Consider the following 72,089-nt stretch of genomic DNA (forward strand, 5'->3'; position numbering starts at 1 on the left):
TGCCCTAGTATAGTCAATAAAGAAGCTGCGGCACTACATGCTCAGCTACACGGTTCACATCTACTCCAAGATGGACCCGGTCAAATATATCTTCGAAAAACCCGTACTAAACGGAAGGCTGTCTAGATGGACGCTCATGCTATCCAAATTTGATCTCAAGTTCGTGCCCCTCAAAGTTTTCAAGGGAAGGGCAGTCGCCAATTTCCTAACAGAGCCCGTCAACGAGGATCCAACGACCGACACATGGTCACTTCCTCACGAAGACATCCTTTATACCGACGCCGACGCATGGGATATATACTTCGACGGTGCATCTAATCTGAGAGGTTTCGGGGTAGGAATCCTTCTAATATCACCAGAGGGAGAACATGTTCCGATCTCGGTTAAACTGGACTTCGCCGTCACCAACAATGCCGCCGAATATGAAGTATGCCTCATCAGCCTACAAGCAGCCATAACACTTGGCATCAAGAAACTGAGGGTGCATGGCGATTCCTCACTCATCATCAATCAGGTGTCCGGATCATGGAAAATCCGAAGCGACAACTTAGCACCCTACCGAGCAAACATCAATCAAGAGGCCGAGTTCTTCGACCAAGTCGACTACTTCCACTTACCACGAGAGGAAAATCAATTTGCGGATGCCCTAACAAAACTTGCCGCGCTCGTTAACATACCTGACGACATGACATCGATGCCCCTATGTGTCGAGAGGAGAAGCAAGCCAGCTCACATTTTTGCCATCAACAACGACGAGGAAAACCATGCCGAACCTTGGTACCAAGCCATCCTCAACTACAAAACCAAAAACGAATTCCCTGCCAACTCTGATACAAGAGGATAAAGAGCCATCCATTTAGTAGCATCACAATTCGTGATGAACCAAGAACAATTATACAAAAGAACACCCCAAGGGATTCTTCTCCTTTGCATTGACCACCACAAAGCCAAAAAGGTCATGGGAGAGGTCGACGACGGAAAATGTGGCCCTCACATGAGAGCAATGATGCTGACTTGAAAAATCATGCGGTTAGGCTACTACTGGACCACCATGGAAGCCGATTACCGCAACTACGTCAAACATTGCCACAATTGCCAAATCTTCGCCAACATACAACACATACCACCATGCCTTTTATATACAATGACATCACCCTAGCCTTTCTCGACCTGGGGCATCGACATTATCGGGAATGTCAACCCGATATGCACCAAAGGGCATTGCTTCGTCCTTGTCACCATCTACTCTTTCACCAAATGGGTGGAAGCGCAGTCCTATGCAGTCTTGACAGCCAAACAAGTGGCCAAATTGATCCAAAACAACATCATCTGCCGTATGAGGTACCCCACGAGATTATCAGCGATCAAGGCTCTCACTTCCGGGCGGAAACACAAGCCTTACTGGACAAATAAAAGATCAAATGACATCGATCATCCCCCTACCGTCCCCAAACCAACAGAGCGGTGGAGGCAGCAAACAAAACTCTTGTCACCATTATCAAGAAGATGCAAGATAATTATCGCGACTGGCCGAGCAAACTCCCATTCGCACTCTAGGGATACTGAACCTCCGTTCGAACACCCACTGGAGCCACACCTTTCTACCTAGCATACGGTATGGAGGCGGTTCAGCCGGTAGAGTTAGAGGTCCCATCTCTACGCATCCTACTGGAAAGTCAAGTTCCTGAGGCGGAAAGGACCCGTCGAAGGTTCGAACAACTCACGCTTCTAGATGAATAATGACTCAAGGCCTTGCACAACGTCCAGCTATACCAACGACGTATACAACGGGCATTCAACAAAAATGTTAAACCCAGAAACATCAAGGAAGGCGACTTGGTCCTCAAGTCGGTTCAAGCACCATTACCCGTCGATCCGAGGGGGAAATTCAAACCCAATTAGGCCGGGCCATACCTAGTCAAGAAAATACTTTCGGGGGGCGCAGTGAGACTGAGTGACTTAGACGGGGAGGATTTTACAAACCCGAACAACCTAGACCAACTCAAGAAATACTACCCTTGAACCTTAGCAACCAAGAACCTCACCCTAGTTTTACAACTAGCGACCACCATATCCCTTTCAAGTCAAGTTCCTCAACGCGTTCTGATTTGAAATTGCATGTTTTATCGAGTCTAAGTTGCGACACCTTGCCCGTTTCGAATGTCCTTTGATCTGTCAAAGGCAACATCCATTTGCACTCAAAACCAAAAACACCTGAACTACGAGCATGGTTTGATTTCACCTTTTCAGCTGGATACGTAGGCAGTCCTTTCTTACACAAGAGGGATACAACCACAAATCCCAAATAAACTCACAAAACTTTTCGAACTACGATCATGGTTTGATTTCACCTTTTCAGGAGGATACGTAGGCAGTCCTTTCTTACACAAGAGGGATACAACCACAAAACCCAAATAAACTCACAAAACTTTTCGAACTACGATCATGGTTTGATTTCACCTTTTCTGGTGGGTACGTAGGCAGTCCTTTCTTACACAAGAGGGATACGACCATCCCCATAATAAAAAAAGATATTAGTTTTAACTAAAATTGTATGTATTTATTTTAAAACATTGAAGTTAAACCTAAAAAAATTAAATTTGAGAAAAATTAATTTATTTTTATTTACAAGTAAAAATATTAAAGGTGATATATGAATTATATTATTTTTCTTCAATTATAATAATAAAAATTTAAAACAGGTCGTGCGAAGCGCGGGATACTACCTAGTATAAAGTAAAAATGCTTCACATAGTAAATCACATAGCAAATTTCAAGATTGAGTTTGATTTGATTTTTCAAAAGTCAGGATTATCGAAAAAAAGGTTGATTGTTTTGAAATCATCGAAATTCAAAAGACTTGGATTTGAATTTTGAAGGGGCTTTAAATTTGAATTTGAAAGTTGAAATATTTGAATTTGATTTGAAATTCAAGAGACAAGATGACTCTTGATGACTCGGGTACTCGACATATGAAGTTGACCGCGGTTGACTCGAATTAGAATAGACTCCTAAGTGTGCATGAACCTTAGCGGAGACGACTGACAGACGACGTCAATGAAAGCGGAAATGTATCATAACTCCCCAAGCAAGTCTTTCTCGGAATGCGGGCCATATCAAGTTGAACATCTTTGCCAACACCATTAGATGAAATTGAATACTAAGACTAACTCGGTTGAAGGTGGCTTTATTTGGACCTAGGTAGGACCCGTAAGAAATTGACAAGATGAAAGGTGGATGGATGGGTGGGTGGTGGTTGGATTGAATCCCTTATTCTGAAGGACTGCCTACGTATTCGCGTGGAGCGAAATCAAATCCGACGTAGTTCGATGAGGTGCATAAAATTGGTGTTTTTGTTTGTTTGTGTGTGTGTACACACTTAAAGGTTTCACCTAAGGTATCATGTTGTATCCCGTTCTATGTAACACCCCTAATTTCCATAATATAATTCTTTAATTTTATTTTCCCATATTTTATATTTTATTTTCCGGGAAAATATCCGTCTCTTGTCATTTGGGCTCGTTGGGTTCGAAAACCGTGAAGACCCGTTCCTTTCTTGGGTCTCACGTGATTTTGGAGTATATGGGTGAGTTTTGGGCCTAAGCTTGAAATAACCCCATGAGCTTTTCTATAAATAAGAAGGGAAACCAAACCCTTGCAATTCTTTTCTCTTATTTCTCACAAAACCCTAAACCTAGTTTCTCTCCTCTGTTCTCTCCCCTTGTGCCGTGTGCCTCCACCCTTTCTAGAGTTTCGTGCCATGCCTTTTTCCTCCTCCCTTCATCATCTTTCGTGCTTAGATCGATCCTACTTCTTGGATCACTACTACAGATACAGGCTATAACAACGGTTAAAAACCGTTGTTATATCAAAAAGCGGACGTTGTTAAAGCGTCCGTTGTAAAAGGTTTTAACAATGGTTGGTTTTCTTAAGGAACCCGTTGTTAAAACTATTAACAACGGTTTTAAGTATAAAAACCCGTTGTGGAAAGTGTGACTCAATTTTGGGGGGAAAGTTATAACAACGGGTTGTAATATACAAAACCGTTGTTATAACTAAAGACAACGGGTTGTTTGTAAATAACCGTTGTTGTTTGTTCTTAAAAAATAAAAAAAAATTAAATTAAATTAAATATTACTAGATGCATGCATAATTACGGCCTGTTAGAATTCCGATGCATGCATTATTACTGACATCACTGTACATATGAACGGATAATATGGAATGAGAAGGGTTAGTAATAAGATTTGAAGCAGCATTATTGAGAGATATGATGATGATTATGGCACAACTTCCTAACATATATATTAATTAAAAAGCAACTCAACCCACACATTGCTTAGTATAAATACATTGCATATCTCAACTAACATTTCCATTATCTCAATATATTCATCTCCAAACCCTAACTGCTAAAACAAACTCTACTTAATCTTTCAAAACAAACTCCAAAAACTCCAACAAAATGAATGATTTCATCCTTAAGACTCTTACCATGATCGAGAACAACAACAACTTCATCCGCCGGTTCCTCCATATTGAGGAAAGTTTCAGGAGCTACCTTGCGGATGCTCGATCCGCACTGAAGCACGCCAAAGAAGATGGCTTGACGGAGCAAAGCGCGATTGCGGCTATATGACGATATAGCAATCTGCTGAACGGAACCTCCAAATAGCCAAGGAGGAGAGGACGGATACGATAGAGCAGAATAAGATCCTCTATGAAAATATAAGAATTGCATTTTTATATATGTAATTTTTTATTTTAATTTATGTATTTATAAATATATATATATATATATATTAATTATGTTTATCTTGCTTCTTCATCTTGCTTCTTCATTGTTTTACTAACTAACTAGATTCAAATAACATAATGGTCGATAAAAACACATACATGCAAAAGAAATAAATAGAAAAAGAAAATAATGACGATGAAACTAACGGATTTGTGAGATTTACCTGATAAATACAGAAAATAATGACGATGAAATCAACAGTGACGGCGAGAAGATAAAGCGACGATGAGAAAGTGAGAAAGAGAGAAAGAGAGAAAGAGAGTGTGTGTTTTGTGTTTGTTTGTCTGCTGTGTTTGTGTTTGTGTATTAAGGGTTGTGTTTTGTGGCTGCAGCAGACTTCTCTTTGTGTGGTTTATAGTATGGAAGGTATTGACAACGGTTATTAAACAACAACCGTTGTGAAATATGTTTTAACAACGGTTGTAAAAAACACCCGTTGTTAAATAAGTTTTAACAACGGGTTTCAAAAATAACCGTTGTGATTACTTTTCACTAACTTTCCGCCAATTTTGCGCCAAATTATTAACAACGGTTGTGCATGTGTTACCCGTTGTTAAAACTAATAACAACGGTTTTTATAACCATACCCGTTTTAATTTATTTTAGTAAAATTCGCGCCACACATTCTACAACGTCTATTGTGATTTTCGTGAATAATCGTTGTTAAAGGGCCGTTGTGGTTGCCTGTATTTGTAGTAGTGGATCTATCTATCTTCTTTGTAAGCTTTATGTTTTTCACGTAGTTTTTATAGTTTTATAGTTTATATTCATATAGTTAATATATTTATTAGATTTGTTATCTTTGGCACATGGATGATTCAATAAAGGCATGGAGACCGCACTTGGAGAAGACGTTTGATCGGTCCGTTTCGTGTTCACAATTAAAGGTGTGGTCGTTGGGTCACGTCCGAATCAAAACACAATTTATAACTTCACAAACAACTCTACAATTAGTAAAGAGGCAAGTAAAGGTCGGATCCCAAGGGACGGGAATTGAAATGAGATTTCTATTGAAACTAGTGGTGTCTTAGGGGTGTCACAAATTGGGTTGATGTAGAAGGTCACTAACTAAAATAGCAATGAAAATAAACTAGCAAGATGAATTAAAAGGGGTGTAAACAATTGATTAAAAGCACTAGGGTGTCATGGGATCATAGGGGAATCATGGGAATTGATCATACAAACATGTTCTCAAATTATAAGCAAGCAATTATTGTTGTGATGGATTGAGTTGGGTTATATCTTACAATCCTAGGAAAGTTTGGGTCCCGGAGCCGAATCGATTAGATTGTACAACACCTACAAGTCGACTTAATCTTCCCTACTCAACAACATACATGGTGTAATGAGACTCGAGTTGGGTTATGTCTCACAAGTCTCATTGAAAAGATAGAAGATGATAGTAAATGCAAGGATTCATAGGCTTAGCATTTCATTAAATATAACATGTGCATGAGTTGAGATCAAAACAAGCAAGCAAATAAAACATGAAAGCATATTAATTTAAGCATGAATCATTCCCCATGTTGGTTTCCCCTAATCACCCATTAACCCTAGCTAAGAGACTACTCACTCATTATCATGTTGATCATGCTAGCAAGGTTGTCAATCATACCAACAATATGAAACATGATGAATAAATGAAAGTAATTAACAATAATTAAAAAGGGATTAAGAGAATTATACCTACTAATGATTCCAATAATAAAGCAAAGATAAAAGAAGTACTTGATGCTTGATTGAGAGGTTGTCAATCTCCCAACAATAACCCAAATAATCTTCAATTACCCAAAATAAAGGATGAACAAAAGAGAGATTAAGGAAATAAAACTTGTATTAGAACTTGATTAATTGTTGATTACAATACTAAAGAGAGATTTGATTGATATTAACTACTCTAATTATTGATAAGAAGAACATGCTCCTCTAATTAGACTAATGTGGTATTTATAGTGGAAATTAGGGAGGATGCATTAGGGTTAACTAAGGGCTAAACTAGTAATTACACTTTTTAGATTGAGCAGGGAGGAGCCGGTATTTTCCGAAGGAAGGGATTCTTTCTTTTTAACTTGGAGAAGAGGAAATCGCGCTGTGCTGGAATCCGTGCGTATTGGGGTCGGGACGGGCGGATTCTGGTGGTGGAAGACGGGCGGATTCGAGGGAATCCGGGCGGATTCTGGCGGTGCAATCCGAGCGTCTTTGGAGGAAACCGCTCGGATTGTCTTTGTGAGGAGACGGGGCGGATTGGAGACAATCCGCTCGGATTGTAGCTCAAAGACAAATTCTTCTTCTTTTCTTCCCTTTTCTTCACGAAATCCTTGGGGATTTCCTTGGGGACTCAAGGATCCTTTCCCAACATTGCTCATCTACTATCATATGTACAAAGGCCTTCTAATCTTGCCTCTCCTTGATGCTTGGTCATTGAATTCGATCAATTTAGTCTTGTTTTGCCATGAAAATGCAAGATTCTTACTCCTTTCCTACCAAGGGATCAAAATCTCAAAGAATATGCAAAACAAAGAACTAAAGATAAGAAATGACCCAAATATGCACTAAAAAGCATGGGAACAAGGCTAATTCGGGGGCTAAACATACGCTAATTATGGTCACATCAAATATCCCCAAACCGAACCTTTGCTCGTCCCGAGTAAAGAGGTGACAAAGACTAGGACCAATACTAACCTATCCTAATAATATAGCCGATATGAGACAATTAGCGGGTCTCACGCCACCCCTTCAACTCACAACAAGACAACCATGAGGTAGGATGCCTTCTTGCAAGGCAAGGTGGGTCTTGCCAAAATGGCGACACATCCAAACATTAAGCACACAAAATCACATAATGGATGCATCTACAAAAGAATAGCCACTTCCTCATCAAGTGGCGGAGGCACTAAAGAGGAACAAATTTAAGAGCATGTAATCCTTCACAAATACTAGTTCAACAAATTACTAAGGCTAAGAGTATGGCACTAAATCACCTCCAAATGGTGTTAAACTAGACTACTTTCGTCCTCAATTTCCAAGTGCTAGTAGCATATGACATGACAAGTCTCGAATTCTCTACAAGAGTAAAGGTCATGGATCGTCCCAAGCTCGACCAAGTGGCTTGACAAAAGGCTTTTTGGGAATGAAATGCTCAAATCTTTATTCACAACGGGTGGATATGGCTAGCATTCAAAATTGTCCTCATTTCACTTTCACATTTCAAAAAAAATTAAGATGCGGTTTGTCCCTTCCGGGCTAGTGTCCTTTGCTTTCGCCAATCGCTTAATAGGCAACCGATTAACCTCTAGACAATAGCTTTTCGGGGTGATAGTCACTCTGTCTCTGGGTGGCCGAATTCACAACCGTGTGGGGGCCCAATTCAATGGATCCCGCACCAAAGCACATCGAAGTGGTACGCCTCCATCAAAACAACTTAAATTTCTCAACATTCAACAATTCATAACATTTGAGGTTTCCTTGGCATTAAATTACTTCCACATGACAAAATTCTTTGAAATGAGCACTTCAAGCTTATTGATAGAAAATATTTTTGGGTTGCCTTACCACAAGGTCAAACAAGGTCATCTAGACAAGTTAGCCAAGTCCACATCGCATCACGGGGTTGGATAGGTGACTCACATGCAAACCCTTGACTAGGCTTTGGATCATGGGTCAAAAGATACTAGTATGACACTATCTAGGGTGTTTTACAACCATTCTAGTAGACAAAGTCTTAAGTTGAACAAGTATTTGTAATGGCTTAGTTGCTCTTGTCAAAGTTCCTAAATAGGCATTTTTTAAAACATTTCTAACATGCAACTACATGCCACGATGCAACTAATATAAACATCCTAATGCAAGTGATTCTATCAACTAATATGACATATAAACTAAATGCAAGTCCTAAGTTCACATTGTTATACCGCATCAATCAAAATAAAGCCACATAGTCATTAACATAAAGAGGAAAAAGGAGATTGGAAAGATCATACCATGCGGTCTTCAATATCCTCATGTCTCGGATGTGGCGTAGTCAATCAATGTGAACAAGGATAGAACAAACACAATATATACAAAACAATATATACAAGACTACAAAGGGAAATAAACATGTTTTTGGGTTTTTCTATTTTCAAAATTTTATGATTTTCGAAATTTTTCAATTTTTTTGGATTTTTGAATGAGAGTTAAATGTTAGAATTCCCATCCCCACACTAATATGGACATTGTCCTCAATGGCCAAAATGATGGAAATTATGCAAAGATGATGCATGATTTCTATGCTAAATGCAATCTACACTAAGCTACACTACATGATGCATGGTTTTTGTTATGACGGAGAGGATAATTTAAATTACCTCCCGTTGTGTATGCATTAACTTCCCCAAGCCGAGTGAGACACTATTGCTAATGTCCAAGGATGGGTGTAGTTCATGCACACACTATGCAATGCATGAAACTAATTTGTCATTTTCGATTTTGAAAATGGGAACAATAAAATGAGAACAACTCAATGGTACCGAGGTGTGAGTCCTCTATGGTGCTAGGACTACTCCAACAATGATCAAAATTATAATTAAAACAAAGAGAGAAATAGACAAACCATGAGAGGGTAGGAGCCTCCAAGGCTTGCTAATCTTCCATCATGTTATCACCATCACTTTCCTCATTAGAAGTGGTCACATTGCCACTTCCCTCGTCATTTGCTTCTTCACTTTCTTCCTCATCTTGCTCATCATCATCTTCACCATCCTTTTCTCCTTCTTCACTTGCTTCTTCATCAATGTTATCATCAACTTCTTCATTTCCAACAACCTCATTGTCATCCGAAACGACCCTAGGTGCACCCGGAAATAGGACTTCTCTATCCGCCCAACTAGGCAAAGGACATGATGGGTCAAGTAGTCCTTGCCTAGCTAAGTGTAGGAGGGGTGGATATTGAGCCAAGTAAGCATTTTTCCGATCCTCAAAGGCTTGCTTGTGCATTGCTTGCATGATAAGAGTCACATAATCATTTCTAGCTTCAACTCCTTCCGGCTTGAACTCTTGATACTCAAAGGGGTAAGGTAGTATGATAGTATGCAAATCTTTGAAGGCAAGGTGAACGATCTAGCTTCACTAGTGAGCCATGCATACTTAGTGTCAAGGGGGTTATGAGCAACCCACTTGTACTTGTGTATCATAGTATGCAAATCAAAAAGATGACCACCCTCCTTTGCTTTATACTTGTTATCCTTATTGAAGTTAGGATCCAAGTACTTAGCTAGGATAGTGACTAGGCCGCCATTGACAATAACGGTAGTGCCCTTCTTCCCACAATCAATGTTGAGCCATCTATCTACCAAGAGCCTCAAAGAATTGTAAGGCTTGGTGTGTACTCTTCCAATGTTCAAAGCCGATTCAAGGAGAATAAAATCAAGTTTGGTGAAATGGTTGGTATCTTTCCTTGCAATTATGGTGTTTCCCATGACCTTGTGCCATACTCTTATGCCCGGATGGTGGACTAAAAGAGCACGACTCGCATGAAAGTCCTCAAATTTCCTCCCGGAAATTGCCTCCCGAAGAGGGTCGGGGTCATACTTTCCATAATTCTTAAAATAACTCGGTTCATCACTAAGACCCAAAATTTCACTCAATTCCCTAAAGGAAATGCGTCTACTAACATTAGCTAGACGAAACTCGAGATTCTCCCTACTCTCAACTTTGGTGACTTTCAAAGAACTCAAAAATTCCAAGGTAAGGGAGGGGTATGTCAACTCTTTTGATTCAAACAACTTCTCTAACCCCATGGCTTTGAAAAAGACTCTAGTTTGCTCAAGGACACCCAACTTTCCCAAGGTGTCTTCACAAATAAATTTGGTGGATTGAATTGATTTCCTAGCAAACTTGGCAAAAGTATCTCTATGGGTTTTGGAAATAAAAGTTACCTCCGGATATTGCAAAAGTTGATCGATTTCCGGAGTAGGAGATGTTGTTGCTCCCATAGAAGGTTGTTGTTGTTGTTACATTTCCAAGTTTGGTGTTGCTACCACCATAGCCAATGCTTTCTTTGCTTGAAGAGCCTTTTGCCTTTGTGAAAGTGCCTTTGGTGCCTTTGTTGCCTTTGTTGCTCCCTTAGTCCTTGCCATTGATGAATTAACCAAGAAAAGAATGAAAAATCTTCAATTTGTAGTGTACCCAAATCGATTTAAAGGTGAAAGGCTTTGCCTTTATGAATTCAAAAATCGACTCAAAGGTTGAAGATTTTGTGCTTGGTTTTGATTTTTTATTGAAGAAGGAGTGATTAATTTCTTGTTGAAAGGATGATTTGATTTGATTTTGGTGAATGTTGTTGAGGGATTTTGTTTTTGTGATGGAGAGGATGAGGGTTTTGATGTTTTGAAGTAGTGTTATGAATGAATGAATGAATGAATGAAGGTGGGAGGGATTTTATACAGACCGAAATTTTCGAACTGCAGGGGCAATCCGTGCGGATTCTGCCCAATACGGGCGGATTCTGCACTTTCTGGGTTTAACAAAACTCGCCTAAAGACGGGCGGATTCAGAAGAAGACGCTCGGATTTTCTTGATACGGGACGGGCGGATTTGCCTGAAGACGGACGGATTTGAGTCCAGGAAATTTTTCTTGTTTTCCTCAGCAGAGAAGACGGGCGTCTTCTATCAAGACGGACGGATTTGCAGAGACGGGCGGATTGCTGTTCAGGACGCCCGGATTCTCTTACAGTCAAAAATATTTCAAAATTGCATCTCATAGGGACGTGCGTCTTCAACCCAGTACGCTCGGATTGCTGGAAAACGGGCGGATTCCCTTGAATCCGCTCGGATTGTACCCTTTTGTACCCGGATTCAGTTCCATCCGTGTACAATGCATTTCCCTTACCATTCTTCTATTCTTTCTTCATGTCTCGTGTTCATCATTTGTGGGGGCACTACTAGGCATGGATAGCCTAGACAATTGTCATCCCCACACTAAGGTAAAGCACTACACATCAATTGAAATTGTTAGTCCCTCCCTCACTTCTCTCAAACATGACAATTATCTTGATCAAAGTAAATAAAATAAATCCAAAGATGACAAAATTGAAATACAAGAATTAAAATGCGAGTTAGGGGGTTAGAAATATTTACAAATGGTGGTTTAGGGAGGACTCCACCAAACTCTCATTCTTGATGAGATGTCAAGGAGGTATGTCCAAGGTGTTGTTGATGTTGCTCAACACCTTGAAAAAGTAATCGAAAGCTTGTTCATTATTGTGGTAGAGGTCTTCAATAGACCTTGGCCCTTGTTGTTGGTCTTGATCGATGGCATTACCAATGTAGGGATTAAAAATCCCTTCAAATTCGTCGTCCCAAAGACCACAAACTTCATTAAGTTGATCATTGAAAATTTCTTGATTTGATGGAGACAACTCTCCCAAATTCTTCTCTTGGCCAATGAGGCCTTCCTCTTCTTCTTTGGTTGATTTTGATGAGCTTTGCAAGCTCTCCTTGTTGCAATTCACTTGCTCTTGGAATGGAGCATCTTCAATTTTCTTCTTCCATTGGAGTTCCGATTTCTTCCTTTCATCCTTTCGGCTATAATGATCAATCATGAAACATGGTTCATGCAAACGAGGAGCTCTCATGGTCTTGTCAAGATTAAAGGTTATGCTTTCATCTCCCACTTCTAGAGTGAGCTCACCATGTTTCACATCAATCACCGCAACCGCGGTGTGTAGGAAAGGTCTTCCTAGAATGATTGGAATGTTGGAATCTTCCTCCATATCAACAATGACAAAGTCCACCGGGATGAAAAACTTCCCAATTCGTACGGGGACATCTTCCCATATCCCTAATGGTGTCTTCGTCGATCTATCGGCCATTTGGAGTGTGATGTTGGTGCATTTAAGCTCTCCCATCCCCAACCTTTTACTCACCGAGTACGGCATGACACTCACACTAGCCCCTAGATCACATAAGGCTTTGTTGATCGTTGTGTCGCCAATGGTACACGGTATTGAGAAGCTTCCCGGATCCTTTAACTTTGGGGGTGAACTCCCTTGAAGTATTGCACTACTCACCTTAGTGAAGGCGATAGTCTCAAGCTTCCGGATCGACTTCTTCTTTGTGAGGATATCTTTCATGTATTTCGCATAGGCCGGCACGTGATTGATTAATTCCGTGAAAGGAATTGAGACTTCCAAATTCTTCACAATTTCCATGAATTTTCCAAGTTGATCATCAAATTTGGGCTTGGCTTGACGACTTGGAAAAGGAAGTCTAATCACAATGGGCTCCTTCTCCTTGACCTTGTCTTCATTTTTCTTTGAACTTTCTTCTTTTGATGATTCTCCATCTTTGGAGCTTTGCACAATTTCTTCCTTATCACTAGCTTCCACAACTTCATCCTCAACTTGCTTCCTTGGTGCTTCATACCTTGTACCACTTCTCAAGTGAATGGCACTAACCGTTTCATGTCTAGGGGGATTACTTTGAGGTGGTAATTGCCCCTTTTGTCTTTGTGAGCTTGAAGATGCTAGTTGAGTCAATTGTGTTTCCAACATCTTGGTGTGAGCTAGGATGTTGTTGATGGTGGTTTCCTTTGCTTGGCTATCTTTTTGCATTTGAGTGAAAAACTCTTGTTGATTCTTCTGCATTTGGAGGACCGCTTTTTGGACATCAAAACCTTGGTCATTTTGGTGATTGTATGGATTTTTATTTTGGTAACCTTGGTTTTGATTGTAAAAGGGTCTTTGATTTTGGTTTCTCATGGGTGGTGGAGTGTATGTTGTTTGAGGGTTTTGAACATTTTGGCTTTTGTATAAGAGATTTGGATGGAATTTGGTGTTTTCATTGTAATAGTTGGAATAAGGGTTACCATTCTTGTATGCTTGGAAAGCATTCACTTGTTCATTTGTTCCTCTACATTCACCTTGGTCATGTCCCAAAGTTCCACAATTGTCACATATCCCACTTGGGATTGATGAGGATGCCGTCATGGCATTAACATGATGCTTTGGTGATTTTGAGACTTCTTCAAGTCTAACCATAGCTTTTTCAAACTTCAAATTGATTGTGTCAATATGAGCACTAAGTTGAGCACCCAATTGAGTAACGGAGTCCACTTCATGCTTTCCTTCTCTAGTAGCCTTGCAAGGTCTACTATATTGTGAGTTATGGACCGCCATTTCCTCAATCTTGTTCCATGTTTGATTGTCATCAACTTCGGTGAACATTCCATTTGATCCCATGTTGAGAATGTTCCTTGAATCCTCATATAGACCATTCCAAAATTGTTGTACCAAGAACCATTCGCTAAGTCCATGGTGAGGACATGAGCGACAAATTCCCTTGAACCGCTCCCAAGCTTCATACAAATATTCTTCATCCCTTTGCTTAAAACCCGTAATTTGAGCTCTTAGCATGTTAGTCTTCTCCGGTGGGTAGAATTTTTTGTAGAAGGCTAGAGCCAACTTCTTCCAAGAATCTATTCCGAGGGTGGCCTTGTCAAGGCCCTTTAACCATTGCTTCGCGGTGCCGATTAAAGAAAAAGGAAATAAGACCCATCTAATTTGGTCTTGAGTCACACCCGTTTGAGAGATTGCATCACAATAGTCGCAAAAGGTTTCCATATGAGAATGAGGGTCTTCACTAGGCATCCCCCCAAATTTGCTCCTTTTAACTAATTGGATGAAGGCGGACTTGGCAATAAAATTTCCGGTTAGATGTTGCGGTGTAGGAGTACCATTTGGTAGGTTCTCCTCGGTGGGTACGGAGTGTGACGATAATTTAGGCATTGTAGGTTGATTTTGTGGGGTATTGTGTAATGGGTTCTCCTCTCCTTCTATTGCGAAAGGATTGACGAACTCAATAGTTGGTTGAACAACTTAACTAATACCTCTTAAATTCCTCCTAACAAGTCTCCTATTGTTCGTCAAGGTTCTTTCGATTTCACGGTCAAAAGGTAACAAATCACCTTGTAACCTTCTAGACATGCAAAATATCAAACAACTCGAAAACAATTAGAACAAACCTTGAGGAGTTTTACTTCCCCAAGGTGAAGAAAGACACAACTAATAACAATAAAAAGGAAATCTAAATCAAACAAACACCGTCCCCGGCAACGGCGCCATTTTTGATCGGTCCGTTTCGTGTTCACAATTAAAGGTGTGGTCGTTGGGTTACGTCCGAATCAAAACACAATTTATAACTTCACAAAAAACTCTACAATTAGTAAAGAGGCAAGTAAAGGTCGGATCCCAAGGGACGGGAATTGAAATGAGATTTCTATTGAAACTAGTGGTGTCTTAGGGGTGTCCCAAATTGGGTTGATGTAGAAGGTCACTAACTAAAATAGCAATGAAAATAAACTAGCAAGATGAATTAAAAGGGGTGTAAACAATTGATTAAAAGCACTAGGGTGTCATGGGATCATAGGGGACTCATGGGAATTGATCATACAAACATGTTCTCAAATTATAAGCAAGCAATTATTGTTGTGATGGATTGAGTTGGGTTATATCTTACAATCCTAGGAAAGTTTGGGTCCCGGAGCCGAATCGATTAGATTGTACAACACCTACAAGTCGACTTAATCTTCCCTACTCAACAACATGCATGGTCTAATGAGACTCGAGTTGGGTTATGTCTTACAAGTCTCATTGAAAAGATAGAAGATGATAGTAAATGCAAGGATTCATAGGCTTAGCATTTCATCAAATATAACATGTGCATGAGTTGAGATCAAAACAAGCAAGCAAATAAAACATGAAAGCATATTAATTTAAGCATGAATCATTCCCCATGTTGGTTTCCCCTAATCACCCATTAACCCTAGCTAAGAGACTACTCACTCATTATCATGTTGATCATGCTAGCAAGGTTGTCAATCATACCAACAATATGAAACATGATGAATAAATGAAAGTAATTAACAATAATTAAAAAGGGATTAAGAGAATTATACCTACTAATGATTCCAATAATAAAGCAAAGATAAAAGAAGTACTTGATGCTTGATTGAGAGGTTGTCAATCTCCCAACAATAACCCAAATAATCTTCAATTACCCAAAATAAAGGATGAACAAAAGAGAGATTACGGAAATAAAACTTGTATTAGAACTTGATTAATTGTTGATTATAATACTAAAGAGAGATTTGATTGATATTAACTACTCTAATTATTGATAAGAAGAACATGCTCCTCTAATTAGACTAATGGGGTATTTATAGTGGAAATTAGGGAGGATGCATTAGGGTTAACTAAGGGCTAAACTAGTAATTACACTTTTTAGATTGAGCAGGGAGGAGCCGGTATTTTCCGAAGGAAGGGATTCTTTCTTTTTAACTTGGAGAAGAGGAAATCGCGCTGTGCTGGAATCCGTGCGTATTGGGGTCGGGACGGGCGGATTCTGGTGGTGGAAGACGGGCGGATTCGAGGGAATCTGGGCGGATTCAGCGGTGCAATCCGAGCGTCTTTGGAGGAAATCCGCTCGGATTGTTTTGTGAGGAGACGGGCGGATTGGAGACAATCCGCTCGGATTGTAGCTCAGCACAAATTCTTCTTCTTTTCTTCCCTTTTCTTCACGAAATCCTTGGGGATTTCCTTGGGGACTCAAGGATCCTTTCCCAACATTGCTCATCTACTATCATATGTACAAAGGCCTTCTAATCTTGTCTCTCCTTGATGCTTTGTCATTGAATTTGATCAATTTAGTCTTGTTTTGCCATGAAAATGCAAGATTCTTACTCCTTTCCTACCAAGGGATCAAAATCTCAAAGAATATGCAAAACAAAGAACTAAAGATAAGAAATGACCCAAATATGCACTAAAAAGCATGGGAACAAGGCTAATTCGGGGGCTAAACATGCTCTAATTATGGTCACATCAACGTTTATATCGTTGAAGACGATTTCTAGGATTATTTGCTTCATAAGGTAACTAGGTGTTTTTCTTTTAATTGTGTTTATGCCAATTGATGTAATTTACATGATTTAATAATTGATTTGTGAAACTATAACGCCTTTGATTGTTTATTATCATGTTTAATTGTGGTTGTCTGTTTACGCATGCGTTTTATTGTTTAAATTGCATAACTCGTCTTGCCTATGCTCCGTTTTGGGTGTTTTGGGTGTGCAGCTAGGGTTCCCAATGGAAACCCTAGTGGCGGCTTGATGGTGGTTTATGTGAAGACCTAGAGTTATAGCTGAACTAGTATAACCTTGAGATTATGGCTCAATGTTATAGCTGGGTTGGTACAACTCAGAGGTTGTGATAAAGTTATTGGTGAAGCCGTATAACTTTCAGATTATAGCTCAATGTTATAGCTGAGCTACTATAACTTAAGTCACATGTCGATGTTATGGCTAATGCTAATGTAACATTAGGCTATTGAAGTCAATGTTATAGCTAAAGCTAATATAACATTGGGTTACAAGGTAAGGTTATTGTTAAAGTTATAGCTGAAGTTACTATAACATTGGTTGCTTATACTTGTCTCATATGTTGTATTGTGTTCAACGTGTTATGTCCTTGTGTGTATGAGTCGTTGGTTACTTATTTTCATTTGATAAGTAGGGTAGTCAGTTATAATATCTTATGAATTGAGTCGTGACGTTGTTCACGCATGTTGGTATAATCAGTTATACTGTGAATTTGTTTGTTGGCTAGTGGTATAGATGACGTGCGGTATCAGTTATATACCAAACGGAATGAACTAACGCCACCCATTATGGGATTTATTTTGTCTATGTTCGGGGGTGGCCAGAGTCATCAGTTATACGCTCTAGATCTCGAGTGTCGTTCGGTGTACAGTTATTGCATCGAGGGGTCTGGGCAGGTCTTAGGCACATAGGCAGTGATGATACGCTATACATAGTGCCGTGGTGTATCGATTATATACTTGACACCGACGGGGAGTAAGTTATACGATCCGTCATTCAGAGTATCAGTTATATGCTCTGACAGGTTAGGGTGTAAGTTATACCCTCGAGCCGGTGTTCGTTTTATACCCTATGCGTATTGTGTGGAAGCATTGGTTATATGCTCTAATCGGTATGATGTATGGTGTTCACCTTATTCGCTATGCTTTGTTGCTAGCTTTGTGCCTTTTGTTGCTATGGTCGATTGGTAATGTTTGTGTCTCGTAATATGTGGTTTCATTTGAGATATCATTTTTAAAGGATTGTCTTAATATGCCTTCGTTTAGTGATAAGTTTACGTTGGGTTTTCATGAGTATAGATGGTCTCACATGTTTACTGGTTTAATATTTCAATTGTTAATGATTGTTGGTTATATTCAATTGTTATAAACATGACTGGGAGAGCATCAAGTTACTCCCGACTGATTTTCGACCCCCCAATCTCAGGCTGTTCAGATTGTTGCTGACTGGTTGATGCTTGCTTGGGGAATGTGCGAAGCGAGCTTAATAATAAAATAGGAGTTTGCTTTATGTTTTAAGAACCTTTGAATAATGTATTAGTTTGTTTTGGATTTAGTAGCGAACCGGATTGGTCAGGTGTTTCCGCCACCATGACCCTTTTATCATTGTTATAATCTGATAATCCATTTTATATACGCTTTCCCTTTGTTTTTATAATACGGGTTATTAAAGTTGGTATCAGAGCGAACACGCTCCCAACTCTCGCTTAGTTGATGACTAAAATAAATGACCTAGTTAATGAGTGAGAGTAAATGGGGGTAGAAACCAATAGGTTTTGTTGGTTTTCTTATGTTTGTAGAGTGTATGAGTAGTTCTTTGGAGTGGTACTTAGTTTCTACCACTTATAATGAGATTTCGTTCTTGCAGATGGTGCGTCACGCGAATGGTGAGACAGATGCTGATCGCATCAGGAGACTTGAGGCTGCTTTGGCATCTATGGCCGAAGGTTTCACTAATCACCTCAACAACAACAACAACAACAACAACAACAACAACAACAACAACAACAATAACAACTATCCGCAACCGACTGTGTTTGATCGCTTTGCTCGTCACCGTCCTTCTACCTATGATAATGCGAATGACCCTACTGCTTTGGAGGCTTGGATTCGAGAGATCGAGAAGTTGTTCCTCGCTACTGGATGTCTTGAGGATCAGAAGGTGGATAATGCCACCTATTATCTGAAGGACGAGGCCGACAACTGGTGGGCTCTTGCTAGAGTTGGTCTGGAAGTTCAGCCAAGATATGGTTGGACTGTCTTCTCTGAGGCTCTGAAGAAAAGGTTTTATCCTGAGGAGATGCGCTGGCAGAAGGAGAAGGAGTTCCTTCGTCTACAACAAGGTTCCATGACCGTTGAGGAGTACACCAACAAATTCGTGAAGCTGTCACAATTCGTTACTTCTGTGGCTATGGACGAGGTTTCGAGGATTCGTCGCTATGAGAAGAATCTGGCTCCTAAGGTTCGCACTGCTATGTCTGGTATTCCTTCGGCTTCTTTCCAGCAGGCTCTTGATCGTGCTCTTAGCATCAATGATTCTGCCCTTGCTACCGAGGCTGAGGAAAGTGCGAAGAATAAGTTCATGAAGAGGCCTTATGTTGCTCCCAGTACTTCCCAGAAGAAACAGAAGTTCGAAGCTCGTCCGTATGCTCCGCGTGATCAGGGTCAAGCTAAGAAGGATATGGCTTGCTACAAGTGTGGGAAGGCGTACCACCCGGGTACGACCTGTGCTACTGGTGCCCCGATCACTTGCTTTACCTGCAAAGCTCCGGGGCACAAGGCTATTGATTGCCTCCAAAAGCCAAAGTTTGATGCTCTTAAGGCTGATGCTCCGAAGACTAGATGTGTGTTTGTGATGAGTCGTGCCGAGGTAGATGCTAATCCAGATGTGGTTACGAGTACTTTTATGGTTCACTCTTTATCTGCTTTTGTTCTTTTTAATACGGGTGCGTCAATGTCTTTCGTATCCAAATCGTTTTCCGTCCGTGCTGGACTCACTTCCTCATCATCCGTTAATACATCTATGTCCCTTCCTACGGGTGAGATTGTTTCTTGCTCCGTTCTGTTCAAGGACGTACCTGTCAGTATTGCAGGGGCGATCCTTTCTGCGGACCTTGTCCAATTCAAACTAGGAGAGTTTGATGTGATTTTGGGCTTGGACTGGTTATCTCGCTATGACGTTAGGTTCCTGTGTTGTGATCAGAAGCTCGTGCTTAAGAGTCCTACAGGTTCAAGGGTTTCTTATCAAGGTGTTAGGGATACACCTACGGTTAAGTGGGTCTCTGCGATGAAGATGGTTAGCTTGGGTACAAAGGGTCATCAGATCTATCTGTCCACTGTTCAGGATGTTTCAGGTGAGCCGAAGTTAGAGGATATCCCTGTGGTTAAGGAGTTTCCCGATGTCTTTCCTGAGGATTTACCTGGTATTCCTCCTGAGCGAGAAGTAGAGTTCTCGATTGAGTTGCTGCCTGGAACTGGTCCCATTTCGAAAGCTCCATATCGTATGGCACCAGCTGAGTTACAGGAACTAAAGAAGCAACTTGAGGAGATGATCGATAAGGGTTTTATCCGATCGAGTGCTTCGCCGTGGGGTGCTCCTGTTTTGTTTGTCAAGAAGAAGGATGGTAGTATGCGGTTGTGCATCGACTACCGTGAGCTGAACAAGGTTACTATCAAGAATAAGCATCCTTTGCCGAGGATCAAGGATTTGTTTGATCGGCTCCGTGGTGCTAGTGTGTTCTCGAAGATCGATCTGAGGTGTGGCTATCATTAGATCCCAATTAGGGAAGAGGATATTCCTGAAACTGCGTTTCGTTCAAGGTATGGCCACTATGAGTTCGTGGTGATGCCGTTTGGGTTGACGAATGCACCTGCTCTTTTCACGGATCAGATGAACCGCACTTTCAGCGAGTATTTGGATAAGTGTGTCATGGTGTTCATAGACGACATACTAATTTACTCGAGAGATGAAGCTGAACACGAGAGTCATCTTCGTGTTATCTTGAAGACTCTACGTAAGCAGAAGTGGTATGCAAAGTTCTCGAAGTGCGAGTTTTGGGCTTAAGGGCAAGCTTAGTCCCAAGTACATTGGACCTTATGAGGTGCTCGAGAGAGTTGGTGAGGTAACCTATAGGTTGGCTTTACCTCCGAACTTGTCAAAGGTTCACGATGTTTTCCATGTATCGCAGTTGCGTCGTTATCGCAGTGATTCTTCTCACGTTCTACAGGCTGATGTTATCGAGGTTGAGCCTAACCTGACTTATGAGGAACGTCCCATTCGCATTTTGTAACTTCAGGAGAAGAGGTTAAGGAATAAGGCTGTACCTTTGGTCCGGTTTCTGTGGAGGAGTCAGAAGTTCGAGTAAGAGACTAGCGTCTATGCGAGAAAAGCATCCACATCTTTTCGAGTGAGGCAGTTCTCTTAGCAAGTTTCGGGGACGAAACTTCTTTTCAGGGGGTTGGATTGTAACACCCCTAATCTCCGTAATATAATTTTTTAATTTTATTTTCCCATATTTCATATTTTACTTTCCGGGAAAATATCCGCTTCTTGTCTTTTGGGCTCGTTGGGTTCGAAAACGGTGAAGACCCATTCCTTTCTTGGGTCTCACGTGATTTTGGAGTATATGGGTGAGTTTTGGGCCTAAGCTTAAAATAAACCCATGAGCTTTTCTATAAATAAGAGGGGAAACAAAACCTTTGCAATTCTTTTCTCTTATTTCTCACAAAACCCTAAACCTAGTTTCTCTCCTCTCTACTCCCCCCTTGTGCCGTGTGCCTCCACCCTCTCTAGGGTTTCGTGCCGCGTCTTCTTCCTCCTCTCTTCATCATCTTTCATGCTTAGATCGATCCTAGTTCTTGGATCTATCTATCTTCTTCGTAAGTTTTATGTTTTTCACGTATTTTTTATAGTTTTATAGTTTATATATATATATATATATATATATATATATATATATATATATATATATATATATATATATATAGAGAGAGAGAGAGAGATAGTATATTTATTAGATTCGTTATCTTTGACACATGGATGATTCAATAAAGGCGTGGAGACCGCAGCTGGAGAAGACGTTTATATCGTTGAAGACAATCTCTAGGATTATTTGCTTCATAAGGTGACTAGGTGTTTCTATTTTAATTGTGTTTATGCCAATTGATGTAATTTACATGATTTAATAATTGATTTGTGAAACTAGAATGTGTTTGTTGTTTATTATCATGTTTAATTGTGGTTGTGTGTTTACGTATGCGTTTTATTGTTTAAATTGCATAACGTGTCTTGCCTATGCTCCGTTTTGGGTGTTTTGGGCGTGCGGCTTGAGTTCGCAATGGAAACCCTAGTGGCGGCTTGGTGGTGGTTTATGTGAAGACCTAGAGTTATAGCTGAACTAGTATAACCTTGAGATTATGGCTCAACGTTATAACTGGGTTGGTACAACTCTGAGGTTGTGATAAAGTTATAGGTGAAGCCGTATAACTTTGAGATTATAGCTCAATGTTATAGCTGAGCTACTATAACTTAAGTCACATGTTGATGTTATGGCAAATGCTAATGTAACATTAGGCTAATGAAGTCAATGTTGTAGCTAAAGCTAATATAACATTGGGTTATGAGGTAAGGTTATTGTTAAAGTTATAGCTGAAGTTACTATAACATTGGTTGCTTATACTTGTCTCATATGTTGTATTGTGTTCAACGTGTTATGTCCTTGTGTGTATGAGTCGTTGGTTACTTTTGTTCATTTGATAGGTAGGGTAGTTAGTTATACTATCCTATGAATTGAGTCGTGACGTTGTTCACGCATGTTGGTATAGTCAGTTATACTGTGCATTTGTTTGTTGGCTAGTGGTATAGATGACGTGCGGTATCAGTTATATACCAAACGGAATGAACTAACGCCACCCATTATGGGATTTATTTGGTCTATGTTCGGGGGTGGCCAGAGTCGTCAGTTATACGCTCTAGGTCCCGAGTGTCATTCGGTGTACTGTTATTGCATCGAGGGGTCTGGCCAGGTCTTAGGTACATAGGCAGTGGTGATACGCTATACATAGTACCGTGGAGTATCGGCTCTATACTTCACACCGACGGGGAGTCAGTTATACGATCCGTCAGTTACAGTATCAGTTATATGCTCTAACAGGTTAGGGTGTCAGTTATACGCTCGAGCCGGTGTTCGTTTTATACCCTATGCGTATTGTGTGGAAGCATTGGTTATATGCTCTAATCGGTATGATGTGTGGTGTTCACCCTATTCGCTATGCTTTGTTGCTAGCTTTGTGCCTTATGTTGCTATGGTTGATTGGTAATGTTTGTGTCATGTAATATATGGTTTCATTTGAGATATCATTTTTAAAGGATTGTCTTAATATACCTTCGTTTAGTGATAAGTTTACGTTGGGTATTCATGAGTATAGATGGACTCACATGTTTACTGGTTTTATATTTCAATTGTTAATGATTGTTGGTGTAATACTCCGTATTTATAAGTCTTGGGGTACTCTATCGAGTAGGCCTTACTCTGTCGAGTAAGGGTAAGTTGCGAAATAAAATAGTTTCTGACCTGTTGGGTACTCGATCGAGTAGCTGGGGCACTCGATCGAGTAGGGGGGTACTCGATCGAGTACCTTGGGTACTCGATCGAGTGTCCGGTTTTACGGGGAGTTTTCTCGGGTTTTGTTAATTATGCGATTAAGGTATTTAAGCTTCGTCGTCATTATTCTAAATCACTTTTACAAAACCTAAATTTCTGTTTAAGAGAGAAAGCAAGCAAGTCCTTCATCCTAATCGCATTCTTAGCAATTCCCGGAGTTCAGACGGTCAGTTCTTGTCGTTGATTATACCGTTGAGTTCCTTGCGTCGAGGGTAAGATCTATGTACCCTTTTTGTTGTCTTTTCTTTGTTTTGGTTAAACCCTAATTTAGAGATTGGGGGTTTTATGTGTAGTATGTGATTTGGTAGCCTCTATGTGTTGTATGATAGGAGGAGGGTTCATAGAAGAGGCTTTTTGACTCAGCTGTAGAGACCGTCTGATTGTGTGCATATCAGGTAGGATTTCCTACTCAGTATTAGTCCCATAATGGGATGATTGTTGATGTGTTGAGATTGATTGTTTGATATAGTAATTGTATTGTGACGGCTGTGATTGTGATTGTACACTGTTGATAGATTCAGACGGTTGTTGATATTGTGATTGTGATTGGTTGTCTATGGTTCTCGAGATGCGTTCTCGGCTGAGTGGAGTCACTTGCGGGAGTGGCTTCACGCCCTAGTTTCGCCCTTCGTGGAACCCGCCACGGAAGGGGATGTGCACATTAATGGACAGGGTTATCGCTCACTATGTGGAGCGGGGATTTGGTGGGTACGGCTGCGGTCCCCCACTAGCGGTGGTGGTCCAAAGGACGATCGATGATTGAGATGATTGGAGTTGGTTGGTTGTGTATGTGTGACAGTTAAGCTGTCTGTTTATCTTATCGTGACATGTATATTAATTGTGTGATTAGTACTGACCCCGTTTAAATGTTTTAAAAACTGTGGTGATCCATTCGGGGGTGGTGAGCAGTTGCTTGGCAGGTATATCTTGGATACGCGTGGGATCTAGCTGGGGATGGAGTCATCACATATTAGAGTCTTTAGTCTTCCGCTGTGTTTGTTAGGACAGTTCCTTTCAGTTGGTTTATAGTTTGAGAATAGTTGTATTTTGCTTACAGTTGGTTTTATTATGTAATCACTTAAACTTATTCAATAAAGTATGTTTCTTCATTGTCTTATGATTATCATGCCTCGGGTAACCGAGATGGTAGTATCCTTATACCTGAGTGGTCCTGGTAAAGCACTTGGAGTTTGAGGGTGTTACAAATGGTATCAGAGCGACGATCCTGAAACCTGTAACGAATGAATCTAACGAATCTAGGGAGTCAATTAAAATGAACCCGGGGTAAAGGTTGTAGGAGCTAATGCAAAGGCTTGGGAGACGTCCTAAAGTCGCGAACTCGCCCTACAATTTTGAACCGGCACCATGGGATATGTGTCGGGATCGTTATGTGCTTATTGGGTGCTGTGTGTATCTATGTAGTAGTATGTTGTATGAATTGATGGATGCATGCATTTGGAGGATGGGGGATCTGAATTGAAAGATGATGATGACGTGAATTGTATGTTGGTTGATTGTAAAGCATGAAAGTATAATGATTGACACATGTAATTTGGCATGTTATAATTATGTAAGGAAAAGTGTTTTGTCTATATATATATAAAGCGATGTGTAAGTATACATGTTGTTGTTGTCGTGTTGAGTAAAAGTACAGAAGGTTGGGAGTGTGAATTGAACATGTGCTCGGTGAATATGTTGAACGAATATGGTGGATAAATATGTGGTATGATGGATGAATTAGTGGAAAAAGATGAATCATCGTGGTATGATAACATGGTTCCTGATTAAGCATGTTATATAATGGAAGTTATTTTATAATGTTGTAATGCTAGTAACATGTGAATATGGACTTGATGTCATGTATTTGTGATTTTGTTTATGAAAGGTGATAGAATAAAAACATGTGGGTAAGTCATAATTGGCAAGTTAGATAAATTATGTGCATGATGAATGTTGTTGCTTGGCTTTTGAAAATAGTAACATATGATTATGAATGCTGGTTTTATGAGTTTTGGACTGGTTTTGTTTGCTTGGTTGTTGTTTAAGTTGTTTGGAAGTAAAATCAAGTAGTTGTGTTTTTCGATTATAAAGAGGCTGTCTTTAAACTGTTATAACTTGAGATGCATAAATGATTTTGATGTGATTCCAGTTGGAGGTGATAGCTTGTTCTTTTACGATTCTAACGATAGGTCACACGCCCAAAACGACCAAGAAATGAGTGAGATATGACTGTTTTACGAAAACTGGACAGTGCTGAGAATTGGGGTACTCGATCGAGTAGCCTTGGTACTCGATCGAGTAATGGGGCACTCGATCGAGTACGTTAGTTACTCGATCGAGTATCCCTGGTGATTTGTTTTACGTGCTTCGGATCTTCATCTACTCGATCGAGTAAGTCCCTTACTCGATCGAGTGGCCTGTACTCGATCTAGTGACCCCTGTTTTGGGTCATATGCTTGTCTTTTGACTTCGTTGCATATTATGTTTAATTCAAGGATGTTATTTTACTTTTTTATGCATTGTTTTACATGTATGTTGGTCTTGATACGTAAGTTACCCAATCTTATGGTGAAGTGAGTGACACCTATGGTGAGTAGGAGTTCGGTGGGAGGACATAAGTTATATGTGTTGTAATAGATAGTGGAAAAAGAAAAGGAAGATTGGTATGGTTTATTGAGACATAGAGCATGTTTTGTGAGATGAGATGAGCGATATATTTGAATGTTGAGTAATGTAAAAGGAAATGAATGTGGGCAAGGGATGATGTGAGTTTATGGAACGTGAGAATTAAAAGATTGGAAGGAAGGATGCGAATGGTAGCAACCGGAGATATATAACGAACTATGGAGGGAGATGGTTAGGAATGGTGTTGATTAAGAATATATATAATGAAAGGCTGTTTTAGAGGGATTGAGAAGAGTGGTATATAGTGAACTTTGTGGAGACATGTCGCGAGATGGATTTGTAGACAGTGAGTGAGTTTGGGGAGATTTGGTTTATTAAGAGGTGAGACCACTGTGGGATTTCCTTGGGCAATTAACGGTATGAAAGGAATTTTCATTTTTTTTTAGAGATGTACAAAGGAGATGCAATTGTCAAACAGTAAACGTTGATCCTATGGATGGATTAGTGGCAAGGGTGATTAATGGCATAATAAGAGAATATTTTATGGTAAGAAAGAGTGAGATGATATCGATATGAAATAATGAGATGTGGGTGTTGGAGCAATGAGAAAGTAACCGGAACACTAAAGAGTTAGGTAGAAGAGATAAGGAGTTGAATGGTTAGTTGATTTTGTCGAGTGTAAAAGAAAAGAATGAGGGGAGTAAAACTAGGAAAATGTTGACCGGAGTTATGTGACATAAAAGTAAGGAATCGTCGAGATCTATGATACTATCAAGAGTAAGTTAATGATTATAGAGAAATTTCAGGATAACATGATTAATCATGAGTTTCGAGGAATTAAGGGAGTAAGAAGTTAGTAGAATATCTGCAGGATATGAGATTTTGGTGGAGATTTAGATGATGATACAGTTAAGAATGGTATTGGGAAGAATGTTGAAGTAAATTTTGTTGATGGATTTGATGTTCGTTATTTGGGATGTTAACCAAAGATAGGAAAGAAAACGTGATATTTAGAGATGAGTGTAAGAGGTTTGATGTCCGGACAGTGGTAGTGTTATGGCTTGTGACTAATGGTTAAGAGTGGTGGTATATTAGAAAGGTAGCAATTCTAAAGAGGTTGATTTGGTAGAGACCTGATTGATATGTATGGTTGTGAGAGAGTGTAAGATGTGGTTATATGAGGCGGTTGTTAGTAGTTGAGTATTAATAGTATGGTTACATTTGGCAGGGGGTGATGGATATGCGAATGGGAGAATATGTTATGAGGGGCATATGAGTTAAGCTCGGGCGACAGGTAACCTTTGTTGAGTGGTAACTTACGTGATCAGGATTGACTAGGTGGATGTGATTACGGGTCTATGATACGTGTAAATGTTTGTGTGAGGTTCTGACCTCACGAGAAGTGGTATAGTGGGATAATTATAAAGTTGTTATATGATTTTTTTGTAATTTATGTTGGGTACGGTATACTAATGGAATGAGGTTCAAAAGGTAATAATGTGATTGATCTGGCATGGATAGTTAAAATTGTATGTGTATGGATGATACTTGTTTATTCCGTGAAATGGTAGAGATGATGTTCATGAGATGCTTATCTGTTTATCCATATAATATGTTGCGTGGTGATTTAATAAAGTGGATTTGAGTAAGTTTTTCTTGTCTGAGAAGTTATGGTGAGTCAGTGTTTATGGGAATTGTATGCGGTTGTGATGTCTATCGATGTGGTTGTTGTGCCTCGGGTGGTGATCCGAGCACGATATTTAGTGTTGTGATGCGGGTATTTTTGCACTGTGGTGTGGCTGTTGGTGGCGGTGTTGTGATGCCGTCACCGGTTGTGGTGGAGTAGGCAGGATGATTATGATACGAGTTTTCGAAAGTACATACCAGTTATACATAAATTGTTGTTTTATTTGTTGTTGTTTCCTATGAGTTTCAGTGTGGACAGATAGACTGTTGTTTTGTTTGCTGATGTTTCTTACAAGTTTCAGTTTGAGAAGGAGGGTAGAGTTTAATATAAAGAGAGTTGTATATGTTTTCGTTGTTGTCATGGTATATAAATGTTCTGTTGATGGGACACGATTGTCGGGAGTTATTCTGATACTTTTGATCTTGTTCTAGATAAGGCTTTAGTGGACATGGTAATGGCAAGTGATTCGTAAAGCATGTGTGGTAATGACCTGAAGGATGCAGGTGGTTCATAATCCTTTGTTGAGGCAGTGAGTGTAGGGTGTTGGGGGAAATAGTGTCATGTTAAGTTGTGTATGAGTTTTGCGGTAATGAAGGAAAGAACTTGAGGATCTAGTGTGAGTATACGTAACGAGTGGTGCTTGTAGTAGTGTGATGCTTCGGAGTATGAGAATATTTTATATAGTGTTGACAGTTGGAGGATGATGTTATGAGTCTGAGTGAACTTCGAGGACGAAGTTCCTTTTAAGGGTGGTAGAATGTAACATTCCGTTTGATGTCTATGAGTGTCTTGCTATTGGATTTGATAGTGGATAATATTATGGAGCTAGCAGCGTTAGAGGATGGTAGTTGGTTATGTATGGAGTTAGTGTCGTGTGAGATATATATATGTGGTAGATACGATATCGTGAGCCATGTTGTGGAGGTAGGAATAGTTAGTGGAGTTGGCGTTACGAGTTCATGTTTGGGTTGGAGTTTCGTTTTGAGTTCTTAGTCACGTTGTTGTGTCTTGATCGAGTTAGTATGTTTGTTTTTAGAGTATGGGTTGAATTTCGGGGACGAAGTTCTTTTTAAGGAGGGAAGACTGTAATACTCCGTATTTATAAGTCTTGGGGTACTCTATCGAGTAGGCCTTACTCTGTCGAGTAAGGGTAAGTTGCGAAATAAAATAGTTTCGACTGTTGGGTACTCGATCGAGTAGTCTGGGGCACTCGATCGAGTAGGGGTACTCGATCGAGTACCTTGGGTACTCGATCGAGTGTCCTATTTTACGGGGAGTTTTCTCGGGTTTTGTTAATTATGCGATTAATGTATTTAAGCTTCGTCGTCATTATTCTAAATCACTTTTACAAAACCTAAATTTCTGTTTAAGAGAGAAAGCAAGCAAGTCCTTCATCCTAATCGCATTCTTAGCAATTCCCGGAGTTCAAACGGTCAGTTCTTGTCGTTGATTACACCGTTGAGTTCCTTGCGTCGAGGGTAAGATCTATGTACCCTTTTTGTTGTATTTTCTTTGTTTTGGTTAAACCCTAATTTAGAGATTGGGGGTTTTATGTGTAGTATGTGATTTGGTAGCCTCTATGTGTTGTATGATAGGAGGAGGGTTCATAGAAGAGGCTTTTTGACTCACCGTAGAGACCGTCGATTGTGTGCATATCGGGTAGGATTTCCTACTCGCATTTAGTCCCATAATGGGATGATTGTTGATGTGTTGAGATTGATTGTTTGATATAGTAATTGTATTGTGACAGCTGTGATTGTGATTGTACACTGTTGATAGATTCAGACGGTTGTTGATATTGTGATTGTGATTGGTTGTCTATGGTTCTCGAGATGCGTTCTCGGCTGAGTGGAGTCACTTGCGGGAGTGGCTTCACGCCCTAGTTTCGCCCTTCGTGGAACCCGCCACGGAAGGGGATGTGCACATTAATGGACAGGGTTATCGCTCACTATGTGGAGCGGGGATTTGGTGGGTACGGCTGCGGTCCCCCATCGCGGTGGTCCCAAAGGGACGATCGGTGATTGAGATGATTGGAGTTGGTTGGTTGTGTATGTATGACAGTTAAGCTGTCTGTTTATCTTATCGTGACATGTATATTAATTGTGTGATTAGTACTGACCCCGTTTAAATGTTTTAAAAACTGTGGTGATCCATTCGGGGTGGTGAGCGATTGCTTAGCGGTATATCTTGGATACGCGTGGGATCTAGCTGGGGATGGAGTCATCACATATTAGAGTCTTTAGTCTTCCGCTGTGTTTGTTAGGACAGTTCCTTTCAGTTGGTTTATAGTTTGAGACCAGTTGTATTTTGCTTACAGTTGGTTTTATTATGTAATCACTTAAACTTATTCAATAAAGTATGTTTCTTCATTGTCTTATGATTATCATGTCTCGGGTAACCGAGATGGTAGTATCCTTATACCTGAGTGGTCCTGGTAAGGCACTTGGAGTATGGGGGTGTTACAGTTGGTTATATTCAATTGTTGTAAACATGAATGGGAGAGCATCTAGTTACTCCTGACTGATTGTCGATCCCCCATTCTCAGGTTGTTCAGATTGTTGCTGACAGGTTGATGCTTGCTTGGGGATGTGCGAAGCGAGCTTAATAATAAAATAGGAGTTTGCTTTATGTTTTAAGAACCTTTGAATAATGTATTAGTTTGTTTTGGATTTAGTAGCGAAACGGATTGGTCAGGTGTTTCCGCCACCTTGACCCTTTTATCATTGTTATACTCTGATAATCTATTTTATATACGTTTTCCCTTTGTTTTATAATCCGGGTTGTTACATTCTAGCCTGCAAGGTACCGTTAAATCCCGTGTTTGGGGTTGGTGTAAAAGGCTTGGATGCTTTGGGATGTGGAGCTTCGTACTAGTAGAAAAAACACCTATTGCGTCAGTGGATTTACGTCGGTTCTACAAAAATTGACGCAAAAAGTACTTAGTTTTGGCGGGAATGCAATTTCGCCCTATAGTCGAGTTTTTTGCGTCGGTTTTTGAAAGAAACTGACGTATATAATGCGTCGGTTCTCAGTAAAACTGATGTATTTGATCAAATACATCAGTTATGCTACTAAACCGACTTATTTGATACTATGTTTTTGCATCAATTATATCTCAAACCGATGTAAATGATCTTTAATTAGAAAACCGATCCCTCTCAAATTCTACTGGACACAAACTCAAAGAAAAAAAAAAAAAAGGAAACGACAAACCCTAATTCCTCCGTTCATCCAATTCCAACTCGATTTCTACTTCCAATTGATTAAATTCCTTCACAAAATCTATTTACCCATTAGTTTACACCTTCATTTTCCCCTTCTCACCTTTAATTTTCGACCAAATCGGTCGAAATTAGGGCCTAGGGTTTCGAATTTTTCAGGTTTAATTTGTGATTGCTTTCAAATCGAGTCCTGCTACTGAGGTTAGGGTTCCTTGCTCGTTATTATGAAGCAAATAGCTGTTGCCAGCCATATCAAAAGAGCCGTTGGCTCAACTACAATTACGGCAACAAGATTATTCACTTTATCATTTTTGTGTAAATAGTTTATATCCTTCCTTGTTTATATTATTCTTTGCAATGTATATATAGCCTAGTTAATAGCATTGTAAAAACCAAGTCATTCAGTCAAATACAATCACATCTTTACATATCTTATTCATTATAATATGGTATCAGTGAAATAAATCTTTCTGCTCTGCCGTCTCTGTCTCTTTTGTTTTCAATCTCAAAGTCTAAATTCTCATGACGAATCCCGATAATTCTCAACTCGTGGGGTCTTCAAAACCCACGTCTGTCTCCGTTGTTCATGTTGAACAAACGGGTACCAGCATCACTCCGATTACTTTTAATGGCAATAATTACGATGAATGGTCCCGTTCGTTTCAACTTGCTCTCATGGCTAAAGGGAAGCTCGGTTATATTGATGGATCCATCTCCAAACCGGACAAAGACCACCGCCACTTTCGAGTCTTGGCAATCGACCAATGCATTGGTCACTATGTGGATTTATAACACTATGGAATCGTCTCTGCGTAAATCTCGTTACGTCCCGAGGCGAAACAGGTATGGCTCGATATAAAGAATCGATTTTGTCAAACCAATGAACCGCGTATCTATCAATTGCGGGGCCGACTTATTGGCCTGCCGCCAAGCACCGTCTGAATCTCTGGTGGCCTATTATGGCCGCTTGACAACAATATGGGATGCTCTTGCGAACATGATACTTTACCGTCCCGTTCGTGCAACCCGTGTGTCCGTAATTGGTTGACTATCATTCAAGCACAGGGGGGAGAAGAAGAAGGTACGGGATTTTCTGCTCGGTCTTGATGACCGTTTTGCGAATATTCGATCACAAATCATCGGTATTACTCCTCTTCCTTCTTTGGACCTTATTTATAATCGTTTATTACAAGACGAGGGTGTTAGGAATCTATCCGTATCTAAGTCTGACACTACACCTGACGCAATGGCATTCGCTGCCCGCGTCCACCAGGGGTCCCGACAGTCAGGAGGGGGGCGTGAGGTTCGTAGTGATCGTCGCAATTCATCTGAGCCGTCTAAATATTTCTGTATTGCCTGTCAAAAAACGGGTCACAGTCTCAAATTTTGCTTTCAAGTTACGGGTAATTTTCCCGACTGGTGGGGCGATCGTCCCCGTCATCGTATTTATGTTGACCCAAATGCTACTGACCTTAGTAAAGCCGTCTTTGTCCCGGACCCACGTGGTAAAACACGGTCGACCGCAAAGAAACAGATCGTCCCTAAAGTGCATATGGCATCCGCTCAATTGTCTATGTCGAATGCTCTCGCTCCCGGGAATGCAGTGCTTCCTGGAATGCAGGTGCTTCGTCCTCAAGCACTTCCCTCAAGCAATTTGATAAAATAGATCTTAATTCCTTGAGTGCTCAAGAATTAGAGCAACTAAGTATAATGCTGCAGGCACGTAAAGGTGAATCGTCCAATGATCGTCTTAATGGTAATATCTCATCTTCTTCTTGGATTGTTGATACGGGCGCGTCTCACCACATGTCGGGATGTCTTTCTCATTTTTTAAATCTTAAAACGATTCCACCTTTGTCCGTTGGATTACCCAACGGTGATCTAACATTGGCCACTCAAAGTGGCGACATACAATTATCTTCCCGACTTGTGTTGAGAAATGTCTTATATGCCTCTAATTTACATTGTAATTTAATATCTGTCTCTAGTCTTTTAATGGATACAACTCTCACTATTCAATTTTCTCATAATTTATGTCTTATTCAGGACCGTATCTCGAAGACGGTGATTGGGGCATGTGAGCAGCACGAGGGGTTATACTACCTAACCGGTGTCCGGAATGACCAAGCTCGTGCGTGTATGACTAAATCAATTGACTCAGCTGAAATTTGGCATCGAAGGTTGGGGCATCCCTCTTCCAATATTTCCCGTTTTTTACCATTTCTTAATAAAACTTCTCGGACTCATAATGTTTTTCATAGCAAAAATTGTGATATTTGTTTACGCGCAAAACAAACTCGTGGACATTTTAATTTAAGTACTAGCCATGCTATTTCTCCATTTGATCTCATACATTGTGATTTATGGGGACCTTATTCTGAAAACGCATCTTGTGGCTCCCGTTATTTTTTAACCATTGTTGACGATTTTTCTCGCTCAACATGGGTTTATCTTTTACGACATAAAAGCGATACTAAACAAACTTTGTTAAATTTTTTCGCTATGATAGAACGTCAATTTGAAAAGAAAATCAAAGTTTTACGCACCGACAATGGTACCGAATTTCGACCCTTAATATCTTTTTTTAAAGAAAATGGCATACTTTTCCAAACGTCTAACGTAGATACCCCCCAACAAAATGGTCGGGTAGAACGTAAGCATCGTCACATTTTAAATGTTGCTCGCGCTCTTCTTTTTCAAGCTCATTTACCTTTATATTTTTGGGGAGAATGTGTCTTAAGTGCAGTTTACTTAATAAATCGCACTCCGACTCAACTTCTACATGGAAAAACTCCGTATGAAACTCTATTTAAAAAATCACCTCCTTTTGAAAATATTAAAACCTTTGGGTGCCTCGCATATGCCAAAAGTCTAAATCGCTCACACGATAAGTTTGCTTCCCGAAGTCGTAAATGCATTTTCGTTGGATATCCATTTGGTAAAAAGAGTTGGCGTCTTTTCGACTTAGACACGGGGTCTTACTTTGAGTCACGCGATGTCATATTTATCGAAACTGAATTCCCGTTTAAAAATCTACACATTCATGACGATACCAATGGCCCTGACTCGTTTCTCATCGATAATTTTACTCCTGTTGACCACACCATATTCGTGTCTACCTCACCTACCTCGCCATCTGTCACCGCTACTCCATCAGCTACTCCAACACCCACCAACACCGCTGACCAGCCCCCTACTTCAACTAGTGAACCCTCCTCTACCACGACTGACTCTACTCAGCTCTCCCACACGGCACAAGACCCAGTTCCTACCTCCTCTACCTCGTCTGAGTTAGGACGGGGACATCGAAAAAAAATACCCAACTCTAACTTAAATGGTTATGTCTTATCCAACCCTCGCCCCTCGTTGCACGCTCTCACGGCCAAATCATCCTCTTCAGGTACCGCATTTCCTATTTCACACTATCTTAATTATGCTAAGTTTTCTCCTAACCATAAAGCTTTCTTGTCGGCCGTGACTAAACATCACGAGCCTAGTCTTTTCAAAGATGCTATGCAGGTCCCCGAATGGCGCGAAGCCATGCGTCTCGAGATCGACGCTCTTGAAAAAAATCAAACATGGACACTCGAGGATCTCCCGCCCAACAAAAAGGCTATTGGCTCCAAATGGGTTTACAAAATTAAATATAACGCAGATGGGTCTATCGAACGCTACAAAGCACGCCTAGTTGTTATGGGTAATCGTCAAATTGAAGGGGTTGACTACAATGAAACGTTCGCTCCCACGGTCAAACTTGTCACCGTTCGAACTCTTCTTGCTATCGCCGCTGCAAAACAATGGGTCCTTCATCAAATGGATGTCCATAATGCCTTTCTCCATGGCGATCTTCATGAGGAAGTCTACATGAAACCTCCACCCGGGTTCCTTGGATCCGCTAATGGGAGAGTTTGTCGCTTAAGAAAATCTTTATATGGTCTCCGTCAGGCCCCTCGATGTTGGTATGCAAAACTTGCTTCCGCTCTCACAAAGTACGGCTTTCAACAATGCCCATACGATCACTCACTCTTCTCTATATCTCGACCCAACACTGAGGTACATATTCTTGTTTACGTTGACGATTTGGTTATTTGTGGTAATGATCCCGCTTTTATTACTCAATTCAAGACATATTTGAGTCAATGCTTCTACATGAAAGATCTTGGTACACTTAAGTATTTTCTCGGCCTGGAAATAGCAAGAAATAACTCGGGAATATTTGTGTCTCAACGTAAATATGCTCTTGACATTTTAACGGAAACGGGTCTTCTTGGCACCAAACCAACGTCTACCCCCATGGAGGAAAATCATAAACTCGGTCTATCTAAAGCTCCTCTTATGTCTGACCCTCAGCCGTACCGTCGCCTTGTGGGCCGTCTTGTCTACCTTACCATTACTCGTCCCGAACTCACTTACTCCGTTCACATTTTGGCCCAATTTATGAATGCTCCTACCAAAGATCACTGGATCGCCGCTCTCAATGTCGTTCGCTATATCAAGAATTCTCCGGGCCAAGGAATCTTACTTCGCTCCGACAACGATTTATGCCTCAATGCTTATTGTGATGCCGACTACGACTCTTGTCCTACAACTCGTCGGTCTCTCGTCGGCCTATCTCGTTTTTGGGGTCCTCTCCAATCTCTTGGAAAACTAAAAAGCAAGCCACAGTATCCCGTTCCTCCGCCGAATCCGAATATCGAGCTATGGCTTTTACCGTATGCGAACTTAAATGGCTAAAGGGCTTGCTCCAATTCCTTGGAATTAAGCACGCTCAACCGATACGGCTTCACTGTGACAATAAATCTGCGCTTCATATTGCTCGCAATCCGGTGTTCCACGAACGCACCAAACATATTGAAATCGATTGTCACTTTATCCGCGACGAGATTCAAAAGGGGCTTATCGCTCCCGATTATGTCCATACAAAGGTTCAGCTCGCCGACATCCTCACCAAAGCCCTCGGACGTACTACATTCGCCACACTACTGTCCAAGTTGGGTGTCTCGACACTCCACACTCCAACTTGCGGGGGGTATTATGAAGCAAATAGCTGTTGCCAGCCATATCAAAAGAGCCGTTGGCTCAACTACAATTACGGCAACAAGATTATTCACTTTATCATTTTTGTGTAAATAGTTTATATCCTTCCTTGTTTATATTATTCTTTGCAATGTATATATAGCCTAGTTAATAGCATTGTAAAAACCAAGTCATTCAGTCAAATACAATCACATCTTTACATATCTTATTCATTATAATACTCGTCTTTCTTAATTGTGCTTAATTTTCTTAATGTGTTCGTTCAAAATTTCGATTGGTATGTGGAGTTTCGAATTTGTTTTATTCGTTCTTATTTATGCTTTATAATTTCGAAATTCTTTGATAATGGCTGTGGTCACTTGTTTTTTTTGGGATTTCTGGATTTACCTGCTTGGGTTCATTATTTTCTTCGAATTACTTTCGAATTAATTCTCTTTGTATGCGAATTTCAAGTCGTGACTGCCATTGTTACCATTCATATCGCTGCTGTTTCACTCGACTCTTCCGCTGCTTAAGAAGGGCTTTTGTTTATTGGGATTTACTTGCTACACACTGACACCCTATGTGGTTGTTTTGATTTCGAACTACGCAACTTGAGACGGGTTTTTACTTGTTGAATTCTGCTGCCTGTGTCTGACAAACTTCGCTGCTTTGCGAGTTTCGATTTATCGTTCAAATTCAGTAGCAGAGGATAACCTGTTTATGCTCTTCTTGCTATTTTGTTTTTCCAGTTGCGTAAATTGAGACTTTTTGCCGTTCACATAGAATTATTTTGAATGTCTCAAATTAGTTGTGCTAAGTCCCATATGTATTCGTGCTACACTGCTGTTTATGATACACGGGTTGATATTTTCGAATTATGCTGTTGATAATCCCAGTTGAAGGACCGTGGCCAGTAATTTTGGCTGGCTGCCTTTTTGGGATTAATTGCCCTCATTTGATTTCATTTGAGTTGTCCATTTGAATTCATCCCGTGCCCATCATATATATGTTTCCGTTATTCGTTTTGAACCATATGCCTATTTGCAGGTCATGGAAAGCGCATGTAAGAGACGAAAACTAGCTGAGCCGGGTAAGGGAAGCACGCGAACTGAGGCCGCAAGTGGGTCTCGTGTGGGTCAGCCCACTCCAGCAAGCCCTGCTAATGAGCTAAAACATTCTGAACTTGCCCCGTGATAGAAATTTGCAATATTGAACCTCTGTGAAGACAAGAATCAATATTTTTGTTTACATTTGGGGCAGGTTCAATAGCCTCACAGCCTCACAGCAGGTTCATCCCTCGAATATTGACATCGTGTTCTGTATGCAGTCTGTGGCTTTCACGGCAGCCCCATTCTTCATTGTTGCTGCAGCGTGGTTTATAATCTTTGGGCTGTCTCTAATATGTACCTGCCTCTATTTCTGCTGCTGTAGAAGTGCACCCTATGGCTATTCTCGAGTTTGCTATGCACTTTCACTCATTCTTATACTTTTCACTATCGCTGCTATGTACGTCTCCCTCTTCTTGACACTCTTTCTACCTGTAACTTTATCAGGTTTGTATGTATTAGAATACGCAGTTCAGGTAAATGGTGGTGCTTGATAAGATATTAATCTGATGTGATTGTTTGAGTCCTAAAATTATAAATTTAGTGGATTGATCGCTATTCTCTTGTAACTTTGTCAGTAACTGAAGGCCTTCTCCATGGTTTGTATCTCAGTTGGCTAATATATAATGTCAAAACTCATCAAAACATGGATCTTTACTTTGTTAGATTAAAAGGCTCACAAAGCAATTTTGAAAGTGCTGAATGTGAAGAGGTTGGTTTGATATTCTTAGTTTGGTTTTGTTCTTTCAAGTTGTTATTATGAGTTTGAATTTACCGAACGACAGAAGGAATTACCGACCGAAACTTCGGTAGGTAAATTTCCCGACCGAAAAAAATGGGGTTTATTATGGGTGTGGTGTTACCAACTTTCTTTTGTTTTACACCTGCTATATTTTAACTAGATGGATGTGGTGTTGACGAAATACTTCCAGGTGGTAGAGAGCAAGAAAAATATGGGAAAAGAGTGGAGTTACCTGACTTCGTTTCGGCATTTGCAAGGTAAAGTATTTGTCTTTAGTTATTTTATTATTGTCCAACTGATGTTTGGCGGTATTATTAGAAGTATTGGCCAAGTTTTATTTGTCCATCCACTACCCTTCTGGTCCACTTACCTTCTTTCTCATCTTATCTATAGAAAACTGTTTAGGGGGATTTGTTCGGATATTGTTTAGATTGGACTTATTACTGGCTAGTTTTTTATTGACGTGTGATTCTCATATTTTCAGTCAGTGCTGTCTAATTTTAGGACTCAAAAAATTTATAGAATGAAGTCTTGTATTTGACCTATGTTGGGTATAATGGCTGAAATGAGTTACAAACTGCGATATGAACTTATTATGGTTGTACTATGAAGTGTTGTTATTGATGCAGGATATTGTTCGCTATCTTCTCGCTTGTTCAATGACTGGAGCAGACGGGGTTGCCATGTGATCTATGTATTCTTCTACTACTGTGATCGAGCACTATTGACTTGAGTATGCCCGGTTGAGACGTCGGGTTGAGACGTTGAGTTGTGTTAGGTTTGTGGCATCTAGTTTGGATTGATATATAGTTTTATGCAAGTTTACTAGATATTTAGAGAGCATTTAATATAGATTAACTTAGTAACTAAGACATTTGTGGGATTATTTGTACTTTGGATTGTATTTGGAACGTGGTTGGTTGGATATATTGTTGCCGGTTTTTATGTTTTGGTTTCAGATTGTGAGTTTTATGTAATTTCGGCAGCAAATTTATATATATAAAAGAAAGCATTAATAAATTGCGTCGGTTCTTGAAAGAAATGATGCAAATGAGAAAAATGAATTGGCCCTAAAACAAAATATCAATTGCTTCAGTTATGATAACAAATGACGCAAAAAATAAAGAAAATGCATCGGCTCTATAAAGAACTGATGCAAATGTTGAAGCATTTGCGTCGGTTGTACATACAATTGCGTCAGTTTTTAAAACAAAACTGACGCAAATAGTATTTTTTTGCGTCAGTTTTTAAAGCACAACTGACGCAAATGTTGAACTTTTTGCGTCGGTTTCACAACTGACGCATAGCAAATGCGACCCCTTGATATACGTCAGTCCAAAACCGACGTAAAAGGTCATATACAACTGACGCAATAGGGGTTTTTTCCATTAGTAAGGTGTTTGAATGGTGAACCATCACTCTGAAGGTTTGTTTTGTGGTGCTTAGGCCAATGGGTTATGGCTGCTGATGTGGTTGGAAATGTTGTCTCGGGTTTGATGAAACCCGAGTCCAAATGGGTTGGAAAATGATGTGGGTTCAAATTTCCATATCTGGACCCTATAGGCTTGGGTGTAATGACACAAGCTCAATGAATCCTCAAAAATCCTGACTATTTCCCTGTGACTGTCTCGAGAAGGACTTATGGGTATAAGGTTGCTAATGGTACTAACTGACCGTTTTGGCTTCGCCTCTTGAGCTTTGATCACGAATGCTTGATATTGACTTTTGGCTTCTACAACTTTGACATTTGTTTTTTTTTTTTTGCTTTTTCTTTTTTCGTTTTTTTGCCTTTTGCTAGCTGTTTTTCTCTTTTCTTTTTGCCTTTTGCTTTGACGTTCCGATGCTTGTCATAATTAATTTCTCATTTGAAAATCCGGTCTTCGCCAATGGATTGGGTCATGCTAACATTTGAGAGGTTGGTCGGTGTTTTCTCTCTTAGAGATGGGATGATTTTGTGGGAAATGGGCTTGCCTTCCGTCATAGATATGAGAAACAGGGAAAAGTCTGAGTTCATCATAGGATCATCTAAGGGCTTGTCTTAAAGCACTGGTTTTGATGGAGGTTTTCTACCGCCAGACATGGAATAGGTAAAGGATGAAAACATGGGATCCTAATGTACCCTACTACTTTTACCCAAGGGGTGCCTTTAAGTGTGTTTTGTATTTTATCATGTTTTCAGATTGATTGATGATTTAAAATAGAGCAGATTTGAAGGTGAAAATGCAATCAATTTTATTGAAGTTGAAAATGTTGACAGAGACTCAACGAAGGAGCGATCCCTAGGACATGCCCTAGATTATCGCGAAGACAATAGAGAACCTTAACTCGAGAGCAAGAAAAGGAAGTCCTAGACTCGACCTAGACTACGACATGAATATAAATCCTAACTCGCAACCAATCAGCCCCACACTTGAGCTACTTCTCTAATGAAAACCTTATTCAAGGGTCTCCAAAAGGGTTGTTGATGTTGTTTGGCCTCACTGTGGGTAATGGGATTGTCCCATTTTCTATCATATCTTGAATTTTGTGCTTGAGTTAGAAGCACTTCTCAGTATCATGACCCTTTCCTTGATGATATTTGCAAAAAGCAGCAGCGTCGAAGTATCTGGTTTGTTTCTCTTTAGGTGGGTCCGGAGTTAGACCAATGGGTTAGAGCTTTCCTTGGTCCATTAACCTTTGCAGCGCATATGCATAAGTAGTACCTATGTCGGTGAACACCTAGGAGGATGACCAGACCGCTGGGCTGGGGGGGGGGGGGGTATCCACTAGATTAATTGCTTCGACATGATTAGCCGTAGCTGGAGCCCTAGACTTAGAAGATGAAGGCCCTTGATAACCCTTTGGTTTCTCGGCTTCAGCTATTCGTAAATCATCTTCGATTCTGGTTCCTACTTCAACAAGCTCCCTGAAAGTGCAAAAGCTTTGATACTTCAAGTAGTCTCGGTAAACGGGACGGAGGTTGCTTACAAATTCTACGACCATGACAGCCTCTTCGGGCTTAGCGGCAAACTTGACACTCTCGGTGCGCCAGCGAGTGAGGAAGTCAGTGAACCCCTCTTTCTCCTTCTGAACCATGACTTCTTGATGAGCGTGTCGTTGTACGCTCTCAAACACATTTATACCCAACTACTAGCATAGCAAGCAAGTCGAGGTCGAACCCAAAGGACGAGGGTACTCAAATTGTTCAATCTAATTGTAGTTGCACCAGGTTTGTCAAAATTGGTTGGCTTGATGATTCTAAACTAATAAAAGAAATGAAAGGTAAACAAGTAATAAAACAATGGTGTTAACAAATGATAAACAACACTAGGGAATCAAGGGATCATAGGGGAATCATGGTGAGATCAAACAAACAAGTTTCATAGATGCAAACAATTATTATTGTTGGAATCAATTTAGTGTATATTTTACGATTTCTAGGGGAAAGTTAAGTCTCGGAGCCGAGTCGGTCAAGACTTTACAACACCTACAAGTCGACTTGGTCTTCCCTATTCATGGTGAGATAACATAAATGAGTCCTAGGAAGGTTTGGGTCCCGGAGCAGAGTCGATCAAGACTTTACAACATCTACAATGGACTTAAGTGTTCCTAATCAACTATATGCATGGTCTAACAAGCTTTGAGTTGGTTTATGTCTTACAAGTCTTGTTGAAAGGATAAGAGAAACATGCTAGGTTGTCAATCAAGTATTTCATCAAACATGACATGTGCATAAGTTGGAAAACAATAAGCAAGCATTCATATATATGATCTCATTAAGCATAAATCTTTCCCATGATTAACTCCCCTAATCCCCCACTAATTTCTAGTTAGGAAACTACTCACTCATTATCATGGAGAACATGTTAACAATGGTGTCAATCATTTTAATAAGTATAAACATGATAGAAGAGTAAAACAATAAGCAATAAAGTAAAGAGTAAAGGAATTATACCAATCTTAAGATGAACAAATGGAAAGGAAATAATAATAGAAGAAAACTTGATTGATTGATGAAGAGTTGTCAATTCTCCATATAATAACCCAATAATCTTCAATTACCCAATAAGAAATCTTGAACAATAATTAAGGAAAGATTAAAGTGCAATTTGTGTAATGATTAAGATTAATTTATTATAATCTACTCCTAATATAATCTAAGGAAACTTAATCTCTTGATTATTACAAATGGAGAATATATAGTAGTACAAGGATTAGGTTAAGTAAGGGTTTAAATGATTGTTAGACCCTTTAATTAAATTTAGCGCTTTGCAAGTCCCAGGAGGAACCGCACGACTCCCCATTGCGAAGACAATCTTCCTGCCGAACAATTCGCTCGATCTTGGCTGAAATTGAGCGTCTTGAGCTTCAACTCGAGCGGGTTGAGTTCGACTCGAGCGGGTTAAGGCTCAACTCGAGCGGGTTGTTCTTGACTCGGGCGGGTTGAGCAACAGATTCCTTTTTCTTGCTTTTATGCCTATGATGCTTCTATATACTCCTTATTCCTATCATCTTTGGTCATCATTCTTGCCTCCTCTTCATACTAGTCCATCCAAGATCATCAACAAGCTTCAAAATATGTGCGAGAGATGGGAATTCCGCCTCATTATCTCCTTTCCTACAAGACATATAAAACGCACTAGGAAAGCAAATAGGAAGTAATTGACAAATAAAATGGCTATGAAATGCTATATTAGTATGCAAAATTAGGTTCAATTAGGGGACTAAATGTGCGTAGTTATGACTCACATCAAATATCCCCAAACCGAACCTTTACTCGTTCCGAGTAAAGAGGTGACTAGAACTAGACCTTTAAATAAACTAATAATACTAATATAGTCGATGTGAGACAATTAGCGGGTCTCACTCCGCCCCTTCAACTCACAATTAGACATCATGAGGTAAGATGTCTTCTTGCTAGGCAAGGTGGGGTTTGTCAAAATGGCGATGCATCCTAACATTTAAGCACACAAGAAAAAGTAAAAGGATACATCTACAAAAGAATAACCACTTTCCTCATCTAAGTGGCGAAAATCACCTACAAGGGAAGCAATTCAAGGGCACACACTCCATCATAGATATTGGTTCTCGTAGTTACTAAATCCAAGAGGATACAAACAAGTCACCTCCAAGTTGTGTTAAGCTAGGTTACCTTTGTCCACAATTGCTAAATGCTTTTGTCAAGAGCCAAGCCCCTATGGTGTTAGAAAACACTGTAGGATCACGGAATTCCCCCTCTTGCCTAGACAAGAAGAAGGGTCGTCCCCGCTCCACCATGCAACAAAGATAGGATCATCAATGGATAAAAGGGATTTCAATGTATATGAGTTTCATGATGGTTGTTTGCTTTTGGGTTTATTTTTCCCCCCATTTTTGTAGCATTTGACGATTAAGAACATTCCATGTCATTTTTGATGTTTGGCATTTTGATACTTGGCAATTTCAATTTTGCATTTTTTTGAACATTTTTCAAAGTAACCCCATTTGTAGCAAGGGTACTTCTATTAAAGCATAGGAGTCTATTTTTGCTCCTCTTTTTATTTGATGCAATTTGCAAACATTTGATTTCGATTTGGTACTTGAACTCAATTTGATGTTTTTGTGCTCATTCCCTTTTTGTTAACAAAATATGATGATAGAAGTGTAAGGACGGTTGCATGGCATCAAGAGTCACCTTGGAATAAACGGTAGCCAAGGAGTTATCACACCACAAAGAACTCTTGACTAGGCCTTAGACCATGGGACAAAATATACGAGTATGACACATCCTAGGGTGTCTTGAGCGTATTCTAGCAAATAAAGTCTCAAGGAGAAAAATTATCTACAAGGGCCTTATATACACTTGTCAAACTTCCCAAATAGGCATTTTCACAAAATTTTTCTTAAGTGCAACAACATGCCATGATGCAACTAACATATATACAACTCTAATGCATATGCTTCTATCAACTAAAATGCCAAATAATCTAGATGAAAACTCTTAGCAACACATTGGTTCATACCGCATCAATCAAAATATAGCGACAATGTCATTAACATATAAAAAGGAGGAAGGAGATTTGGAAAGATCATACCATGCGGTCTTCTATTTTCTTCGTGCCTCGAATGTGGCGTAGTCGACCCAATGTGATAAGAGTAACATACAAACAAAAAAATATATACAATATATAAAATTTTACACTACAAAGGAAAGAACATGTTTTTTGGAATTTTTAAATTTTTAAATTTTTATGGATTTTATTTTTATGAAATTAAAGAACATATTTTTGAGTTTTTTTTCAAAATTTTTCAATTTTTATGTATTATGGAATACAATTTCCCATTCCCCACTTTATTTTGGACATTGTCCTCAATGTACGTGTATGAGTAGGAATAAAAAAGAAATACATGTTTTTGGATTTTTGAATTAATGGAAATGAAGTACAAATGCAATGATATGATATGAATGAATGCATGCTCTAAATAAATGCAATTCTATATGATATATATTATAAATGAATGCAATCTAAACTATACTAGATGATGCATGTTCTCTATTAAGCTATGGTCACCTATGATCAAACCCCCCCAAACCGATTTAAGCACTATTTCTATTGTAGAAAGGAATAGTTTTGGTCATTAGTGACTATGCATCAATTCTAGTCTATATGCAACAATTAACTACATGAATCATGTGAGATATATTACGATGCAAACTAATCTAATCATGTGAGATATATTACAATGCAACTATACATGAGAGATAGGGAAAGAAAGGGTTCTTACAATCACGATCTCAATCAAAGCCTCCTTCATCAAGGCTATCACCATCTTCATCATCATCATCATCATCTTCTTCTTCTTCTTCTTCTCCTCCTCCCCTTTGATCATCTTCATTCATGCCTTGGTTTGGGAACACAAGGTGCGGTTGCACCCAAGAAGGCCTAGGACCGTTAGGATCAATAAACCCTTGTTGAGCCATATGGCAATATTGTGGGTAAAGGGCCAAATAGTTGTCTTCATGCCCACGGTGGATCCTAAAATCCATTTATCTCATCATACCCATCAATATATAAATGCCCGATGGCGGGGTGCTGGAAGGAGGAGGAGTGTAGGGTCGGTAGACATGGGGATATGGTGGTATTTCCGCATAAGAGGGCCGAACACCATGAAGGAATGGCAGGATGCCAAAGTTTAGACCTTGGGATGGTGGTGGTGCATAGGAAGGAGTAGGAGGAGCCTCCTCATGTCTCCTAGGTGGTGGAGCCACAACCCTCTCAATGGGGAGGAGGTAACTCGACATAGGTGAAAGGTAGCTCGACCTAGGCTCGGTGGGAGGAAAGTCCCAACAAGGAAGGGTGAATGTAGTGCTCCCCTTAGTGTATCAATTAATGCTTCCCGAATCACTATACTTGCACCATTTGTGATGCCTAAAGATAGCCTTCTCATCAATCAAAGTATCCCCGGGTAGAGCTATATACCTCTCATCATCATTAAACCCCAGACTCAACACATTGGCCATCCTAGTCACAAGTTCACCCATCACAATTTCCTTGGACTTAGTCTTACCCCTTGCTAGAGCTCGGAACCGGACAAGTAACTCAAGAGCGGGGTTAAAGTTGTATTTTGGCAATCCTTGGACATTCAAATAAGACTCAAGAAAAGTCATGTAAAGTTGACTAATACTCCCCGCGTCACTCCGACCATTGATAGTCCCTGCAATAAATTGATGCCACACTCTAATGACCGGATGATGAATGTAGAAAGCATGACACCTCCTAAAACCATGTAATTCCAACCCGGTAATCGCTTTCGATAAGTGTGACTCCATGAACCCTATGGGTTTCTCAAGGTCGGTCTCGGGTATCTCAAGTCCAAAAATTTCACCAACAGCACCCAAATGCATCCGGTGGGTTTCATTACACAACCTAAATTCCAAGCCTACCCCATATCTTTCTCCTTCAAAAACTTTGAGACTACACAATAATTCCAATGTGAGGCTAAGATATGTTACCTCATGCATATTAAACATTGTCTCAAGACCCATTCCTCTAAAGAAGGACTCGGTTTGACTTTCAATACCAAGTTTATCCAAAATATTACGACAAATGAAACGAGTAGGGCTCAAATCCCATACCTAGTAGTTTCACAAATCGTCTCCTATGCTAATTTTTGATGAATACTACTTCCGGGAAGTCCCTAAGTTGCTCTATTTCCGTTAATAGCTCCTCCTCTTGCCTTTGGAACTCCGGTGGTGCATTAGAATTACTCCCCTTTCTTATCTTTGTTCCCTTTGAAGTAGTAGACTTACTCTTGCCCCAAAAACTCATTGTTGTTGTCTTAAAATCCACCAAGAATCAGTACTCAAGAGTGCCTCAAATCTTCACAAATAAGAGCCAATCAACCTTGAAAATGCCTTATTAGTACACTAGAAGCAATGAATTGAAGGTAGAAGGCAAAAATCAAACCCGAAACACAGATGAGGCTCATGGATTTTTTGGAGCCCCAAATTTGAAAGTGATGAAAATGGGTGATTTTGAGTATGTAGAAGGTTAAAATGTTGGTTTTTATTGTGTAGAAATGGATTAGGATGATTTTTAGAGTAATTAGAGGGTGATTTGGTTGGATTTGGTTGATGTTTGAGTGATTTTTGTGAGTTGGGGATGAGTATTGTATATAGAAGATGAAGATGGTAGTTGAGATTGGAGTGTAAAGCTATGTCACGGTTTGAAATGGAAACACCACGGGTTTATAGCTCAACACGGGCGGGCTGGGTTGGATCTTCTCGTTTTCTAAATCAGTTCTTCGAATTACAGTTGAACCCGCTCGAGTTCATATTGACCCGCTTGAGTTGGGGCATGACTCGCTCGAGTCATTTTCGACCCGCTCGAGTTGAGGACTTGGGACGCTCGGGTTCTCAGGAACTCGCCCAGATTCTTAGGCAGTGAATTTTTTTCTTTTCTTGGTCTTCAACACGCACGCGTTGGGCTCAGTCCCCAAGGATTCCAGCAATTTTTGACCCAACATCCTTTTTTTATGATAAGTAGGATATGCACAAGCCCAAATTCTCCATTTTCTTCATTTCTTTACATTTCCCATCTTCTCATTTTCATCAATTTCCTCCAATAAGCTCAATTAAAATATGAGATCCCTCCCTTTCATCTCTCATGCAATTTATTAAATGAATGCAAATCTACACTAAATGCATATATACAAGTTAATGGTTATTGAAGAACTCCATCAAACCAAATATTCTCAATAATTAATTTCACAGAAAATTATCACCAGCACTCAAAGCAGGTAGAAGTCGGTCAATTTCTTGGGAGTGAGATATAAATCGGCATGGATAACAACACAAGATTATGCAATTGAAAAATGCCCAAGTAATAGACAGAACAATCATGTTAATAGCACTATGACAAAAATCATAAGAGATGTGATGGATGGGAGGAATATGAAACGAGTAATTTAACACTTCACTCAACTCGTCCTCCAAATAGTCAAAATCACCACATTCAAGGCAAGTACTCTCATTATCATCCAAGGTGACTTCAATGGTGTCTATTTGGGGTTCCCAAATGTCATCATATTCCTCATCCCAACAAGGACCGTTATCAAAGGGGTTGTCGTAACAAGGCTCACCAAGTTCAACACAATTGTCAATGTCATCTTCAAATGGTGAGTTTTCATTCAAGCGCACATCCATCTCACTCTCATTTTGCCCATTAACATTAAATTCTATGAAAGTTGGGTTCATTGTTACACAAGAAGAATAAGGTGACGGCATCCAAGCATTGGTTTCATAATCAAGAATGTATCCCTTATAATCATCACTCTCATCATCTAGCACTCCATCTTCCCAAGGAGGGGCAAATTTGTGAACATAGTGGGTAGGCTCAAGGTTATAGGAAGGTGTCTCATTCTCACAAATCTCATTTTCATCATAGTTTTCCTCAATGAATTTTTGAAATGTGGTATTTATTGCTTCCAACATACCTTCCTTGGCACTCTCAAATATGTCATGCACAATTTGTTTAAGACATTCGGTGGCCATGAAGTCAACAAATTCCCGAAATTTCTCACAACTCATCTCACATATCCTACCACCACTCAAGTAAAATGCTAAGTTGCGGCTTTCAAGGTTCATGCCATTATAAACAACACAACATGCTTCATAATGTGAAAGAGTAAAACCATGATGCCAAGCATGATTCATATGATCTTCAAATCTTGCAATATACTTATCAAATGACTCATTTTCATATTGCCAAAAAGTGAAATTAGACATGTTGATCATATGAAATAGAGCAAGTACAAGAAATAAAATCCTCAAGGAACCAAGATTCCTTAAGAAGAAGCACAACTAAAAATAGACAAAAGAACGATTCAAATACACAACAGCGTCCCCGACAATGGCGCCATTTTGATGAGCGTGTCAATGTACGCTCTCAAACACATTTATACCCAACTACTAGCATAGCAAGCAAGTCGGGGTCGAACCCAAAGGACGGAGGTACTCAAATTGTTCAATCTAATTGTAGTTGTACTAGGTTTGTCACAATTGGTTGGGTTGATGATTCTAAGCTAATAAAAGCAATGAAAGGTAAACAAGCAATAAAACAAGGGTGTGAACAAATGATAAACAACACTAGGGAATCATGGGATCATAGGGGAATCATGGTGAGATCAAACAAAAAAGTTTCATAGATGCAAGCAATTATTATTGTTGGAATCAATTTAGTGTATATCTTACCATTTCTAAGGGAAACTTAGGTCTCGGAGCCGAGTCGGTCAAGACTTTACAACACCTACAAGTCGACTTGGTCTTCCCTATTCATGGTGAGATAACATAAATGAGTCCTAGGAAGGTTTGGATCCCGAAGCCGAGTCGGTCAAGACTTTACAACACTTACAATCGACTTAATTCTTCTTAATCAACTATATGCATGGTCTAACAAGCCTTGAGTTTGTTTTTGTCTTACAAGTCTTGTTGAAAGGATAAGAGAAACATGCTAGGTTGTCAATCAAGCATTTCATCAAACATGACATGTGCATAAGTTGGAAAACAATAAGCAAGCATTCATATGATCTCATTGGTCGGACTAAATCTTTTCGGTAACTTGTCGTTAGGAGCACCTCGACCAAAACACAATTTATAGCTTCACAAACAACTCTACAATTAGTAAAGAGGTAAGTAAAGGTCGGATCCAAAGGGACGGGAATTGAGATGAGATTTCTATTGCAACTAGCGGTGTCTTAGGGGTGTCACAATTGGGTTGATGTAGAAGGTCACTAAACTAAATAGCAATGAAAGTAAACAAGCAAGATGAATTAAAAGGGTTGTAAACAATTGATAAAAAGCACTAGGGTGTCATGGGGTCATAGGGGATTCATGGGAATTGATCATACAAACATGTTCTCAAATTATAAGCAAGCAATTATTGTTGTGATGGATTGAGTTGAGTTATATCTTACAATCCTAGGAAAGTTTGGGTCCCGGAGCTGAATCGATTAGATTGTACAACACCTACAAGTCGACTTAGCCTTCCCTACTCAACAACATGCATGGTCTAATGAGACTCGAGTTGGTTTATGTCTTACAAGTCTCATTGAAAAGATAGGTGATGGGTAAAAAATGCAAGGATTCATAGGCTCGCATTTCATCAAACATAACATGTGCATGAGTTGAGATCATAACAAGCAAGCAAATAAACCATGAAAGCATATTAATTTAAGCATGAATCATTCCCCATGTTGGTTTCCCCTAATTATCCATTAACCCTAGCTAAGGAACTACTCACTCATTATCATGTTGAACATGCTAGCAAGGTTGTCAATCATACCAACAAAGTGAAACATGATGAATAAATGAAAGTAATTAGCAATAATTAAAAAGGGATTAAGATAATTATACCTACTAATGATTCCAATAATAAAGCAAAGAATAAAAGAAGTACTTGATGCTTGATTGAGAGGTTGTCAATCTCCCAATAATAACCCAAATAATCTTCAATTACCCAAAATAAAGGATGAACAAAAGAGAGATTAAGGAAATAAAACTTGCATTAAAACTTAATTAATTGTTTATTACAAGTTAAAGAGAGATTTGATTGATATTAACTACACTAAAGATTGCTAAGAAGAACATGCTCTTCTAATTAGACTAATGGGGTATTTATGTGGGGATTAGGTGTAGGAATTAGGGTTAACTAAGGGCTAAATGACGATTAAGTCCCTACTTAAGGAAACGCCGGTATTTTTGGAAGGATGGGCTGTTGGGAAATGTGTCCTCAACAATAGTGCGATCACAAGATTTAAATATCATTATTAAATCTCATATAAAGAATACATAAGGGATGATTCAATTATATAGTCAACTGATCAACATTAATCGGTAACGATTGGCTTGCTAGAGTTTGACGTTACTGTCGTGGGACGGTGGTGGTCAGTTGATCCCTTAAGGTCACACCTAAAGGATGATGCCCTTATCTATAAAGTTAATTAATTGTATATCGATACAAGTTGATTAATTCCTTAAAAATGAACAAATTATTTTTAATAAGAGGAAATATGTATCTTATGTTAATGTGATTAAATAAGATCACATTTAGTGGATTAATATGTTAATTCACTAAATTATGTTGAGGTTATATAAATGTTTCGAGGTAGAGGTAATTAGTTATTTACATTTACAAGAGGTTGTGAATTTAACTAACTAGCTATTATGGGACCCATTATATGTTGATATAATGATAAAATATTACTCAATAAGTTGAGTGAATATATGTTTATTAATTTGTGTCATAATTGTTGTATGATCAAATTAATATTTAATTATGTAAGATAATTAAACATAAGACTTATAAGCATTTGTGGGACAAATATTATAAGACAAAAAATGGACCATAATAAGAGCATTGGACCGTTTTTTTAGAGGTTGTAGGACACTTGTCCTAAGTCTTCTATTTTGTATAAAAATATTAAGACAACCACAACACTTGTCATGCTCACTCTACCACATAAGAGATTTTCAATAAAGCATTTGAAAAAGATTTTTGAGAAGTAAAATTTGCTCTTATTAAGAGCATGTGGCCGGTCCACACTAGCTACACACAACACTTTTGTTGTTCTTGTTTTACTCTCTCATACTCTCAAAAATACAACATGCAAAACCTCTCTCTTGTTCATAGTTTTTCCTCCAAAAACTTGAGAAGTTTGATTCAATTTGTTCATAAAGATTACTAATATTATTAGTGTAATATATGAGTATTAGTAATCAATTTTAAAGTAAACTACTAAACAAATATCTAGCAAATATTATTTAGTGGGGATAAGGGATAATCTTGGGTGCAATCAAGAGGAGTGACTTCTATACTTGAGGTCTTGGAGGATCATCCTATTACTCATCATAGCTCAAGAACAAGTGAAGGTAGGAGACCTTACTTGTGCCCATAAAACCGAAATTTTCAATGTAAGGGACATTGTTTTCTTATAAATCATTCATTTTGTTATGCATGCACTAGATCTAAAGAACAAATAATTAACAAGTTAATTAGTTCACTATTAGAGGAGTCTAATAATAGGTATATGAACCTAACAAGTGGTATCAGAGCATAAGGTTGTTGCATGCATAATCGGTTATTGTTTTTCCGAGTTAAAAGGTTAACATATAAAACTTAAAAATTTGTGATTTATAAGTATAAGCCACGAAATCACCATGCATGTTATATATTCTGGTCCTAAAATGTTTTTAGGTCATTTTTATGATTCATGGAAATTTATTGCTCATTTTAAGGATTTTTGGTCATTTTATTACATTTTTATGACTAAAATGGGAATTAAAATGCTAAAAATAGTTAAATTTCGTTTCTGACCTTGGAAAATTTATATGACCTCACATGCATATTTTAAAAGTTGTGTGTAAAAGGAGGAGTTAATTTTATTAATTTTGCATGATTTATGATTTTTATGAGATAAAGATGGATTAAAAGAGGTTAAATGGTTAAAATTAGTTAAATTTCGAATTAAGCCATGATCTTTTAATATGATGTCACATGCAAGATTTACAGAGAGTATGTAAATTTCTAGATTTAAATATCTTCTTTAGCATGATTTATGGATTTTTGAGTAAAAATGGCATAAATAGTGACTATTTTAGCAAAAATTAGCTAAAACGTATTGCATGGCTTGAGAAAATTATTTTAAGTTTCATTTATATCCCAATATTCAGATCTAAAGTTGTAAAAATTATTGGAGTAATTTTCGGATACTTTATGTATTTTATGAGATAAAACCGATAAAATGCAACTATATTTTCTCAAAATTAATTCGAAAATTTTAACCATGTTTTTTGACATTATGAGGGTCATGGAATTATTCCAGTATGTTCAAAAATTTAAAATTCAAATTTTGAAATATTTATGATTTAATTTGGATTTATTTCATATAAATAATGTTTTTAAAGTAAAAAATGAGCATAAAATCAAATCAAGTTGAATTATTGTCAAAAATTTAGTGATGACTGATTTTTGAGTCCTAAAATGTGTTAGGATAATCAACTTGAGCTTAGATGTGTTTTAAGTGTTAATTAGTGATTTTAAAAGGTTATTATCACGCATTTCCATGAAACCGGGTTATATGTACGACATAAGTTAAATAGGGCGATTTGGCACATGATTTTGCATGATAGGTACATATTATAATGCTGCATATTTCAATTGTTGAATGTTTTTTTTATTCATATAATTTTGAATTATGTAATTTTATCTTAGTATGGCCTTAGTTTTAATCAATATTACCCGTAATGAAAGGGAATATTGATTCGGTTGTAATTTAATGTGATCTCGTATCACTTTTATTTTTTATTTTAATAGTTTTTCCATTTTACAAATGTATAATAGGAATAGCTTTGTATTTTATTATTATTTGTAATTATGGAGCATCTTCAAAGACGGTGCCATTCGGAAAGGTGATCCGACAAAGACGGTGTCTTGGGAGGCGTGCCATTTGAAGATTCAAGGGACCAAAGGAGTTGGTTTCCGAATATGTAATAGATTATTTGATTTTCTATTTTAGGAAGGCCATACTAGGAATTTAATTTATTGCTTTGCATTTCTTTTAATATGTTGCATGCATTGCCAAATCGCCATAACAACACATGCATATCATATCGAGTCATCGACCGTGTCAATTATAATTATCGTAGTTCACCGCTTTAGTTCACTTAAAACGTGATAGATAATAAATTGACAAGACCTCTCACATATAATAATTGAGAAATAGCCTTACCAAATAGTAGAAACCCATGAAGTACCAATTTCACAAGGGAGTTAATCCGGCTTCACCGTAATACAAACCTTGTTACGTTGGCGAAGTGGGGTAGTAAAAAGTTATTACATCGAAATTTGGATTGAGCTCAACGGAAGTATTGTTGACCGTAGTCGCATGTGTTCCGGGCTAAAGATGAGAATTAGAGTAATTTTTATCAACCGAGAGTTCTAAAAGTAGAATCGATTAAAGAGTTAATCCACCGAGTTATATTAATAAGGGATGAATCGGCTCACCGTGCTCGAGTTGATATGAATTTGGATCTCGGAATCATTTATGTAGTTGGGTGGAGGTCACTACATAGATGCAATACTTGTTTACAAATATACGAGTATTATTAAAACGATAGATGATAATTATTTCCTTTATTTCCATTTTTGTAGTTATACGCAATGAATTCATCTAATACTCCTACACCAATCACCGTTGAAACATGGCTCCAATCATACGATGAAAAATGCTCCGATTATGACAATGAAACGATTAGAGAATTACGCATTGGCATTGGTCAGGATGGAAATTTTTGCTTCTTTACCACCTCCACTCCACCCACTCCAATATTATTGCCCACCACCTTGAAAAGAAATTCTTGTGAAGAAAATCTTACAAAGCCTAAGGAATCCTTGTTTGAAGAAACAATGAGGAATATCAAATTGAGTGGGAGTTCTAGCAAGAGTGTCCTTGCAAATGAAAGGAGTTTTGGTATTAATAAAGGGAAGGCAAAAAAGGGCGAGAAATCCAAACCTGATTATTAATTGGAAATGGATAGTGGGACTACCAAGACCAAGACCAAGACCAAGAAGGGTGCCAAATCCTATGAGGAATGTCATTATTGTAATGTCATGGGCCATTGGAAGCGAAATTGCCCCAAGTATTTGGAAGATATCAAAGTTGGGCTTGTTACTCCAAGTGGGACTTGGAAATGTGGAAAAGCTAAACAAGAGTAATATGAATCTCCGACAAGAAAATGGAGCTCGGGTAGCCGCCATTTCAAGAGAAATTTATGTACTTGTTTTTGCTAATAGCTTTGAGTTATAATTTACATAATCGTTATTATGTATCCATTTAGTCTAAAACATTATTTCCATTTCTATGTGAGACATGAAAGGATCTATATTTTGTCATCAAAGACAATTGTTGTATTTTATTGAAATAGACATGGGTGTGAGCCATGTCACTTATCTTTATAAAACACAAGTTTTAGACAGTTCCAACTCATGTAAAGATATCTACATAATACGCACCATAAGGACTCATAACAAGTTATCCAAATGATTTGTACATTTGATTTTTCAAATTAGGTTACATAAATGAGAAACGCATTAAACGCTAGTGTCGACTAGAATTATTGAACCATTTGATTTTCAATCATATGGAATATGCGAATCTTGTCTCCTTTGCAATATAATTTGTACTTCCTTTAGTGGTAAAGGGACACAAGCAAGTGATTGATGAGACTAATACATGCCGATGTATATGTTCTAAATATGCATCATCGCAAAGGATATTTATGACTACTTCGTCACTTTTACCAATGATTTAAGTAGATAAGGGTATATTTACTTAATCAAATATAAAGTGTAGCATTTGAGAGATTTGAGAAATTTCTAAGATGACGTAGAGAACCAATTGAATAAAGTTCTAACCATTACGATCCTATCGTAGTGGCAAGGATCTAAGTAATAAATTTGATTTATTAAAGATGGGTTATGAACTAGTGTCACTACCCATAAGATCAAAGTAATATGAGTTAGGTTTGAGTTGTTGAAACTCAATTTTGGGAATTTGCAATCCAATACGGACAAGTAATTCTAATCGGATGGTCAACCATGAGATACCTAGAATAGAGAGTCTATTAAACCATATGACATGAATCAGACTACCATATATGTATCAAGCTGCCATGTTTGGGATGGCCTTTTGAAAGCTAATACATAGTCTAAGTATAACACCTAAAACTCCGTTAAATATATATGTTTGTGACTCACAAAGCTATCTCTCATGAATATTGATATATTTCTGAGAGATAGAGTGGGAGTATATTAAATCGTCACAAACATCTCTGATAGTTGAAATATTACTTTGTGAAAGTAATTGAATTATAGAGTGGGAGTTGGTATTGAACTATTATCTATGAAGATAGTATGAGAGCATAGTTCAGTGGGAGTCTATCGCACATGTCTTAGTGTTTAAAAATATTACTTTGTGAAAGTGATAGTATCATGACCTTGTTACATACGAGCCGAAGCATTACAATCCGAAAATTGTTACTCAAGAGTTGATTTACTTTAAGGCGCGGGTCTCCTCAAAAGTAAAAAGAGCTCCAGAGTACACAAATGCATATGATTTACATGAAGATGTTGATCAAGATAAATTGTGTTAGGAATTGCCGCATTTCATTTTAATGATGAATGGCAAATAGAATTCGCTTTTCTAAAATGGGAATTTAGAGAAGGAAGTGTTTGAAACACAACATCTTAGATGAAGATTTAAGAATCCTAACATATTATGCATCGCTTTTCTTAAGTGATCTTAGAATGATCTTAAGCAAGCATTAAAGGATTATACTTTTCGTTCATGTGATTATAGTGAATTGTTTCATTCACATGATTGAAGTATCATGATATACATGAAGTTAAGTGGGAGCTAGGATTGTTTCTCTATGTCTTATATGTTGATAACATATTACTTATTGAGAATAATGTACCAATTCTCTCTTCTGGCAAGAGTGATTGGGAGACTAGAAAGAGGTGAAATATACTTTAGATTACCGAATCTATGTGAGAGTATATTGGCATAGAGTTGAGAGTCTTATGAGGATAAGATCTTTCGTATCTGTTGTAACATCAACAAGGTTGAATGGCTTATTCATGATGATGAAAGTGGAATTACTATGATGGAATCATAGTCGTTCACTGAACCCATTAAGTTGTTGATTACAGTAAATCAATTACTAATGTTTCCGCCATTAGAACGATTATGTATGCCAACAGACGCACGTGCTGTGATGTACCATATGCTAGGTGCATGATGAGTCAATAATAAGTTAATTCATAAGATGGGCTTGTGAAAGCCTTAAAGTACAATTGATGACTTGTACACATGTTTGGATGATAAACTAAGTTAAAGTGTTGAAGGGTTGCACCAACTTTAGTTTCCAAGCTTAAAAGGATTTGATGAAATCCTAAGCAAATGTTATTGACAAAGGAGTAAGAAACTAAGAAATGTGTTTTAGTTTCGCGCATTGCAAATTCTACAAAAGGAATCTAAGTAAGTTGTGATAAAATGGTCAACGTAGGGATGAAGAGTGAATCCCTCTACAAATGACTTTATCATATGTTATGTGATAACAGTGGGAGCTTCTTTCAAGATAAAGAACTCGGGTCTAGTATGAAGTCTAGACATATACTTAGAGAAATTCATGTTATTAAGAGATGACATTGAATGGAAGGAAATAGCAATTAATTAAGTTGGAATATATGGATATCGGGTATATCCACTTGCCAAGCTTGTATTGCATTTTAACTAGTGTTTTAATACACTAGAGATTATAGAATATGAAGTAGTAATAGTGTATTGACTATTCATATGTGATAATCACATTTATCGTTTGAGTTTTATTAAACTCACCCGCTACCTTGTCGTATCCGAATGGGTTGTAGAGACAAATTGGACCCCATTAAAGTGAACTGGATTGACATGGTATTCGCCCGTAGTTGTTTATATGAGGTGACGTCTCGAAGTGACTAGAGTGTGATGCGATTGATGGCAAGTTCAAGTGCCATAGAGTCATATGGGATGACTAGTCGATCACATAGGCAGACTGTATGGGACAATCGTCGGGCGATGACCGCTTATAGAGTTCTGGTAATTCATAAAGCCTGGTCGTGGCAAGAGCTACTATAGTATTCTTATGAGTCAATTCTTTTGACTAGAGACTATTCGCCCAAGTTGGCACAACTTCTGATTAGCTTTGATTTATACTCTACGATTTCGTAAATGAGGTCAAACTGGGTATATTTTGGGTTATGATGGACTGTGGCTGAACGAAGGGAATAGGGCGATAGGAATTGTCCACCCCTTGTCAGGGTTGTTTGAAATCTCAAGGCCACTCGAGGAGTAGTTAACTGGAAATGCGTGGCCACGCTCGGAAGGTATCTGTGATAGATAATTCCGGTCAGACAGTTAATCTCCAGATCGAGAAAACCACTCAAGATATGATCAAATGTAAGTACGACCTGCAAGACACCTTGCATTGAGTGGGAGATTGTAATAGGACAAGAGAATTGGTGACGCACACTTGTCGAGGACAAGTGGGAGATTGTTGGGAAATGTGTCCTCAACAATAGTGCGATCACAAGATTTAAATATCATTATTAAATCTCATATAAAGAATACATAAGGGATGATTCAATTATATAGTCAACTGATCAACATTAATCGGTAACGATTGGCTTGCTAGAGTTTGACGTTATCGTCATGTGGACGGTGGTGGTCGATTGATCCCTTAAGGTCACACCTAAAGGATGATGCCCTTATCTATAAAGTTAATTAATTGTATATCGATACAAGTTGATTAATTCCTTAAAAATGAACAAATTATTTTTAATAAGAGGAAATATGTATCTTATGTTAATGTGATTAAATAAGATCACATTTAGTGGATTAATATGTTAATTCACTAAATTATGTTGAGGTTATATAAATGTTTCGAGGTAGAGGTAATTAGTTATTTACATTTACAAGAGGTTGTGAATTTAACTAACTAGCTATTATGGGACCCATTATATGTTGATATAATGATAAAATATTACTCAATAAGTTGAGTGAATATATGTTTATTAATTTGTGTCATAATTGTTGTATGATCAAATTAATATTTAATTATGTAAGATAATTAAACATAAGACTTATAAGCATTTGTGGGACAAATATTATAAGACAAAAAATGGACCATAATAAGAGCATTGGACCGTTTTTTTTAGAGGTTGTAGGACACTTGTCCTAAGTCTTCTATTTTGTATAAAAATATTAAGACAACCACAACACTTGTCATGCTCACTCTACCACATAAGAGACTTTCAATAAAGCATTTGAAAAATATTTTTGAGAAGTAAAATTTGCTCTTATTAAGAGCATGTGGCCGGTCCACACTAGCTACACACAACACTTTTGTTGTTCTTGTTTTACTCTCTCATACTCTCAAAAATACAACATGCAAAACCTCTCTCTTGTTCATAGTTTTTCCTCCAAAAACTTGAGAAGTTTGATTCAATTTGTTCATAAAGATTACTAATATTATTAGTGTAATATATGAGTATTAGTAATCAATTTTAAAGTAAACTACTAAACAAATATCTAGCAAATATTATTTAGTGGGGATAAGGGATAATCTTGGGTGCAATCAAGAGGAGTGACTTCTATACTTGAGGTCTTGGAGGATCATCCTATTACTCATCATAGCTCAAGAACAAGTGAAGGTAGGAGACCTTACTTGTGCCCATAAAACCGAAATTTTCAATGTAAGGGACATTGTTTTCTTATAAATCATTCATTTTGTTATGCATGCACTAGATTTAAAGAACAAATAATTAACAAGTTAATTAGTTCACTATTAGAGGAGTCTAATAATAGGTATATGAACCTAACATGGGCATCTTTCTTGAAGCTTGAAGAAACGAAATTGTCTGCCTGGGAATCCGTGCGTCTCTAGCACGGGACGGCCGGATTCGTGGGTCTCTGCCTGGGCTTCTTGGGAAGAAGACGGGCGTCTTCTGGGGTTGCTGCCCGGGCGTCTTGAAGTGAAGACGCACGAATTCTGAAGGTGGAGGACATGCGTCTTCAGGACAATCCGCACGGATTGCTGGACAGTCTCATTTCTTCTTCTTTTCTTCCCTTTTCTTCATAAAATCCTTGGGGATTTCCTCGAGGATGCAAGGATCTTTTCTCATCATTGCCCATCTACTATAGTATGTATAAAGGCCTTCTAATCTTGTCTCTACTTGATGCTTGGTCATTTGAATTTAATCAATTTAGTCTCGTTTTGCCATGAAAATGCAAGGTTTGCACTCCTTTCCTACCAAGGACACAAAACCTCAAAGAATATGCAAAACAAAGAACTAAAGACAATAAATGACCCAAATATGCACTAAAAAGCATGGGAACAAGGCTAATTCGGGGACTAAATATGCTCTAATTATGGTCACATCAAATATCCCCAAACCGAACCTTTGCTCGTCCCGAGTAAAGAGGTGACAAAGACTAGGACCATTATTTAAACTAACCTAACAACATAGCTGATATGAGACAATTAGCGGGTCTCACTCCGCCCCTTCAACTCACAACAAGACAACCATGAGGTAGGATGCCTTCTTGCAAGGCAAGGTGGGTCTTGCCAAAATGGCGACACATCCAAACATTAAGCACACAAAATCAAATAATGGATGCATCTACAAAAGAATAGCCACTTTCCTCATCTAAGTGGCGGAAATTATCTACAAGGGAAGCAATTCAAGGGTGCACACTCCTTCATAGATGGAATTTCTTCAAACTACTAAGCCTAGAAGGATACCAATAAATCACCTCCAAAATGTGTCAAGCTAGGGTACCTTTGTCCTCAATCGTTAAATGCTTTTGTCAAGAGTAGACTCTCTATGGTGTTAGAAACACTGGAGGATCGCGGAATTCCCCCTCTTGCCTAGACAAGAAGAAGGGTCGTCCCCTCTCTACCATGCACAAAAATGGATACGGTGGATAAAGGGATCAATAAATATTTGAGTTTCTCTTTGGGAGTTTGCTTTCATTTTTGTTTTTCCCCCCAATTTCTTGTGGCATATAACATTTGAGAACACTTTCTTGCCATTTCGTTTTGATTTTTGGCATTTCAACACTTGACAACTTTCAACTTTTCTTTGCATTTCTTTTGAACATTTTCAAATTCATCACATAAATAATGAGGGTGGCTTATATTTGAAGCTTTAGGAGTCTATTTTTGCTCCTCTTTTCATTTGATGCATTTTTGCAAACTTTCTTTCACTTTTCATTTCATTGAACTCAAATTGATTTCTTTTTGTGCCCATTCCCTTTGATGACAAAAAATGTGGTAGAACATGGATGATGGATGGATGGATGCATGGTTTCAAGGGTCACCTTGGAATAAACGGTAGCCAAGGAGTTATCACACCACAAGGTACTCTTGACTAGGCATTAATCCATGGGTCAAAGGATACTTGCATGACACATCCTAGGGTGTTTTACAAGTATTCTAACAAGCAAAGTATTAAGAAGAAAAAGCATCTACTAGGGCCTATATACACTTGTCAAGCTTCCCAAGTAGACGGTTTCGCAAAATTTTTCTAACATGCAACTACATGCCATGATGCAACTAGCATATATACATCCTAATGCAAATGATTCTACCAACTAATATGACATGTAAACTAAATGCAAGTCCTAAGTTCACATTTTTATACCGCATCAATCAAAATAAAGCCACATAGTCATTAACATAAAGAGGAAAAAGGAGATTGGAAAGATCATACCATGCGGTCTTCAATATCCTCATGTCTCGGATGTGGCGTAGTCGATCAATGTGAACAATGATAAAACAAATACAATATATACAATAATATATACATGACTACACTACAAATGAAATGAACATGTTTTTGGTTTTTCAATTTTTCAAATTTTTATGGTTTTTTTTCGAAATTTTTCAATTTTTTTTTTTTTTTGGATTTTTTTTTGAATAAAAGTTAAGTTAGAATTCCCCATCCCCACACTAATATGGGCATTGTCCTCAATGGCCAAAATGATGGGAAATCATGCAAGCATGATGCATGAATTCTACACTAAATGCAAGCTACACTAATGTACACTACATGATGCATGGTTTTTTGTTTATGACGGAGAGGATAATTTAGATTACCTCCCGTTGTGTATGTATGTACTTCCCCAAACCGAGTTAGACATTATTTCTAATGTCCTAGGGTTGGGTGTAGTTCATGCACACACGATGCAATGCATGAAACTAAATTTGTCGTTTTGGATTTTCAAAAGTGGGAACAATAAAATAAGAGCACCTCAATGGGGCCGAGGTGTTAGTCCTCTATGTTGCTAGGACTACTCCATTCATGATCAAGATTAAATAGTATACAAGTTAACAAAACACAAACTTCTTTTCATGAAAATTGAAACTTAAAGAGAGGAGATGAGGAAACTTCACTTAAGCTTGTGATGGGTGCCTCTCGCGCGCTCCACCTAGCTATGAAGTAATCCTCTAGAGATCGGCATCATCTCCCTCTAGATCACTATCCCATATCTCCTTTGTGCATCACTCATATTCGGGTCCATGAACTCGTCCTCTTCACTTTCAAGATCCACCGTGTCCCCTCCGCAAGAATTGCTGCTCCCCCCCTCTTGTCTCCCGTTTGCCCCTTCATTTGCCCTCTCCGAATTGGGGAAGAGTAAGTCCATTTGTACCCAAGAGGGAAATGCTCCCTCTTCACTAACCTTTCCCTTATGAATCATATCGTGGTATTGAGGATAGAGTGCATAGTAATTGTCCACGGTAGCTTCATATTGTCGGTAGTGCAAATCTTGTAGAATTCCCGTGACAAAGTCATCACGGGGAAGGATAAAGGGGTTAGGATGGTTATACGGTTGATAAGGAAATGGGTAGGGAGGCACTTTGATCTTCTCATCTTGAGATTGTTGATCTTGTTGTTGTTGTTGATTTGGAGGTGGTGGTGCTTGTCTTGTTTGAGTTGGGTTTAGAGGGATGAGGTAAGATGGGATTGGTGATAAAGGTCCTCTTCTTGGGGAAATCCGTGGTAGGCCGATCATTGGTAGAAAAATCGGATCACTTCCTTTCGTTATCCACTTGATCCGCTTTTTAACCCCCTCAAGGGTTATCAAATGATGATGAATAAGAAGAAGATCTTCATTTATCCTCGTGTTTCCCGAAAGAGGAGCATACTCATTATTCTCATTGAATCTCGGATTGAAATGCTTCGCAAGCCTAGTAATGAGCCCTCCATTCACAATGTGTTTCATCCCATCATCATCACCATTCCTAAACTTTGCCCATTTCTCGAGTAGCACTAGAGGTGCATTGAAGTGGTACACACTTATTCCTTGAATATTAAGGTAGGATTCCATAAACACAAGGTCTAGTTGATTCACGACCGCCGGATCTCGGCGAGCAAAGAGGGTGCCCGAGAGGAATCGATAAGTAAGTCTCAAGATCGGATTTTGAATATGAAAAGCAAGGCATTCCTTGGTGTGTATGAAATCCCGGCCGGTAATGGCCCTCCACAAAGGTTCAACACTATATTTCTTTGGCTTCGATGTCCGGGTAGGCGAAACATCGAGACCAAGCACATTTGCGAATTCTGCAAGGGTCATCATCCTTGAAACATTCTCCAACCTAAATTCTATGCAAATTGTTTTGTTCAAGGTTGTAATCTTCAAAAAGCTCAAAAACTCAAGCACAAGGGATCGATAAGTTTGCTCATACATGTGGAAAAGGGTAGAGATACCAAATACTTCAAAGAGAGCTTCCACTTGGTGATAAATCCGAAGTTTCCTCAAAGTATTATGACATAAAAACTTAGTGGGGAGAATGTTCTTACTAAGAAGCCGGTGGAAGACTATTCTTTTCACATCATTGATAAATTCGACATTTGAGAAGTCATCAAGTCTTGTAAGATCCACTATTTCTTCATGCTCCCTTCTTAATGTGTTGACATGGGAGGTAGAAGAACTTCCCCTCATCCTTGGTCTTCTCCCATTCCTAAAAGAAGATCTCCTTGGTGCCATTCCTTGACTATTGAGCTGGGATTTTTGATTTGTTAAAGAATAAAGATGCTCCTTGTGGGTTGAGTGTTGCCTTTGAACCCTAGAAATTTGGGGCTTTTTGATTTTGTGGGGTAAAAGAGTGATTTGGATATGCTTTGGAGTCATAAGAAGGTGGATTTTTATAATACAAGTGGAAGTAAGGGTGATGTGCCACAAATTGTGTGGTGGGGTGTAATTAAATTAAGAAAAGTCGGGCCAAATTATCGCAGGAAGACGGGCGGATTCGAGCAGAACACGCTCGGATTCCAACTTCACGGGACGGGCGGATTTTAGGTAAGACACCCGGTTTCTGTCACAGTTAACTTTCCAAAAATATGACGCCACAAAGACGGGCGTCCCGACCCCAAGATGCTCGGATTCTCTGAAGACGAAACGGGCGTCTTTTCTCAAAGACGGACGGATTCTGAGACAGTGAAATTTCTTGAAATGCACAGGCAAAAAGATGTCCCTCTTTCTGCAAAGACGGGCGTATTCCTCAGGACGAGCGGCTTCCTTACTGAGATGCTCAGATTCTTCCACAGTCCCAAAATTTCCAATTTCACAGCTTAGCAGGACGGACGTATTCTTCCCAATATGCCCGGATTCCAGCAGGACGGGCGGATTCCATTGAAGACGCACGTGTTCAAGCTGCGAATTTTCCTTTGATTTCCTTTCCTGTCATACATGCTTCCCCACACTTGAAGATTGGTTCCTTCCTTCATTCAAAATTCGTTAGTGACCCTCCCTCACTTTCTCTCATGAAAAGAGTTTATGCCTATAAATAAGGAAATGCAATAAAATTATAAATACAAGTTAGAGGGTTAGTATATTTACAAGTGGTGGTTTAAGGAGGACTCCACCAAACTCTCCCTTTGATGGTTCTTTCAAGGATGAGGAGGCCCGAGGTAGGTGACCTCGACCTCTCCAATAAACGCTCCCTCATAGTATGGCTTCAATCTTTGACCATTGACCTTGAACTTGCTTCCATCTTCCGCCTTGAGTTCAAAATCTCCATATTTTCCAACTTCGGTTATCACATAGGGACCCATCCATCTAGAGTTCAACTTTCCCGGAAAAAGTCGGTAGCGGGAATTGAATAGAAGGACTTTGTCCCCTTTGTGCAAGGCCTTTTGTCTAATCCTCTTGTCATGGAGCAATTTCGTGTTTTCTTTGTAGATATTTGCGTTCTCATAGGATTGTAGTCGGAATTCCTCCCACTCTTGAATTTGAATCATCCTCTTTTGGCCACTCAATTTGAGATCAAGATTAAGTGCTCGAATTGCCCAAAAAGCTTTGTACTCCAATTCGATTGGCAAGTGACATGCTTTTCCATAGACAAGCTTGTAAGAGGAGGCTCCTATGGGAGTCTTATAGGCCGTCCTATAAGCCCAAAGAGCATCATCAAGCTTTGTGCTCCAATCTTTTCGGGTTTTGTTCACAACTTTCTCAAGGATTTGCTTGATCTCTCTATTTGAAACTTCAACTTGACCGCTTGTTTGAGGATGATATCCCAAGCCGGTTCTATGTTGAATACCATACTTGGTCAAAAGAGATGCAAGTTTCTTCTCATGAAAATGCGTTCCTCCATCACTTATGATTGCTTTAGGAACTCCAAATCTTGGGAAGATTATCTTCTTGAAGAGCTTGGTGACCGTTTTTGCATCATCATTTGGAGTGGCAATTGCCTCCACCCACTTTGAGACGTAGTCTACGGCCACAAGGATGTACTTATTCCCATTGGATGTCATAAACGGACCTTGGTAGTCGATCCCCCAAACATCGAAGATCTCCACCTCTAGAATGCCCCTTTGTGGCATTTCGTTCCTCCAAGAGATATTCCCCGTTATTTGACAAGCATCACAATGAATGATGAATTCTCTTGTGTCTTGAAACATTTTAGGCCAATAGAAGCCCGATTGAAGAATTTTTGCAATGGTCCTCCTTGCTCCATGGTGCCCACCATAGGGTGATGAGTGACACCCCTCCAAGATTACTTGGACTTCCCATTCAGGGATGCATCTCCGGTAGAGCCCATCACTACACTCCTTGTAGAGGTTTGGGTCATCCCAAAAGTACCTCTTCACTTCGAATAGGAATCTCTTTCTTTGGTTGTGGTTCAAATTTGGAGGGAGTACTCTTCCAACAATATATTTAGCATAATCGGCAAACCATGGGGTGATGTGCCTTTTAAGTTGTGTTTGAATGGCCATCAAAATATCGTCGGGAAATGAGTCATTGATCGGAGTTTCTCCATGTTCATCATGAAACCGGATCCTTGACAAATGATCCGCCACTACATTCTCGGCTCCTTTCTTGTCTCTTATTTCCAAGTCAAATTCTTGAAGAAGTAAAATCCATCTCAACAACCTTGGTTTTGCCTCCTTCTTTATCAAGAGATGTCGGAGAGCACGATGATCCGAAAAGACAATCACCTTGGATCCAAGTAAGTAGGAATGGAATTTGTCTAAAGCATAGACAATGGCAAGAAGCTCTTTCTCGGTGGTATCATAATTTACTTGGGAGGATCAAGAGTCTTGCTTATATAGTAGATGGCATGAAGAGCTCTTCCTACCCGTTAGCCAAAAACCGCTCCAACGGCGTAGTTACTAGCATCACACATAATCTCGAACGGTAGTTCCCAATTTGGAGGTTGAATGATCGGTGCCGAGATTAGTGCTTCCTTGATTCTATTAAAGGCTTCAACACACTCATCAGTGAAATGGAATTGGGCATCTTTAAGCAAGAGTTGAGTGAGGGGTTTCGCTATTTTTGAAAAATCCTTTATGAAACGGCGATAGAAACCCGCGTGACCGAGAAAAATTCTCACCCCTCTAACATTTACGGGAGGTGGGAGTTTCTCTATCACCTCAACTTTAGCTTTATCGACCTCGATGCCCTTTTCCGAGATTAAATGACCCAAAACAATTCCTTCATTGACCATGAAGTGACACTTTTCCCAATTTAAAACAAGACTAACATCTTCTCATTTTTGCACACAAGAGAAAGATTATGCAAACATGAGTCAAAGTCCTTTCCATAAACACTAATATCATCCATAAGAACTTCCATTATGGTCTCTAGGTAATCGGAGAAGACACTCATCATGCATCTTTGGAAAGTGGCGGGGGCATTACATAAGCCAAAAGGCATCTTCCTATATGCAAAAGTACCATAAGGGCATGTGAAGGTGGTCTTATGTTGGTCATCCGGGTGTATAGGGATTTGGAAGAATCCCGAATACCCGTCAAGGTAACAAAAGAATTTGTTCGAGGCTAACCTCTCAAGCATTTGGTCAATGAATAGTAGGGGGAAATGATCCTTTCTTGTTGCGGAGTTTAATTTTCGATAGTCAATACACATACGCCAACCGATGATCTTTCTTGTGGGTATTAGTTCATTCTTTTCATTTGTCACTACCGTGGTACCTCCTTCCTTAGGTACCACTTGAACGGGGCTAACCCACAAAGAGTCCGATATGGGATATATGATTTCCGCATCAAGTAATTTCATAACCTCTCCTTTGACAACTTCTTGCATGTGGGGGTTCAATCTTCTTTGAGGTTGAATGGTAGGTCTATGGTCTTCCTCTAGATGAATTCTATGCATGCAAAAGTTGGGACTTATCCCCTTAAGGTCATCTAGATTATAACCTATAGCCTTCTCATGTTGTTTCAACACACCAAGCAATTTTCCCAATTGGTTCTCATCAAGTCTATCATTAACAATCACGGGTTTGGTCTTTGATTCATCAAGGTAAGCATATTTAAAATTTGGGGGAAGGGGTTTTAAAGTAGGAGTTTTTACCTCACTTTCCTCCTTTGGAGTTTCATTGAGAATTTTCTCCATCTCCATTAAGCATTCCATTCTCATAGCATATTCAACTTGTTCTTCGTTCTCATCAACCTCATCACATTCGAATTCCATGATGGATTCCTCTTGCTCTTGAGCTTGTAAGATGTCTTCTAGGATGGATTGCTGATCTTCTATAGGTTGACATGCTTCCACAAGGATGTTATGCACTAATTTGGATTGTGCATGAGTAAGTTCTTTGTTAGCTAGAGCGGCCTCAAAAAGATCTACCTCCAATTCCCAATACATATTTTTAGCCTCACTTGCTTCCAAGGCCTCCAATGCTTGCATGGGATCTTTGAAGAAAGGTATACTTAAGTGGTCCTCTACAAAACAATCTATAAGGTCCATCTTGCAAAATATCAAACAACTTGAAAACAATTAGAACAAACCTTGAGGAGTTTTACTTCCTCAAGGCAAAGAAAGATACAACTAATAACAATATAATAAAATCTAAATCAAGTTAACACCGTCCCCGGCAACGACGCCATTTTTGGTCGGACTAAATCTTTTCAGTAACTTGTCGTTAGGAGCACCTAGACCTAAACATAATTTATAGCTTCACAAACAACTCTACAATTAGTAAAGAGGTAAGTAAAGGTCGGATCCCAAGGGACGGGAATTGAGATGAGATTTCTATTGCACTAGCCGTGTCTTAAGGGTGTCACAATTGGGTTGATGTACAAGGTCACTAAACTAAATAGCAATGAAAGTAAACAAGCAAGATGAATTAAAAGGGTTGTAAACAATTGATAAAAAGCACTAGGGTGTCATGGGGACATAGGGGATTCATGGGAATTGATCATACAAACATGTTCTCAAATTATAAGCAAGCAATTATTGTTGTGATGGATTGAGTTGGGTTATATCTTACAATCCTAGGAAAGTTTGGGTCCCGGAGCCGAATCGATTAGATTGTACAACACCTACAAGTCGACTTAGTCTTCCCTACTCAACAACATGCATGGTCTAATGAGACTCAAGTTGGTTTATGTCTTACAAGTCTCATTGAAAAGATAGGTGATGGGTAAAAAATGCAAGGATTCATAGGCTCGCATTTCATCAAACATAACATGTGCATGAGTTGAGATAATAACAAGCAAGCAAATAAACCATGAAAGCATATTAATTTAAGCATGAATCATTCCCCATGTTGGTTTCCCCTAATTACCCATTAACCCTAGCTAAGGCACTACTCACTCATTATCATGTTGAACATGCTAGCAAGGTTGTCAATCATACCAACAAAGTGAAACATGATGAATAAATGAAAGTAATTAGCAATAATTAAAAAGGGATTAAGAGAATTATACCTACTAATGATTCCAATAATAAAGCAAAGAATAAAAGAAGTACTTGATGCTTGATTGAGAGGTTGTCAATCTCCCAATAATAACCCAAATAATCTTCAATTACCCAAAATAAAGGATGAACAAAAGAGAGATTAAGGAAATAAAACTTGTATTAAAACTTGATTAATTGTTGATTACAAGATTAAAGAGAGATTTGATTGATATTAACTACACTAAAGATTGCTAAGAAGAACTTGCTCTTCTAATTAGACTAATGGAGTATTTATAGTGGGGATTAGGTGTAGGAATTAGGGTTAACTAAGGGCTTAAATGACGATTAAGTCCCTACTTAAGGAAACGCCGGTATTTTTGGAACGATGGGCATCTTTCTTGAAGCTTGAAGAAACAAAATTGTCTGTCTGGAAATCCGTGCGTCTCTAGCATGGGACGGCCGGATTCGTGGGTCTCTGCCCGGGCGTCTTGGGGAGAAGACAGGCGTCTTATGGGGTTGCTGCCCGGGCGTCTTGGAGTGAAGACGCACGGATTGTGAAGGTGGAGGACGGGAGTCTTCAGGACAATCCGCACGGATTGCTGGACAGTCTCATTTCTTCTTCTTTTCTTCCCTTTTCTTCATAAAATCCTTGGGGATTTCCTCGGGGATGCAAGGATCTTTTCTCATCATTGCCCATCTACTTTAGTATGTATAAAGGCCTTCTAATCTTGTCTCTCCTTGATGCTTGGTCATTTGAATTTAATCAATTTACTCTCATTTTGCCATGAAAATGCAAGGTTTGCACTCCTTTCCTACCAAGGAAACAAAACCTCAAAGAAGATGCAAAACAAAGAACTAAAGACAATAAATGACCCAAATATGCACTAAAAAGCATGGGAACAAGGCTAATTCGGGGACTAAATATGCTCTAATTATGGTCACATCACTCATTAAGCATAAATCTTTCCCATGATTAACTCTCCTAATCCCCCCACTAATCCCTAGTTAGGAAACTACTCACTCATTATCATGGAGAACATGTTAACAATGGTGTCAATCATTTTAACAAGTATAAACATGATAGAAGAGTAAAACAATAAGAAATAAAGTAAAGAGTAAAGGAATTATACCAATCTTAAGCTGAACAAATGGTAAGGAATGAATAATAGAAGAGAACTTGATTGATTGATAAAGAGTTGTCAATTCTCCAAATAATAACCCAGTAATCTTCAATTACCCAATAAGAAATCTTGAACAATAATTAAGGAAAGATTAAAGTGCAATTTGTGGAATAATTAAGATTAATTTATTCTAATCTACTCCTAATCTAATCTAAGGGAACTTAATCTCTTGATTATTACAAATGGAGTATATATAGTAGTTCAAGGATTAGGTTAACTAAGGGTTTAAATGACAGTTAGACCCTTTAATTAAATTTAGCGCTTTGCAAGTCCCAGGAGGAACCGCTCGACTCCCCATTGCAAAGACAATCTTCCTGCCGAACAATTCGCTCGATCTGGGCTGAAATCGAGCGTCCCGAGCTTCAAATCGAGCGGGTTGAGCTCGACTCGAGCGGGTTCAGGCTCAACTCAAGCGGGTTGTTCTTGACTCGGGCGGGTTGAGCAGCAAATTCCCTTTTCTTGCTTTTATGCCTATGATGCTTCTACATACTCCTTATTCCTATCATCTTTGGTCATCATTCTTGCCTCCTCTTCATAGTAGTCCATCCAAGATCATCAACAAGCTTCCGAGTATGCGCGAGAGACGGGAAGTCCGCCTCATTATCTCCTTTCCTACAAGACATATAAAATGCACTAGGAAAGCAAATAGGAAGCAATTTACAAATAAAATGGCTATGAAATGCTATATTACTATGCAAAATTAGGTTCAATTAGGGGACTAAATGTGCGTAATTTTTGTTGGAATATGTGTCCTCCGACAATAATGCGATCACAACTGTCGATCATGATGATCACATGTTTAAGTCTCATTTTAAGAATACATGTGGGAAGTAATATTTTACTGTCAACTGGTCCACACATATCGGTAATGATTGGCTGACTAGAGTTTGACATTACTGTCGTGCGACGGTGGTGATCAATTGATCCCCTTAGGTCATACCTAAAGGGTAACACTCTTAATTGAATATTTAATTGGTCGTATGACGATACAAGTCAATTAAATTGCTTAAAATTGACGGACGATTTTGGGAGTAATATTTACGTGTCTCGTTGTAATTTGATTAAATTAGACACGGTCTAAGTAATCGAATTGTTTTATTGCTTAGATGAAATTATTGTTTACGGAAACAATTGAACTGAATGAATAATTTATTATAAATGCAAGATGTTGAAATTTATAATTGAAAGTGTTTTGGTACAAGTAATTGTGAATTACTAAGTCGATTTTGTACATGACGTATTTTATTAATACGTTGATTTTTAATACGTTAAAAATACATGACATTTTTTACATGACTTGTGACATATGACAAATTGACAAAGATAAAACGGAATCCATTTTATCCAATATAGACCGAAATATGGGAGGGAGTATAATGTTTAATTTGTGTTAAATTATTAAGTGGAGAACATAATGATGATAACTAGCTTATAGCCATGCAAGACTAGTTTTTCTTGAGAAGAATGACTTGCCCATGCATTGGCTCACCTCTCCTCTCCTCTCCTCTCTCCCCACCGGTTTTCCAAGTGCAATATAGAGAGTTTTTCTCTATCATTATTCATTCACACTTTTACATAATATTTCTAGTGTAAGAAATATAAAATTCTCTAAGAAAAACTAGAGAAATAAAAACTCCAAATATCTTCCTCTCTTGGCCGAAATACAAGAGATAAAAACAATAGTTTTGGGTCAATTTTATTAAGATTAATATTGTTCTAGTATTAATAATATTAGTCTTTTAGGAGGTTATCTTGGGTATAATTCCTTGGGAGAGATTCTATCCTTGAATCTTTGTTCATCCATATTAGGAGAGCTCAAGAATAAGTAAGAAGGAGATCTTACTTGTGCCCATTGATCCAAAATCTCAATGTAAGGATGATGATTTTTTCTCTACATTTTATTTATGTTTGCATGCATAAGATCTAAATTAATTTTATGACTAAATTAAGTTGTAACATATAAGAATATGTTGTTTATGAGATATAGATTTCTAACAAGCGATATCATGAGCCTTAGGTTGTTTGCATGCAAATTGGTTATAGTTTTTCCGAGTTATACGATAAACAAATAAAAATTATAAATTTGTGTTTATTATGATATATCACGAAATCAATTATGCATCTTAAATTTTCTGATTCTAAAATGTATTTAGGATATTTTGGTTAATTTATGGATTTTTATTGTTCATTTTATATTATAATGGCATTAAAATGTGATTTTATGATAAAAATGTCATTTTTGGACGAAAATTAGCTAAACTTCGTTTTTTCCAGTGGTTGTTGGATATATTTTCACATATATTATATTTAGATGACCTGTAAATTTTCATAATTTTATGAGTTTTTATGCTCGAAATATGGATTTTTCATGATAAAAATCGAATTTAAATGAAAAATAGGTTAATATGAGTAATATTTCGAATCTGGTCTTAGAAATTTAGTATGTTGTCACATGAAATTTTACAAGATGTGTGTAAAATAATTGGCTATAATGAAGTCTTTATGCATGATTTATGAATTTTTGATGAAAAATAACATAAATAGTGACTTTAATTAGTATAAATTGCTAAAACATACTTCCTGACTAAGGAAAAACGTCATATGTTGCATTTTATCTTACTTTTCAGATCTAAAAGTGAAAAAATAATAAAAATAATTTTTCTCATATTTTTATGGTAATAATTGATAAATCCGATAAACCGCAACATTGTTTTTCTCGATAAATTTCGAAATTTTTAACCTAAGTTTTTGAACATTATGAGTGTTATGGTATTTTTCCAGAATGTTCATGAGTTTAAATTTCAAATTTCAAATTTATTAGAAATTTTTATGATTTATTTGAAGTTTATGGCATTATATTGTAATTTTAAGTCCTTTTATGAA

The 72,089-nt window shown here is 38.6% G+C and overlaps 1 protein-coding gene and 1 non-coding gene across 4 annotated transcripts; both read left to right on the forward strand.

Moving 5' to 3' along the window:
- The first annotated feature begins 14,083 nt into the window (after positions 1–14,083).
- On the forward strand, positions 14,084–14,190 carry LOC141604423 (small nucleolar RNA R71). The gene has a single exon (XR_012526123.1). It is a non-coding gene; the product is annotated as a small nucleolar RNA R71 (small nucleolar RNA).
- A 16,659-nt stretch (positions 14,191–30,849) lies between these two features.
- LOC141600172 (uncharacterized) lies at positions 30,850–38,737 on the forward strand. Of its 3 annotated transcripts, XM_074420356.1 has the most exons (5): positions 30,850–31,104; positions 36,970–37,428; positions 37,607–37,740; positions 37,961–38,027; positions 38,400–38,737. In XM_074420356.1, the coding sequence occupies exons 2-5, from the start codon at positions 37,365–37,367 to the stop codon at positions 38,501–38,503; spliced, it is 369 nt and encodes a 122-aa protein (XP_074276457.1). In that variant the 5' UTR covers positions 30,850–31,104; positions 36,970–37,364; the 3' UTR covers positions 38,504–38,737. The 3 variants fall into 3 exon arrangements, 2 of the variants coding, with proteins under 2 accessions (XP_074276457.1, XP_074276456.1); XR_012524230.1 differs by lacking the exon at positions 37,607–37,740; XM_074420355.1 differs by lacking the exon at positions 30,850–31,104 and having other exon boundaries at positions 37,169–37,428; positions 37,641–37,740.
- The last annotated feature ends 33,352 nt before the right edge of the window (positions 38,738–72,089 follow it).

The sequence above is a fragment of the Silene latifolia genome, chromosome 9, assembly GCF_048544455.1.
Source record: "Silene latifolia isolate original U9 population chromosome 9, ASM4854445v1, whole genome shotgun sequence".
NCBI lineage: Eukaryota > Viridiplantae > Streptophyta > Magnoliopsida > Caryophyllales > Caryophyllaceae > Silene > Silene latifolia.

Excerpts from the sequence above, each read along its gene's own strand:
- LOC141600172 (XM_074420355.1), top strand. The coding sequence starts at position 37,244 with ATGCAGTCTGTGGCTTTCACGGCAGCCCCATTCTTCATTGTTGCTGCA. Across the intron at positions 37,429-37,640 it reads CTTTTCACTATCGCTGCTAT|TTGGCTAATATATAATGTCA; the intron begins GTACGTCTCCCT and ends TTTGTATCTCAG. Across the intron at positions 37,741-37,960 it reads AAAGTGCTGAATGTGAAGAG|GTGGTAGAGAGCAAGAAAAA; the intron begins GTTGGTTTGATA and ends AAATACTTCCAG.